The 72089-nt window shown below is 36.1% G+C and overlaps 1 protein-coding gene across 1 annotated transcript; it reads right to left on the bottom strand.

Annotated features, from left to right (window-relative positions):
• Positions 1-46815: 46815 nt before the first annotated feature.
• Positions 46816-71062, bottom strand: LOC311171725 (stathmin-like; the record flags this gene model as incomplete). Its single annotated transcript, XM_084234789.1, is given in 6 exon segments — positions 46816-47009; positions 47340-47424; positions 69278-69466; positions 69470-69492; positions 69495-69639; positions 71009-71062. Coding segments are annotated over 6 exon segments (690 nt in total).
• Positions 71063-72089: the final 1027 nt, after the last annotated feature.

Genomic DNA, 72089 nt, shown 5'->3' with positions numbered 1-72089 from the left:
TCCCAGTACTATGGGAAGCTGTATGGAGGTTTCTTAAAAGACTAAAAATGATCTGCCTTATAACCTAGCAATTCCACTACTAGCTATCTATTAAAAAATGCAAAAACACTAATTTAAAAGGAAACCTGCAGTCCTATGTTTAGAGCAACACTATTTACAGTAGCCAACATATGGAAACAATATAAATGCCCAAAAACAAATAAGTAGATCAAGAAGATTTGGTATATGTACACAGTGGAATACTACTCAGCAATCAAAAATGATAAACTCATGCCATTTGCAGCAACATGGATGGAGCTGGAGTGGATCATGCTATCTATTAAGCAAAATAATGTAGGAGAGGATAAATACTGGATGGTTTCATATACATGTGGAAAATAGAATAACCAAAGTGCCAGACAAAGATGAACTTTAAAATCAACCACTGAAAGCTGAACTTTGCTTTCACTGGGAAAAGGGAAGGTTGAGAACAGGGGAAGAAGAGGAAAGATAATGCAATTGACTATGGTGGAGGACTATGGATGTTTCAGTGGGGACAGTGCTACAGTGACTACACCTGATGGGGGAAATCCTATTTATTCCATCAAAATCTAGCAAGAATGTAAAATAATGGTACTCCAATAATGATAAATTAAAAAAAACAAAAAACAAAAAAAATACCCTCTGAACAGAAGAAAATTTTTTGCACATACATTGAGAAGGGGCTTATTATGACTAAGATCTACAAAGGACTCTACAAAAAGAAAACAAATAACCCAGTCAAAAAATGGGCTGAAAACAAAAAGACACTTAAGCAGAAAAGACATACAGATGACCAATAGGCACATGAAAACATGTTTAAGATCAATTATCATGAAGGAAATGCAAATTAAGACTGCAAGGAGATACAACTTCACTTCAATGAGAATGGCCTATACATATTTCATTTAAGAAAAAAAAAAAAAACACAGGTTGGTGAAGAGGTGAAGAAAAAGCAACCCTTGTACTCTAAGTGGGGATGTTGACTCATCTAGCCCCTATGGAAAACAGTATGGAATTTCCTCAAAATATTAAAAAATTATTTACCATATTATGATCCAGCAATTACACTCCTAGGACTCTCCCCAAAGAATGCAAAAACACTAGTTTGAAGGGATATATGCACTCATGTTCACTGCAGCATTGTTTACAACAGCAAAGTTATGGAAAGACCTTAAGCACCCTATAACTAAAGAATGAATTAAGAAAATATGGCATGTAGACATGATAGAATACTACTCAGCTCTATAACAAAAAGATCAAGATGAATTATTACATGGAGAAAGACAAATACTGGATGATTTCAGTCATATGTGGAATATAAAGAAAAAAAAGGAGCTGACAAAGCTAAACTAAAAAAAACCCATAGATATATGAATGCACAATTAAGGCTCCTAGAGGGGAAGAAAGGGTGAAGGATTGAAGAAAGGGGTCTAAATTTAAGGATTGTGGGTGTTTTCATGGTGGTAATGATGTAGTAACATACCTGAGGAGATGTGTACCTATTCTCCTACAGCACATAGAGTGCTTTAAACCAATGTTTCCTCAATAAAGAAAAAAAAATACAGCAAAAAACAAGTCCTTGCCTTAGTGAAAAACTTTACAGTTTACCAGGTGAAACAAAGGGGAGGGGAAAGTATGGATGGGAGAGGAAAGTAAGTAGGGCATTGGTGCCATGGCTTGGTGGAGGGTGAGTGAAAAATGTACATACGGAAAAGGAAAAGTGCAATCCCAAAAATACAAGAAGTTTTAAAAGGGTGAAAAAAATAAACTATAATATTTCATCAGGAAAGAAGCTCTTGTTTTGTTCTTTCATGAACCTTTGAAGTAGAAAGAGTGGTAGTAACCTTTGTAAAACATAAAGTTTCTGGGTTGATCACTGCATATTACAATGGGGTGGAGATGGGAGATCCTGCCTCATTGCTAGATATACAGATAGAAGTATAGTGTCCTGTGGGAAACCCAATGATCTTCACAACAATTTCAGAGATAGTTAATGCTAAATATACAATGGGAGACTATAATAAAATAATGAGGCATTTAGGCAAGAATTGCACATATAGTCAAAAAAGTCATTGAAGAATGAATGTCACCTGGAAAATACACTAATATTGTCAAAAGCATGAGATTACAATGAGTGCAGAGAGGAAAACTGGAAAAAAACAAGATAGGATTAGAATCTCTCAAAGGGTGTTACTTCAGAGAAAATGTTACAAACTAAATGTTTACACCTCCTCCCAAAAAACATTCATATGTCTAAATCTAGCTGTTAATGTGATGGTATTTGGAGGTGAGGCATTTGGGAGGTGGGGAATTGAGAAAGTGATCAGGTGATGAGGTTGGCACCCTCCTGAGAGGAATTAGTTTCCTTATAAGTATGGGCCAGACAACTAGTTGATTCTCTTTATGCCAGATAAGGGCACAAGGAGAAGGTGACAGTTGCAAACCAAAGGAGGGACCTACTTACAGCCTAAACATGCTGATGACATAACCTCAGAGCTTCTCTGAGAAATAAACATCTGTTTATAAGCCACCCAGATTGTGATATCCTTATATAGCAATTGGACATGATTCAGACAGAAGGACCCAAGTGTTAGAGAAATTTGGAATACTCATCAGGGAACTTGTAAGAATAGGAAATATAGGAAGATAAGTATCCTAGCCTATCAAGAACCCTAGCCTATCATGAAGGTAAAAGAAGCAAGGTGAGAGAGGGAGAGTAGTTGAAGTATTCACCTGGAAATATCAATTCCCTATAATTCTGGCTTCCTTATACATAAGTCAAGTATGTTCCCTTCACTGAAGGCTATTTCAGTCAAGAAACTTAGCTTTAGCTCTACTGAAACCATTATTATTTTCTCAACAAAGGTCTTTAACACTACATAGATTAAAGTAATAAGAACAAGAAGTTCAAATTTCCCCACAGGCAATTTGAGTGATGGAAAGAGGCCACTCCTACTTCTATTTCTTAGTTTTTGAATCAAGGTACTCTATCAGGCACATAATACACTATCATGGTTATTATTTCAAAGTATAGTTATGTCAGCTGAACAGAACCCAACACAATAAAGGATGACTCCTTAGTGTTACCATAAGGAAGCAATCCCAGTGCATATCAGGCCAACAGGTTCTGGGTAATGCAATAATTGGTATAACCAATGGATCCTGTAATCTCATGTTGTTAAATTAGAATTCCTATGATCCTTCAAATTATGTTAGCTGAGGCACTGTGGGAAGGGAAATAAACCCAAATTTAGTGTATATATATCAATCCCAGTATGGACAAATAACCAGTTTCTTCTAAACAAATTCAACTTGCAACCAAGTAGTTGACTGATCTCCTTGAAGGATGTTAGAATAGTAACATAATGAGGTTCCAACTTTTAATCTGTTACAAATGGCTCATAAATTCAGTGATGGCAATAGCTAGACTAACTGAGTAGAAAAGGTGCCCAGACTGTCACCATGCCTGCCCCAATGGCAGAGGTGCATGCATAACTGGTGTGCCAGCAGGAAGAGGTGAAATTACAAAGGCTAGCTCATCTTATGGACAAGTCACACATTTACTTGGTTATTAAGTATCCCCTCTGAGGTGGGTGCTATCTAGCAGGCATAGACACGAGATACAAATGTTTGTACTCTTTGTGCCCACTCCCATAGATTGTTTCATGTAACTTCCCCAGAATTTCTCATCTTTACCCTTCAAAATGTCCCTTCCTGCCCTCTGACCAAGTCTAGTCATTATTTACCAGAATTCCTTGAAAACTCTTACTTCAGGCCATATGTCTCTCCACAGTAAGTTAATGAGCAAGTTTAATGTTCTCAGTTCTGTCCATTGGAAGGATGAACCCTATCCTGAACTGCTTTAGTAGGGATATAACATAATCTATTTCCTGCTCACAGCAATACATCAAATTAATGTATTCATGAACTAAGCTTAAAATGTTTAATCCTCTATCAGTGGATTATAAGGGATCGTCTATCAGACTGCAGGTGTGAACTGAGGAAGAAGTGTTACTAGAAGAGATGCCATGACATGGAGGTCTGAGCTGCTATGGCATGACCTATTTGTGGAACTTACTGCTTAGACATGACCCATAATGTACTAGTTTTAATATATGATAAATTGCAGCTGTGCACCTAATGACCTGGTAGATAGCAATATGATGAACCTAGTCAATTAATATCTAATGTCAGACCCCTCATCAAGTTAAACCAGGGACTACTTTTCAAATAGTCTTGAGCAAACATGAGCATGGGACTAGAAGAGGCTGCTAAGGTGAATGATGTCAAGAATTATATGAGAGAGAGAATCCATAGACAACATTATGTATAGTAAAGACTTAAGCAATGGACTATGGGTGCCTTGGTGGTGGGTGTGGCATGGTAACATACATATGAAGAGATGGGATCCTATATTTCTGAATAATCTCCATGCTGTAAACCAGTGTTACCTTAAGAATTATTTTTAAAAGACTTAAATGATTATCATTTTAATTTCCACATAGGTGACCTTTCTTCCAGGTACTGGTCTCTATGTTCTCTCAGAGCATAAGCAGCTTCAAATGTGTAGTCATGTCTCTTAGTACTAATAGGAAATAAGCCAAAACCCCAGTCAAGAAATCAGAAAGACAGTAGGAAAAGAGCCATTGTTAGTCACCAAACTTGACATTTCTATGCATTTTACTGAACTGAAACAGTAATTAAAGTTTTCCAGATGCTGTCGTTTCAGGGGAGCATTAAAGTAGAAAACACAAAATTGCTTTAATTGCCTTGAGGTGATTAAATTTGGAAGTAATGGGCTCTCCATCAACCCAGTCTCCCTTTTTAGAAGAGAAAACACTAACCATGTTGTGTTTTCAAGAATATCGATCTATATGAGCTGCTTGTATATTTTTAAATAACTGTAGGCAGGTTATAAATCTAATCTACTTTCAGGTTCTTAGTAAAGTGCCCTAAGTTTTCCTATTCCACACTAAATATGTCTACTTTCCTACTTCTGCCTCACTAGTTTAGAAAGTTCTTCTCACCTGGGTGCACAAACAATAGCAAAACTATAAACTCTCTGGGGCAGAAATTCTTATGGTGTTCTGAAATAAAAACAGACTAGATGGATGGGATCAGTATTAAAGTGGCTACATCTAATGAGTTGAAGACACCCATCTGTGCTATATCGTAATTTGGAAGAAGCTAGGGAGAACAGAATCAATAAGATGTAATGACCTTTTCTTCAACATTAAAGTAACAGTAGGTTAAACAGAGGGTGGGCTAGAAGGAGGACCCTAAGATATTGAGGTTTAGCATACTAACTGAAGCAAAACAACAAAACTGAAGTGTTAACTCAAACATTGAGTGACAATTTAGCTGTAAGAAAAGAAACCTTTGCTTCTATAACAATACAAACTCTACCTCCCTAAAGGAAAATAAGGATCATTTGGCAAGTTAACGTTTCCTTGGAAAATAAGACACAACATATATACTTCCAAGTAAAAATGGCACAAGTGTTCAGTAATCCATCACAGTTCTCTGGATGAGGGAAGACTTGGCTTCTGATTCTGCAGTTTTCTAGTATGGTATAGGTGTGCTGTCTTTTCCTCAATGCAAAGTTGAGACTGATCCAAGCAGAATTGGACTGAGATTTAAAGTGCAATAGAAAATGAATGATCATAGTTAAATGTTTGTATTTTCAAGTACATTATATTTATGAAATCTATGCTGGAGCAATATTCATACACCTGTGGAATATTACCTGTAGAAGATTTTAGGTAAAATATACAGCTATACTTGCCAATGACCTTAATAATTTGAAGCAAGCATTTCCTTTGTGGCTAATATTCAGGATTTATTTGTTCATGTCCCAGTTTACAGAATTGAAAGAATGATTCTCAGAGCTGGAAGGAAATTGTATCCCTGAATTTTCTACATTCTCTCCTTTTGAAATCCAACTACAGCGATTGTTCTTTGGATCTAAATAAGCAATTGTTCTTTGGATCTAAATATTATTATAATTAATCATATACAAAGTGAACTTCTATAATTTAACTGAAACTACAATAAAGCTTATTCTAATAAGCAGGAAATCATAAAATAGTAAAATAATTTTGAGATGTCTATTTTCCAATCATATGGCATAGTGATTGCACTTTTTCTTTGAGAAAATAATTATTAAAAAGCTTTATCACATTCCAACTTGATAAACAAAAATATTTCCTTCTACTCAAGGTCATAAAAAGACAAATAAACCTGTGAAAAGCAGTAAATATGAAATTTTCCAAGTGCTAAAAAAACTGCTTATCGTTTTCTGGTTTAGTTCAATCAAGTAAAGCATTAAAGAAAAAGCACAGCAAATGCCAATAAACAAGGGGGAAAAGACTGAATTCAATATCAGTCAAGTAGCCCAGTCTCACTTATTGTCTTGCCTCCTAATAAAAATTTTTAAAAGCATCTATACTGATGGATTTAGCAAATACCTTCTTGAGGGAATAAATCTGATGACCTGAGACTGAAGAGATAATGACAGTCATTTTAAAAGAAAGAATTCCATAATACTAGTCTGGTCTTTTATTCATTTAACTCCATTATAACATTTAACAGATTGAAAGCAAATATTTATTGAATAATGCCCTTCTGTTTACACCCTATCTGCTCTGCAGAAAAGCAAAATTCATGATTATCATGTGTTCATGTATAAATAGGATCTCTAAATATTTTAATGTGATCTGTAGAGATCTGTTACAAACTAAAAAGGGAATTATGATTTTTTTAAGTCAGAATACTTGGAGTAAGACACACCTGCCTCTGAAATATGAACTCTTACAAGGTTATACTCAAGGGATCTTATCTAAAGATTTGACTAAGACAGCATCTGTTGCCAAGTCCATGTGATTGCAGACAGAATTCAGCTTTTCATCAGCCTTCATCCTTAAGTGTCTTTTGACCAGTGCCCACCCTCCATTCCTTGACACACAGCCTTCTTGAACATGGCAGTTTGTTTCATCAAAGCATGAAAGTCAAGAAGTCAGTAGTCAGGTAACAAAAGAGAAGTCACAGTCTTATGTAGATTAATCACAGAAGTGATATTCCACTACATTTGCCATATTATGTTGCTGAGAAGAAAGTCATTGGTCCCATTCAATTCAAGGGACAGGATTACACAAAGCTGGTAGGCTTTGGAGGAATCATTCTTAGAACTTCCCTGATGTACAAAACCTCCCTCTTGGTATTACTAGGAATATTATCACCTATTTCACAGAAAATACTTGATAAATATCTAATTTTTTATAAATATCAAAAAAAACAGGATACCTTCTATTCTTTAATTATCGTTGTATCCAATTACTTCCATTGTCTGCTTCTACATTGTCTCAAGCATATTGGTTCACAATCAAAAATTGTTGCAGTCAGTTGTTGAGATTCCTTTCATAAAAATGACATTTTTCTTGATGTTTTCCTAGTGAACCAACTGGAAACGAGCTTTTTAATGAAATTAATTGGAACTTGGAAAATACTCAATAAATTTATTATGTTCATTGCTACCATAATTATTTTTAAAAGGACTGGTTGAGATTATACTGTACGGAATTTGAAGTGGAGCAAGGGAAAATTTGTATTCTTATTCTAAAGATAACATGAAGCCACTATAGACTTTCCTGGGTGTCCATTGTCAGTATCTCTCAGTAATCACTTCTTGAAAGGAAGTGTAACAATATTTTTACACTTGATCTTAGCCAAAAGGCTGAGAAGCAATAACAATATTTTTAAATATAAATGGCAAAAACTCAATTCCAGGAAGAATTATTATTCATTAGTAGGCAGAGACTGGGGTGGTCATTTGAAGAAACCACTAAACAGTTAAAATATTTGAATTACTCAATAATTGCTCACTGAGATGCTTTATCTGTTTTTTATGTCTTGCTTATACATCTTTGAGGACATTATAGGAACACCTGTTAAATATCATGAAATGAATCCAATGATCAATCCAGTCAAGCAGAAGAAAAAATAAGCAGAGTCAAACTTACTTAAAGGAATGGTCATACTATTCTGTTGTTCAATGCTTTTGTGTGTGTGTGCTTGAACAAAAGCAAAAGCAAACAAAATACTGTACTGAAGTGTTTCCAGGTTTGTGAACAATAGTAGAGGTAGAGATGATGAAATGATGAAACCACAAGAATGACAAATCTGAGCAATTTTTGTCAGACAACTGCTCTATAAAATAATTATCATCTGGGAGTGGGGGTGGTCCAGAGACTTCTTAGCTTCTCTTTAATGATTTGTTATAGTTTATCTCTTGATATCTTATAGTATTTGCCAGAAAATACTAAGAAGATGATTATCTACTCATGTACAGAAATAAGGGGTAAGTCTAGTGCTTTTAGTTTTAGATCCACATGATCTAGACCAGGGAGAAACCAGGAGACTGCCTTTCCTCTACTATGAGAGGCAACAGAGCCAAGAAACACAGGAGTTGGGAATCTCTGGAGAAGTGACCTCAAAGTATGTAGGCGCTATGAAACCTTGGAAGAGATCCTGAAGATCCTGAAATGGAAGAGATACTACCATTTGCCTGAAATCCCTTGCAAAATCATAAATAACCACAAAGCTAATTTCTACTCAACTAATCTACAGGAAAGAAATCCATTTACTTCCCAGGCAGTCAACTCCATTTTCAGTCAGTTAGGCTGTTAAAAAACACTGTCTGGTACTGAACTGAAATGGGTACCACTTACAACTGGCACTTTACTGCCCCTACTAATGGCCTTCAGAACCAGATTCTGTGGCATTACTTGTCACAGCACAGCTAATGCATTCATTTTTCACTGCAATCTTTTCTAGTATATCATCTATATATCCTTTAATTATTCCTTACAAGCCATGCTTCCAAGACCACTTACCACTGAGAACAAGAAAGAAAATAAGAAACCTTCCCTGGGATCTAACAACTAGCAACTAGGCTACATCCTTCCATAATGAACAAAACTATGTCAACAATAAACAGATAAGGTCACTTTGTAATCACGATGAAACAAGACAAAAAACAAGACCACTCCATATTTTATCTGAACACAAAACAAAGAAAAGGGTGCCGTACTACTACAATGGTACCAAAGTTACTCCCTGAAAACATGAATAACAATTGCTTCTTTATTAATGACAATTCTAGTCCCACTTCATTAATCCTGGCTCCTAAATAAAAGTTAAGAGAGCATAAAATTTATAACAGCATTATACATATTGCCAAATACCTATTAAAGGAGAAATGGGTAAACAAAATGTGAGATATATATATATATATATATACATATATACATAATTTAACCATAAAAGGGATGACAAATGCATGCTACAACAAGGATGAAACTTAAAAACATTATTCTAAATAACTGATATGTTATAATAAAGTGTTACTTCAAATTAAAAATAAGATTATCCATGACATTTTTTGTTCAACTTATAAAATTTTGAACGAAAGAAAAAATGAAAAAATAACAAAAGAAGGAAAACTTTAAAGAATAATATGACAAACACTATATACGTTTAGATAGATTTGCCAATTGTTAGAGTTCTGATGTTTTATTTCCTTCTTTCTATATATAACAATGACATATATAAACTTTTTTCTGAACCATTTGATAATAAATAAATTGCAGAAATCATGAGAAATGAGACATTATTCTTAGTGAAAGAGGCCAGACACAAAAAGCCAATATTTTATGGTTCCATTCATATGAAAGTACAGGATAGGGAGATGTATAGATACTGAGAGTAGATAAGTGTCTGTTTACATTGTAGGGAGAGATCCAGCATGGGAGTAATAACTAGGGTAGAGGATTTCTTCAGGGATTAAGGAAAATGTTCTAAAATTAATTGTAGTGATGGAGACACATTTTTGTTGTAGAAGGAAATGAAGATCAACTGAATGAGAACAGACAAAGGCAATTTGGTCAAATTGATATAGCAAAGGAGTCAACTACCATCACTTATGTTTGGCTGTCTCAAAAATAGTCACGGGGTGGGAAAGCTTTATAGTTAAAAAAAAAAAAAAAAGGTGTACTTTGATTTGAGTGTGTTGGCATTGGAAAGCGGCAGGTGAGCTAGCTAGAAGCAGGGAATTCTATGTGATTGATTAGGGGAACATATTTGGCTTTCCCTGAGTGGTGTTAAATTGGAAGTAGGGACAAAAATTGGGGAAGTTGTCAAATTTTTTTGAAGATTGATTTATTTATACAAGAACTGGGGTATAGGCCAGATGCACAGGAGGGTGAGAGGATTCACCAGAGACAGAGTGGGGAACAGAACAGGCAGACTGATGAAATATACCGCTGAGGGGAGCAGTTTCGCCATGTGAGATTCTCGCTGGCCGGCCAGGATCGAACCGGCGCTGCAGAAGCTGTGGACAGCTTTACAGCGCAGCGCTCAACCAGGGAGGCCCGAATTGTCAATTATTAATCAAGTTCTAGGAATTTGGATTTTTATGGGGATTATCGTTTAATTTTCTTGACTGTTTGCTAAAGATGGGGATCTGATTTTCTCCAAGTCCGACCAAAACAGTAGGCTACCTTCCTGGGCTGGTTACTAGGTGCTGCATATAGCAGGTCAGAGCTCTATTTTATATTTGGTCTGACCATTGTCTATTGGTTTATACAGACTCTCACTGGGAACATACACTCTCACTACGAACACAGGCTACATGGTTGAACTGTATATTATGTGAATTATATTTCAGTAAAACTCTTAAATATTCAAGGCGGGGAGAGAGAAAAATTACCCTCATCACGAAATTGCTTCCTCCAGCAACCAAACCACCAAATCCTATCCCCGTGACATACCCCCTCTTTCTTTCTCTTTCTGAGAGGCACATAGTTTGTGTGTTTTCTTGCTGTAGCACATTAATAAAGTGAACTCTTCACTTCAGGTGTATCCCTGGTAGTCTTTGAGGGCCAGTCTTTAGCCGTACTTTAGTTTATCCCCTCTAACAATATCAAGTCTATCCCCAAACTTCTTGCACTGTGTTAGTAAGGAGACCAAGGAAATCTCCTGTTTAGCCACATCAGCATAGAAACAAGTTAATTTGTTCTCGTTTTGTCCATCCTTGTCACAGGGTGTTTATTGTAATAATGTAGGCTAATTATTTTTCTGACTTAAAAAATGCAGAAATTGGGCCTCCCCTGGTGGTGCAGTGGTTGAGCGCTGGGTTGCGAGGCTGCCTGCAGCCTCTGCAGCGCCAGTTCGATCCCCGGCCACTGGCGTGGGTCCCACAAAAAAAAAAAAAAAAAAAAAATGCAGAAATGCCTATTCTTATAGTTAACAAGCTTCTCAAATATGAAGAAGCAGATAATTGTTCTCCCATAATTCCTTTTTATAGGGAGTCATTAGAAGACTGAAAATATTATGTGTGTTAGTATGTATCATGTATGTGTGTTTATTATATTTATTATACCTAAATATACACATACATATATACATATGTGTGTGAAACTACATTCAAAATTGGCTGAGCCCATACTAATTCTTTTGAAAAAACATTTTATGGTAATGCTCAAACGTAAGGAAACTGAGAATCAATACTGAATAATTTAAGTCAGTTTTTAACTTTATTACATTAGCAATAGCACATTCATTTCAACTATTGATCTAGCCTACATAATTAGAGCAGGCAATGCTTCTTGTATTGGCAATAAGTCAAATAGGAAGCGGAAGAGGGAAAGAAAGGAAGATATTCATTACTTTAGCCTATCCCCCTTCAGGCTTTGAGCTGGAGCATTTCATTTCTTGCAATCTTCAGGGCTCCACCAGTTTTTTTGTTTTTTTTTTTTTTTTATTCAAGCTAACAGCAGCAATTTCCCCACAAATACAGTAACTCATCATCATTTTGCTTACTATATTTAGAGTGTTCGTAAGCAGAACATTATGGTATCTGAGCTATAAATGATGATACTGATTAAATATAGAGCATCTTAGAGGAAAACAGGAGGTAAGATACTGCCTCAAGTCACAGTTCCAACCCAGGCCCTGAACTTCAGCAGTCACTGAGCCAAAAGTCCAACTGAGTTCTAGAAATAGAAAAGAGACAACAGACTACAAGTGTGTGCACATTCAAACACATGCAAACACATACACATTAGCAATGATCCATGCTATATCCTTAGACAGGAACAGAATTAAGTTTTGTTTAGTACTTTAATCTTGGGTAAAAGTAGATTGAAAAATCAATCCAAAGATCTCCATGTCTTATATGGAGGAGAAAACAAATAACAAGTCAATCCTCCCTCAAATAATAACTATAAACTCTGCAAAGAATATATAAAACAACTAACTACCTGCGAGTTCTGAAGATTGAACAAAATCGGGGAGGTACTGTAACAGGGAGTCAAAATTTGCACTAAGCTACCAAATGGAGATTTCTTTGCTAGGCAAGATTGGTGCAGAGCAATTAAAACCCTGATAGAAATTTCACAATTTTTCACACCAGAAGGATTAGGACAAAAAATCATTACCAGGAACATTGGAGAGAAAGGGGGGAAAATGATGCAGTGCAGGAGAGCCCCAAATTCTGTATATAAACTCTGACTCTCTGGCTGCCCATGAGCCACAGATGTGTGAGGTAAACAGAAAGGAATTTACAGTTAAGACTTAGAGAAGTGGTCTAAGATATTAAATTCCCATGTCCTTACATTCCCTGTGGGCATTACAATATCATAGTCAGTTTAACCAAATTTATTGTCTGCTTAAAACAATGTCTTTTGGAAGAGTATAATAGAATTAGAATTATATGACACACATTCACAAAGTCAAGGAGTCAATCCAAAATTATATATAAATAATGATCCAAGGATATATAAACCATTTCAAAGAAAAAGAAAATAAAAGTAGCAACCCTAATATGACTCTGATTTTGGAATTAGCAGACAAGATTATAGCTGTTATTTATGCAAATGAGGTAAGAAAAATATACTCCAAATGAATTTAAAATAGAAAAGTCAGCAGAGGATTAGAACATATAAAAATATCAAGTGGATATTTTAGAATTTGATTTTTTCAAAAGTCCCAAGGTGTACTTTATTTTTTTTAAAAGCTTTTTTTTTTTAATTATTATTTATACAAGCACTGGGTACAGTCAGAGGCACGGGAGGGTGAGAGAATTCACCAGAGCCAGAGCGGGGAGCAGAGCAGGCAGAAGGACCGAAGTACACTGCTAAGGGGAGCAGCGGGCGGCAGGAGAGGTCTGCGTGCCATGTGGGACCCTCCTCCGGTGGCTGGGGAGCAACCGGGGATCAAACTGGCGCTGCAGAGGCTGCGGGCAGCTTCGAAACCCAGCGCTCAACCACTGTGCCACCGGGGAGGCCCCCAAGGTGTACTTTATAACAAAATGGATATGACTGAGAAGAGAGTCAGTGAAGTGGACAAAAGATGGATAGAAGCCATCCATACTTGAGACAGAGAGAGAGAGACAGAGAGAAAGAGACAAAGAATTTGTTTAATTAGTAAGGACTCAAGGATAAGTGAGACAATTTTAAAAGGTCTAATAAGGATTCAGTTGGAAGCTCAGAAGTGAGGAAAAGATTAATTAGACAGGGAGAGAAAACATAGTAAGAAGCAACGATGAAAAACTCATGGTAGGTGATCATAAATTTACAAGTGTAATAATCTTAACAAAACACAGTCAGGAAAATTTGAAGAAAACTGTGCTTACCCACATCATAATCAACTACTAATAAATAAAATAAAGAAAAATATTAGGGACCTCACTAGTGGCCTAGGCATTAATCTCAGTGCTATCACCACTACTGCCTCATTTCCATCCCTTGCAAGGGAGCTAATCCACATATGGCTCAGCAGACCTCTCCTGCCTCACCCGTTTCTCCCCTCAGCAGTGGATTTTAGTAGATCTGCCTGTTTTTCTCCCCACTCTGTCTCTGATGCATCCTTTCACCACCACCTCCCACACCTCTGGCCTACATCCCAGTTCTATGCCAAAAAAAAGCAAAGAAAATTACAAACAAAGGAAAAATAATTCAAAATAATTTAAATACAATGATTCAAAACTCCATTTTTTTGTTTATATGAAACTATGAAGACAAAAGCATAAATAATAAATATCTTTAAATTTCTAAGAGAAGACAACCCAGAAATCTATATACCACATGGCGCACAGACCTCTCCTGCCGTGCCTGCTATTCCCCTCAGCAGAGTACTTTGTCAGTCTGCCTGTTCTGCTCTCCGCTCTGGCTCTGGTGGATTCTCTCACCCTCCCGCACTTCTCACTGTACTCAGTGCTTGTATAAATAAATGAATAAATCTTTAAAAAAAAAAATCACAACACAAAATGTTTGAATAAATCAATAAATAACATTGTAGTATAACATTATGTAAGATATTGGTTTATATGATGTACATCTAAATTTATTATTATTGATTATAGTAGTTATTTTTACTTCTTTTTTCTTTATTTTAAACAGCTTATGCAGGAATTTATCGATTTTGTTGATGTTTACAACTAACCAGCTGTTGCATTGTAATTTTTGGTCTATGAATTCCCTATTTTAATTGCTTCAATTTCTGTTCAGATCTTCACAACCTTCTTTCTTCTTTCATTTTGGATTTACTTTACTCTATATTAAATGAATTTTTTTAAACCTCTTATGCCCCCTTCAATGTTTGTGAAGCTACTGGTTTTCCCAATCATTGCAAGTTCTCATAGTTGACAGGCTGCTGTTTCTAGTTCATTTTAGTTACACAATTGGCATGCAACAAATCTTAGCTCTTATCATTATTTATTATTTACATTGCTAAAATGGCCATCTGATACATAGCAACATACAGATTCAATGCAATTCCTATCAAAATATAAATGGAATTCTTTAAAGAAATAGAACAAACATTACTGAAATTTATATGGAACCACAAAAGACTTGGAATACTAACAAAAATGACAAACAATAGAAGTATTACATCCCAGACTTCAAACTATACTACAAGGTATAGTAGTCAAAAGAGTATGTTATTAGAATAGAAACAGACACACAGACCTGGAAGAGAATTGAGAACCCAGAAATAAACACCTAAGTATAAGGACAGTTAATCTAGGAGTCGAGAGTATACAGTGGAAAAAGGAAAGTCTCTCCAACATGATCTTGGAAAAAATGGATAGCCAAATAAAGAAAACTGAAACTAGACTACTCTATGACACCATAGATAAAAACTAACTCAAAATGGATTTAAAACTTGAATCTAAGACTGACAATCATAAAATACATAGAAGAAAACATGGGCAAAATACTCCATTACATTGGCTTCAAGGATATCTTTGGGTACTCAACTCCAGCTGAACAAAAAATAAAAGCAAAAATAAACATATGCTACTACAGCAAGCTAAAAATCTTTCATACAGCAGAAGAAACTATCAGTTACAAAAACTACATCCTATAGAATGGGAGAGAAATTTTGCATACCATACATCTGAGAAGGGGTAATAACAAAGTTACCAAAACTTCATAGAACTCAAAAGACTAAAAAGAACGCAATAAAAATTATGGGTAGATGAGCTAAATAGACAATTATCCAAAGAAGCTATACAGATGGACAGAGGTATATCAACCAAAAAAGATCATCACTCATTATCATGGAAATGCAAATCAAAAAAGGAATTAGATATCTCACACCTAGAGACAAGACCATAACAACAAAAATGAGAAATAAAAAATATTGGTGAGGGTATGGAGAAAATTAACTCTTGTAAACTGTTGGTGGGAATACAGACTTGCCCAACCCCTATGGAAAAGAGTATGATGGTTTCTCAAAATATTAAAAACAGATATTTCATATGATCCCCAATTACCTTCCTAGGTATCTACTCAAAAAATACAAAAACACCTTGGTTATAGTCCCCATACAAATGCATACATTGTGCAAAAATGAAAAATGATGTAAAAAATAAATAAAATTTAAAAAATAATAATAAATACAAAAACACTTATTCAAAGGGATACATGCATTCCTTTGTTGATTGTAGTGCTATTTTCAATAGCCATGTTATGGAAAGAACCTAAGTGCTCAATGACAGAGGAGTGAATTAAGAAGATGTGGTATATATATATATATATATATATATATATATGATGGGATATTACTCAGCTATTAAAAAAAAAAAGATGAACTCTTGCCATTGCAACAACATGGATGGAACTGGAAGATATTGTGGTAAGGAAATAAGTCAGAAGGAGAAAGACAAATGCCAGATGGTTTCTCTTATATGTGTAATACAGAGCAACAAAACAAATGGTCTGACAATACTATATCAATAAAAAAAAAAAACCCTAGAAACCTTACTGTATATTTGAGTCTGCCACAGGGGAAGTTGGAAAGCAGAGATCAAAGTGTGGAGGCTGCCCAATGAGTATGGTGGAAGACTATGTGTGCTTTGGTGGTGGGTGTGGTATGATAAAATGCATCTGAAGGAGTGTGATCTTATAGCTCTGAATCTATATAGTATTACAAACCAATATTACCTCAATTTTAAAATAAAAATAAAAATAAACAAAAATGATAAAAGACACACAAAATATAACCATTCTTAAACCATATTAGTACAAATTTAAAATACTGTTACATGAACAGTACATTTAAACAATGAACAAAATGTACATAAATAAAATATCACATATATTAAACAAATCCTTCTTTATACACAGCTTTCTCTGAAGACAGAGCTATATTTCCCTGTAGAGAGAGAGAGTACTCAGGCCCCATCTCTTTAGAGAGCATAAACCTTATGGATGTTGGCTTATAATAACTAATTTCACTTCCTAGGTATTTTCTACATGTGCTGCTGAAGTAATGTTATGAACTAAGGTATAATATAAAAATAAAATAAATGATATTGTTCTAATATAATAAATAATAACCGGGGAAAGAAGCAGGTATTTAGTCTTGCTCAGCCTTCATTAGAAAACTCTTTTGACCCTACTCAAGGAAACCGAAAAGGAACAAGCTGTGATGGATTGTTTCTTTTCAAACTAAGGAATGGAGTCATTGTGCAATGATAAATCAAGGGAAGAAATTTTCCAGTAATGTGATTACTAACTCCATGGTCAGAGGCAGAGTGCCAAAAAGCGAAACTGATGACGTAAACTTTTAACCTTCATGACCTAATCATGTCTGCTACTAAAGTAACTCAAATGGTATATATTTTTTTATACTAGCAACCAAACAGCTGAGTCAAAAGGAGGAAAAACAAACCTGGGTAATCATGTTCAGTCACAAAGTACCTTATGAGGTTTCATTGCAATTGAATAACATCTCTGGTGAGCTGTTAATGAAATCCTCTTCTCTTAACATCTAATCAAAATTCACAGCCAGAAGCAACATAGAATGAGTGTCCCAGCTAAAACATTAATTATTCTGGCGATAAAACTGCCTCAACAGTGGGTTTCAAGCAGACACATTCTTTATGACCAGAAATACTTAAAGCATCATGTTCACCCTTTGATGTTTGAGCATTTCAAAATAGATAGGAATGGGGGCAAATAAGCTCTTCATTTCCCAGGTCCTAGTAGACAACATAAGAGTCAGAGAAGAAAATATGTGAATATATGGTCCTTGTCCTTCAAATACTAAAAAAATTAGTTTCTATATTTCATAAAAAGAGGGGTGATTCCAAATTAAAAAGATTGATTGCTTCAGCCTCATTTTGTCAACAATATGAAGACTGTAGGTGTTCTATTGCTGAAGAATTTATCTGACAGACTACCAGTATTTGTTAAAATTAGACTAACCTTGAACCAACTCATCCATTGTAATGTTTTCTATAGAAGTGCTTTTGACAGGGCCTTGAACATAAAGCACTACAGGCACCATCATAAGAAAGAAAGAACACAATGCTACACACTTAGTACTTACAGATCACTAGACATAGTGATTGGGAGAAAAATTCAATAATTTACCAAATATTTGATCAATTTTTAGCTTATCACAACTGTGCATGGCCTTTAATTATCACTTTGTTAGCCACCATATTCAACCCATTCACTCATCAAACTTGCCTATTTGTGCTTCAGGATTAGTTTCAAGTTAGTTTGGGTCTATCTATAAAATTCAAATATCCCAAAGGAAAAAGAAAAACTTTCTCCCTCCCCCGTTGAAGGTGCCTTAATCTGTGTGGAAACAGGTCAGTGCTTGATAAATGTATGCTGGAATGAAAAGGCAGGGAGACAAAATTGACGTATTTTTTAAAGATTTATTTATTTATGCATAGGAGAACTGGGGCACAGGCCAGAGGTGTGGGAGGGGTGAGAGGAGTCACCAGAGACAGAGTGGGGAACAGAACAGGCAGATTGACTGAAATACACTGCTGAGGGGAGCAGTGGACAAGTCAGGAGAGGTCTGCTGCCCAATGTGGGTAGCTCCCTGGCTGGCTGGGGATTGAACTTGTGCTGCAGCGGCTGCAGATAGCTTCATAGGTTGCATCTTAACCCCCTGCACCACTAGGGAGGCCCAAATTTGACATATTTTAAACTGAGTAAATGTCATTCTTTACCAACACTGTGATTTTACACAGTGTTGCTGGGCCCTCCCTACCTTCTGCCTAGAGACAGAAACATTTGGTCCCATCTATGTTTCCCTCCTTCAGCCCTTGAACTACATCATTAAAACATTCCATACAAACAAACAGTTCCTATTTCATAATTGGCATCAGTTTCTTTACCCTCAGAGAACAACAGCTTCTATCAGAAGCAATATGTTAAAAAAAATTGATGAATTATTGCATAAATATTTGGGAAAATATTTGGTATGCAAACAAATATCTGTTACTACCAACTAAGTTTTTCTTTTCCCTACTTCAAAATCTTCTGGATTAAAGACATGTGCAGGAGAATAAATTCACAATTCCTTAAAACATGATTTATTTTATTGGTATTTTATGTCAATTTTGAAGTCACACTCTTTCCTTTGGGTTTAATCTTATAGCCATGCACATCTGAAAACCAACTGACAATTATTTTTGTGGAAGGTAAAGCAGTAATGCTTTAAATGGTTCTGAAAAGCATCTGTTACCAGTAGTTGAGGCAGCTACCAAATAATCACAAAGCCCTGCAGCAACAGGTGTGCAATCAAAGTTTGTTATTTTCTACTATGTGAAACCATGTTTTTTTTTCAAAGCTTCATAAGTTGCATCTTAACCCCTTGTGCCACCAGGGAGGTCTGTGAAATCATGTTTTGATTGAAATCTTTTGAGGTTTGGACTGTTACAATGGCTCCCAAAAAAAGAATATGCCCCACGAGACCTACAGCTAGAATGAGCTAGAATGATGCCTACAGTTATGCTATATTTTCCAGATATGTGGTATTGCTGAGCACATTCTAAATGGCCTTTGGCAGTCTAGTCTAGCTTTCAAATCTGGCTGACTTGATGTAGGGTAGAGGTCACAATGCCATGTGCTAACCCAGAATTAGAAACATAGATGATTCTGAAGAAAATCTTAACCAGCTAAGGGAAAAGAGGAGATAACATTGAGTTTCTTTAAATCATATCTGGGAGATCTGAATAGTGGTGACAAGAAGGTGGGAGGAAATTGGGGAAGTAGAAGAAAGAAAAGAAGGCAGTGAGAACAGAAAGAAAGGCATCTGTGACATGGTCTGCTGCTCTAGTTTTAGAACTGTGAGCTACTTACACATATCATTGTCAAGTGCCTGATTTGGGGCCAGGAATTAATTTTATCATTTATTCCATTCCAGTGTCTGCTCCCACTGCTTCAAGGTACTGCTAAGAGAAGGAAAGGGAGAAAGGGAGGAAACATGACAGAAGACTATGGATAAATATTATATATATTATATATATAAGCATATATATGTGAAAATATATCATTTCAGCAATAATGGATGGAAATTTTTGGCCTGTGGTCTGTTGTCCAGTATCTGTTAGAAAATTATTTATAAAACTGTCACCTATCAATTCCCTTAAAATTTTTTTTTTCCCCTTAAAATTCCAGGAAGTAGGGCCTCCCCTGGTGGCGCAGCAGTTGAGCGCTGGGCTGCGAGGCTGACCACAGCCTCTGCAGCACCGGTTCGTTCCCCAGTTGCTGGCGAGGGTCCCACGAAAAAAAAAAAAAAAGAAAAGAAAAAGAAAAAAGTAACCTAACCCTTACTACATTCAGTGGTCCTTATAATGGTCATATATTTAGGCAACACATCAAAAATGTGAGAAAGTTGAGTACTTTTTAATCACATGAATTTGATTAATCAACATTTTGAATGTAGTGTTATTTTTTCCATATAATTTAATTACCTCTGTAACCTAATTATTCATACAATTTACTTTATATAAAGAAAATGTGTATATAAGCTCCATACATACATACTCAATTTTCATAACTTCTAGAAGACTAATGGAACACTAGAAACTTTGCATGCTCTAGCTCACTGATTCTTAATCTTAACTTCATATTAACTGATCAAAAATAAAGATTATAGAATAGAAATCTTAACCAACCTGGCCAGAACTTGGAGACTGACTTCTAGGAACCACGTACAGTTTTAGAAGAGAAGTTTCTAAACATCACCACTTTACCAGGTTATATGTTAATAGTTTCTAGTTGATTTTTTTAATTCCAAACATAGTTATTGGTCACATATTGTTACTCATATTTTTAAATTAATTCACCATCAACAGCATTTAAGCAACATTTTTTTTTAAGATTTATTTTTATTTATTTATTTATACAAGCACTGGGTACAGTCAGAAGCGCGGGAGGGTGAGAGAATTCACCAGAGCCAGAGCGGGGAGCAGAGCAGGCAGAAGGACCGAAGTACACTGCTGAGGGGAGCAGCGGGCAGCAGGAGAGGTCTGCGTGCCATGTGGGACCCTCCTCCGGTGGCCGGGGATCGAACTGGCGCTGCAGAGGCTGCGGGCAGCTACGCAACCCAGCGCTCAACCGCTGAGCCACCGGGGAGGCCCACATTTAAGCAACATTTTAAGTAGTTTAATATTCGAGATCCAAGGTGAATTGCTGTCATTACAATTGTGAACCCAGATTCTTCTGTTTCCTACAAGGAAAACCTAATCCCATTTGATAACTTCATAAGCGCACAGTAAGGAAAAAAATTCTTGTGTTCAACCTGAAGATCAAACCTACAAAAAAAATGGCCATTATTATTCATAAATAGAACTGGCCAGAATAGAAGTATTCATCACATTTTCCAAATGTATTCAACTTACAGTCTTTATGCGGAATTGTTTTGTTTGTCTTCTGACATTGTGACTCTCCCTTCCATTTTATTTCCTCCAAATATTTTTTTGTTGGTCACTGAGGTAATTGCCCAAAATCTAATGGACAAGAGTTCATTGGTTTTGCATTTTAACTATGTTCTTATTTTCTGCATTGAGGGAGGAGTGTAAAACTTGCATAGTCAATTCTCAATAAATGACTACAGAATTATAAAATTTACAAGATCTACTAAAGCTCCTCATAAGAACTAAAACACACTATTAGGGTAGGTTGAGAAATCACGGATTATCACCATTTCCTAATGAAATCTGGAGATTTAATTCATTTTGTTTATCTTCACTCCTGTTTAAGGGTTTTATCAATTTACCTCATGATCTTTTTTACCAAAAGTAATCATCAACTATTCTGTTATATTGTTTCCTCTGAGAATAAGTTCAAAAGGAGTAATATAACATAAAACATCAGGATACATTGGAAACATTTTAAGTATTAATGCAATAACTTACATCTACACTAACTCTCCATTTGAAAGACTACCACTGTGATAGTCTAACTTTTATAAGGCCTTAGAACACTATCATGATACCTGTTAAGTTTTTATTTTCAGAATTACTAAAATCACCATAAAAATGTCTTACATAGATTAATAGACCAAGCCCTGACATTAAGAACACTGGAGTAGAACAACTGCATATCTATTCAAAGATTTCTATTTTTATATTATCTTTATTCTATGTATCCAGACTTAATTTACTTAGCATAACCATATTTCTTCATTAACTTCTTTATCCAAAGGTTTCCAAATTAAATGCAATTACTTAAAAGCAATCAATTACACAGCTATGATAGTTTGGACCACAGTTGGTCCCTAAAATAATTCTTGATCTTTTTTACCAGAACAATGTGCAGTCAAGTTTGAAGAATATTTTAAGAGGCTCTAAATCAGATTAAGTGCTGGCTTTCAGGTCTTGATATCTCGGAATGCTGCCAGATAGCAATCTCTGAGATTGAGTCATTTTGCATTAGGCGAGCTTGTTCCGATGATGGCCAAATGACTCATGGCTTCTAATTCTCTTAAAAAGAGCCATGAGACCTGCAATGTTAATTACATTATGGGACAGGGTAGAGGAATATTTAATGGACCCAAATTACGCCTCTCAGGCTCCTGTCTGCTGATTCATTTTAGAGAGCATGTTTGTCCTTACAGGGAAGGCATCTTGGTTTCACAGCACCAGGGTTTCTTACTTTGCAAACATATCTTTACCAAATGAAATAGAAGCTAACATGACTAAAGTAATTAGAACATACATAATTTGGCCTCATCTGGCCCAAACTGCAGTAGAAAACAATTGTGTTGGGCAGCAGCTGCTGGATGCTTAAATGGAATACTGAGTATAGATTTCATTCTGAAAGGAGCATATTATAGGCAATGGTCATGTCCCCTGTGTATGAATGATAAATCTCATGGAGAGCCTGCTCCAAACAATGTGTGTTTGATGGAAGGAGATTTTGTTATGACTTAACCAGACACAACCCACATTAATCAAAGACTGCCTGATTTCTGTGTTCTTAAGGGAATGAATCAAAGGAGTTTCATTTAGTGAACTTTGTCAGAAAATACTGAGCTTTATCCACAAGAAAATCTCTTTCACTTCTCATTTTATATATCAACTTTGGTGCAACATGTCTTTGCTGAAACAAAGGAATCCAATTATATCAACCCAAGACTCATATTTCTAGTCACTGTGTAGTTTGTACAGATCATTGGGTGGCCATGGGTAGCCAAAAGCTTTGAGAGGGTTTATGCTTTTTTCAGGCTTCACAGAATATAATCAGCATAGTAGTAATATTCAACTTAGTTTAAATTACAAGGAGAAACCTATCAGTCTCTCTAAATTCTAGGAGCATCTTAGAGACAGGAGACAAGATGAATCAGAACCAACTAATTAATATGCCATCTTGTAAATAAAAATGCTACCTTTCCTAGGTCCAAAATGTGAAACCAAAACTAGCACAGTGGAGTCTGCTAAGCTTACAGCCACAAGAAGTGGCCCCACCACCTCAGACCTTCTAAGTAAAAGTCAGCATAGGAAGAGTATGGTTTTCCCGAGGCCAGAAGACTGACTACAATAGGAGAGGGAAGCCCAGCATCTGAGAAAGCAGAAAAAAGAGAAAAGCAAAAAAGAGAATTACTGGTGGGATAGAAACAGTGATGATGGAAAAAAGAGTTTGGGAACTGTAAGCCCTTTAAGCCTATTCTGCCACAGATTCACATGGCCATTGGGAAAATTAAAATATTTTATTTCACTTCATCTAAACTACATAAATAGTTCATGCAAATATTCATATAATAGAGTTAAAACCAAAGTACTTAAGTGTCCTCCCTGAAATTCCAGGAAACTCCCCAGGAGTTGCCACTGTGATTAGGAATGCCTTTTCTGGCCTCTGAATATGTGTGGAAGGCAGGGTACATGGGGTCAAAATGTCAAATATGTGCCACACATGGGGATATGTGACTTGATACGAGACTGAAGCTGCCTAGTGGGGATTACCCCTTTCACAACTCATTGAAGACTAGATCAGTACTGGTCCAGAAACTTTGCTGAACTTGTATTACATATATTTAGATATATCTTTTAGCTTTTTTTGAAATAATGCATGCACCTTGGAAGCATGTTCAGATCAATAAAACATTCCTTTATCTGTATTTTTATATGGATCCTGACACCTACAAAAAATCTGTTCAAACTGTTTCCAATATTTTGCTACTGCAATTCAATTGAGATGGCAAATATTTTCCTCCATGAAACCATTTCCATGGTGTGTTGGGGGAATGCATAACTCTAGAGTAGGTTTGTTCTGCAGAACATCTCACTGACAACATTGGCAGCATCATAGAAGATAGGGCATCTGTCCAGACAAGAGAAATCCTGCCCAGGCCCCACACATGAAAGGTCCACCAATAAGACAAACCAACAAAAATAAACGGGTTAAAGAACCTCTGGACATATCAGCCACATGAAATCCAGTGCTCTGTCCTAGCTTGACTATTCACTATCTGACCAATCCACTGGTTAGGTCCCAAGGACATGTTACTCTACATTGCATGGCCCATGTTTCCAAAGCCTGCTGCACTTACACACTACGAGGCTTGTGGACATATCACTGCCACCATCAAAGACAAAGTGTTGCTTCTCTTACATTCCAAGAAATACTCACAAATTAACATGGTATTCACAAATGAACACGCATGGCAGCTTAAGAACACTTTACAATGTTAAACAAGCAATATAACCCTCAAAACTTATATTAAATATATCTGTAGCTCTAATAATATAGAAAGAATAATAGCAATAATAAAAAGAATAATAGCTATAAAAAGAATAATAGCAATTCTTTGAATTGGCAACTAGATAGACTTTGAACGTTAGTCTGTAGTTAGTTTACTTTTATGAATGTATATAGTCCCATAAAAAATCTTATGAACTCATAATATTTAAATAAAAATATCAACTATATGTTTTTAAACTATTTAGAATGTTAGACATTAATACAAAATATTTAATTTTATAATGTTTGTGTATATATTTGTATAATTTTAAAATAAAAATATTAATAATATTTAAAATTGTGGTATATATTAATTATAATTAATATTTTACCTTTCAATTTTAATAATTATTTTGTGTACTTGAAAACTCAAAATAACTTTGGATGCAGACAGAAAAATCTACAAAAGAAAACACAAAAATTCTTACTTTTACATTATTATAATGTTCATTTCTATGAAAATATATCCATTTTACACACTTTCAACCCAATTAATTTTATTTTTAATCTATCACTCTTAATAAACTAAGTGAAATATTCATTATAATAGTGATACCACTACAAAGATGCTACAAATATACTACAAAGTGATATTACTACAAAGATATTACTACAAAGACAAAAATAAATGATATTTTATAAATACAGAAATGTGTGAATTATGTATGTAAAATCTTTATTACTCATGGGAACATTGCTGACCCATAAAAGGAACACTCAATTTTCAATGAATAATAGTTAAATTCAGTTCTCTTTGATATTTTGCATGCTTTCAGTTATATGCCCATATTTGTTATGAAAAAATATATCAATATTTATAAAAGTAGATGATTATGCATGTAAATATATATGCATACATAATTTGTTAGCTTCATTTATAAGTTTTAAATGTTTAGATCTATGGTACATGGGTCTTAGCTTGCATTATTATCCTATGTCTTGAAAATGAACTGGGCCTGCTTGGCACTGCTCATTTTCTACATTAAACTTTGTTTTATTTTGTATCTCACCTATTTCCAAGGTCTCAGAGATTATTGGCAACAAAGGCGTATACGCACGCACACACACACACACACGCGTACACGCGCGCACACACGCGCGGAAATACACAAGGATGTATATATCTACAAAATAGTGAAAATTAAAGTTATTATAAACTATGTAGAGTATTTGCCAAAAAATTCCCACTGGGAAAAATGTTACATATAAAAATATATTAAAATATTGAAATTGCTAGAAAGTCAGACTCAAAGGAAAAAGAAGAAATGAGAAATTCAACAATTTTCATGTTGCTGCTATAATCCTATTAGTCTGAACCCCAATAGAAGTTATCAGATATGGATTTTTCCTTAATAGAGAAACACACAAATTTTTCTTAAGAAGAGCAAAATTCTAAAATAATTCTCACATGTAGAAGTTCACAGCTACAATTATAGTAAATGCTATAGTGAATCATAAATATCCTTTTTGTTTTGACTTACAATAAAAGTTGAAATAACTCAAAATGCAAGTTAATGAAAATGACTCTGTTATCTAAAAAGTGGTGTGATCAAATCTAAGAACATATTAAAAAACGATCCAATTTCTTTGTAGAGAAAACCAGGAGTTTGTAAGTACCCACAAATTTAATGGAGGTTTTCTAAAACTGTGATGCATAGGACAGGTTAAAATAGTGCAGCTTTTTTTTCAATGTTCTTGACTGTAAATGCAGGTAAAGAACTAGAACTTGCTGGGTGTATAATAGTAGTATAGTAGTATAGTAGTAGTATAGCAGTATAGTAGTGTATAGTAGTAAACATCTGCAGAACTGAATAAATAAGATTTATCCCTGTAGGACATGAATAGGCATGGGGAGGTGCAGGTACTGGAATATTCTTTAGTATATGCTAGAAAAGGTCATGGATGTCTCCTTACTAGAAAACTCTTTATCCCAACCTGGAATTCTGGGACTATTGCCGCCTGGTTTGGAAGATAGTGTCCCACCAATTTTTGTAGTCTTGCTTTCCTTCTTTAATTTCCCAAAGTACTGGGTCTGGATACTGGCACAGAATACTTCTGTGATAAATTGACCTTAATTAAGTTAGAGTATGTGCTAAGTTAAATTAAAAGAGCATTTAGTTGCCAGCAAATCCATTTAGAGATTTAAAAATATTCTTGCAATATATGGCAGGCTCAGCATATTTAGTCACAATGATAACGTTTTCTCAAAGAGTTGCAAGGAAGGTCAACAGGAGTAGGCTCCACAGTGAAATTTATTATTATAAATGAAAAAAAATTCTGATGCACTGATCATTTCATCCCTTGCACACTCCACATGGGGTGAAAAAAACACTACTTTTCAGACAGTGTCTCATCATACGGGTCTTAAGTTAATGCTTGCATAACCTTTCTGACAATCTATACCATCCTCTTTCAGCAGGGGCCAACTATGCTGCATGCTTTGGAAAGTTTGATTGAAGTATTGCCTTTTTATACATCTCATTTTTCATGGATAACAAATATTAAATTCATTTTGGGATCAAAATAGAACATTTCAATGCTAGGCTCGATGTTATCATTGTCTGTAACTGTCAAAACAAACAATGATGGGCTGGCAGACCATCTTGTTAAAAGAGCCTCATGTCAGCGTTGTGGAACTTATAAGCAATTTAGTCACACCAGCCACAGTTCCAGCTAATATCACAGCATCATTTGAAATAATACAATCACATTAAATGCATTTTTGATGTTTGATATAAAAATCCATGCACTCATTAACTGTGGACAAGTCTGGGGGTCTCACATAAGTAAGATCAGTCTTAATATTCAATTTATAGAGATATAAAATTATTAGGAAAAGAATTTACTCCATGATTTAAGTATTGTGTATAGGATATACTTTGTTTTACCAAAGAAATTAATATTTGAAGAATAAAGAGGACTTTTATTATTTTATTTGCAGTGACCTTAAAAATCTTTCACTTAAACTTTTATCTTATTTACAGTTGTTATAATAAAATCAAGTAAAAATTTTACAAGACACCATATTATAGGCCACATTTTTTCCCATTGAACAAGACAAGTAAAATGGGATTACCAGCTCCTCATAACTTAATAGTAGTGTAAGTATTTGTACTTCCGCTGAGCAGATCTGTAAGGCTGTTCATTCATTCATCCCACAAACATTCATTGCATGTCCATTTTCTTATAGAGATTGTATACAAAGTCCATGAGACTAGGCAGAGATAATATTATATATTAGGTAACACTTCATTTCAGAATCCCTCATCTTTCTTTTTCCTCTCCATCTGCCCTCCAATTCTCCTTCTCCCAGCACCAAAATTTCTTTTGCTATTTCAAGCAAGAAAACATTAATTGTGCTTAAGAAACTATGTGATAAAAAGTTTCAAATCTCTTCTCCTGATTCTGGGATCACAATGATATGGGATAAAAAGCCTGATTTTATGTTGGTTTTTCCCTTTTGTAAAATTAGAAAGTTAAGGTCTACCTCACTAGGCTGTTTGGAGTTACAAGAGTCGACATAGTGTCTCACACACTGAAACTATCCTTCCCTCTTCCTTCTATGAGTTCAACTCAGAAGACACAAATTACCATCAAAGGCCCACACCTCCTTGTTTGGAGCAAAGCACTGAATTCAAATAAACCCTTGCTACATCTCTTTCCAAAACATCTAAGAATTTCAACACCAATTTCAGGAAATAAAATTTAAATTGAAGGAAATGCAAAGCTCAACTTTAAGTCACTCTACCTATCACTTCATTCAAACAGTAACCCAATTAAGAAGGTGCTGTAATGATGTCCAGATGAGGAAACTGAGACATAGTGATTTGCCCTACTTCAAAGAGAAGGGAAATTCTGAAACTAGAGTGGGGAATACTGCATTCACTCTGAGTGGAAGAATATTAAAGATTTGTTAAAACAAAAAAGCAAGTCAACGTTTTAGCACATCTGACACTGATAACAGCTGAGATCATTAATTAAAGAACCACATCACCAAAAAATCTACTTTGAACCATATCTTTAACTGTTGAATCATTGGTATTCAAATCACATAGAGAGAAAATAATATTCATTAGGATCACAAAAAGGTAATATGTTGACTTTTATAATGCCCAATTTTACCAGATAGGTGCTGTTTTTATGTTTTTTATTCTCAGTTGTTCTCAAGCATCCAGCAGAGTTCTGGGTTGGTCTGACCATGAGTGGGTTAGAGCCTGGGTTACTTCTGATGGTTCAAGATGAAATATTTCTGACCAAGTCAGAAGCTACCATTTTTCCCAAATGGAAAAAAAAAAAAACCTTAAGCCTGCAGAAGGCTCAAGTCTTTTGGAGGGCACGTGAAATCATCAAGGTGATCAGGGGGGACAAGAGGAGAGTCAGGATAAGAGACTTTGCAGCCCGATTTGAAGGCAAAGTGAGATGAGAAAGGTATAGGAGTGAGGGATTGATGAAAGGAAGATAACATGAAGCTAACACCCAACTGGTGGAGGCTCTTCCTTTTCCAGGTATCAAATGCAGGGCAAAAATCAGCTTTAATATGTCTAATTTTCCAAATCCAAACATGTGAAATGCCTGTAAGTGTCACTCTCTCCAACCCTTCAAAAATTATTCTCTCATGCTCAACAGCCCCATTCTTCAGAGGAAAAAAAATGATTAAAAACACAAATTCATATATCATATGTATGTATATAAATGTAATTTTATATTAAGCTCTCAAGATCCCAATATTTCTTTTCCTCTCCCTTCCTGGTGGGTCAAAGAAAACAATGACTCAGATGATGACACTCCAGAAGCCAGAACCAAAGATTCATGTGACTCCGGGCTGACCAACAGCCCTCAAGGTGTCCTTTCCCAGGAGAATTTGACCTTGTTATGGACTGAATCATGTTCCCCCAAAAATTCATATGCTGAAGCTCTAAACCCAGTATGACTATAGTTTGACTACAGGAAGCTTTAGCAGTTAATTAAAGTTAAATGAGGCCACAAGGGTAAAGCTGTAATCTGATAGGACTGCCATCATGTAAGGACACAGAAAGAAGAGAGCCCTCATCAGGAGCCAAACCTTGCCAGAACCTTGATCTTGGACTTTGTAGCCTCCATAAGTAAATATGAGAAAATAAATTTCTATTACTTGAGCCAGCCAGACTGTTATATTTTGTAATAGAAGTCCTAGACAACATTCACCAATGATTTTGTCAGGGAGAAAAAGAGAAAAAAGGGAAGGAAGCACAGTGGACTATGGTGGGAGTCTATGGGTGATTTTGCTGGTGGGTACACCTGATGGTGGTGTTCTAATGTTATCTCAATTAAAAATAAATTAATTCATTAACACTTAAAAAAAGAAAGAAAGATGAGTCTATTATGAAACTGGAGCAGCCCCAGAAGAATCTGGAATATTTTAGAATGTGTCCTAATCTGAAAGATATTAGCTGTCATTTATTGAGTGACTAAAGTAAGGTTTTATGCTTCTCCCTCCTTCTCTCTCTCTCTCTCACAAATACACACACATTCTTGAAAGGCTCAACTTTCAGCAGACCATCATACTTGCCACACAACAAACACATCACAATTACCACTTTAACTGCCAGAAAGAAATACCCCCAAGCACAATATTCCATAAGTATTAAATGCAGCTCAACATGACTTGACATCACAGGATGTTCCTTGCTGACACTAAGTAAACCAACTCTTTCCTGGCACCACCCATTTTGTCCTGAAGCAACATCGCAGGGCTAAAAACTTAAAATAATCTAGTTAATGCAAAATATTTCCTCTGCCCCTAACTGAGCCTATTCTGAAATTGTGCCAAAATAGCTATTAGTGATGATTAAAAGTGTGAGCTCCCTGTGACATGATTCTCTCTGGAACAAAGAGAGAAGAACCTTTCCATCTTGAGCTCATCAATGCTAATGAAAGATCAGCAGAGTCCAGGAATGAGTGGACTAAAGAACCAGGAGAGGGACAACTCAAGATCATTTCTCCTGATTAATTCATCTTTGCATGTGGTATGGGAAAGTCAAGCAGAGTTGTTTTGTTTTTTTTTTCATGATGTTATCTTGATGAGGAGCTAGAAATAAAACAAAGCAAAATTCCAATGTTATTTCATTCTGAAGTAGTCAGTTCCAGTTCTTGTCACTTTAATGAGACGGCTCCTAAATTCACTCACATGTGAGTAAGAACCTATAGAACTCAAGTAAGAATTAATCCAAGATAATGCTGAGTTGGCTTTTCCTGAGAGAGCAAATTGGCAGTTTGACTTTCTGCCTGTTTAGGAAATTCAGGAAGCATGGTTCAGGTTTATAAAGAGTTTATATGTAAAAAAATGAAATATAGAAAGTTCAAGAGAATGGTTATATGGTAAAAGGCTCAGGGAATCAGCCTGGAGGAAATACTCGCAGTGCAAATTTGGTACCAGTGCGTAAATCATTATCAATCTAAATCAAGTCATAGCATACAGTTTAAAATTTCTTGAAGTTGTTTACACATGACCCAAAAAAAAGGATATAATGTATTCAGTGTCTACTCTGTGCCCAGCATTGTGCAATGGTTCAGAAACATGGTGGTGAATAGAGGCCCACGTGTTACCCTATTAATATTCCCTAGTGATGGTTACCCACTTCCGTGAGTACCTCAACAAAATTCTTATGTTTCACAATATTGGGGAGGGGCCTTAACTGACTAGAACCTATACAAAATACATACAAAGGTATTTTCTTCTCTTTTCTGAGCCTTATACTTGTTGATATACTTGCTGACGTTAAAAATTTTTAATGTTAAAAATTTTTAAAATCATTTTTGAAGAATAGTCAGTTCTTATTGGTCTTGTAGTCAGTTCTCATTGGTATAAATTCATTTGTGTATATGCCCGGCAGGCTTACACACACACACATAGCTTCCCTGATTCTGTAAGCTTTCTAGAATTAGAACTTTCCAGTGGCACAACCTCAATTAGAAAACAATCATAGACACTTTTGATTCTCTTATTATTTCAAAACTACATAGAAGCCACTTGAGTAGATGTTAAGAAAAGAAAGGAATTACTGGTTGCTCCTTTGAATCTATAAATTCAACAAAGGAAATCTTAATAATTTAAGTTGTTTACTTACAAAACTGTCAGGTTGAGCTACACCAAATTTAACAACTTTAATTTCCTTTCCAAAATAAAAGAAAAATATTTTTTCTGTGATCTACTATAGTAAAGAAAAAAATACTCCCAATTCCCCACCTCCATTACCCATCATCACTCAACTGTTGGAAAAGATGCAGCTGTTCAATTATTTCTGTCAGCCATTCCCACCTCTTGAGAGATTATGCACACAATTCCCTTAAAACAATTTCTTTTACATTAAAGAGAGTATACATCTTGGCACTGTAGAATTGCAATGGAAGTCTCCCAAGCAGCCTTCTCACTAATACTTTTGGTCATTGTAGGGTAAGGTAAAAAGTATCAGGCTTTTCTGCCCTCCCGCCATTAGGATAGATGATGGACCTCTGTGGTCCTGAATGCATGCCTGATCCGGGCACCTGGAATAGGGTGTGGGCATATGTAGATGGGATTCACCTGGGCTAAGACTGGGCTTTTAAAGGCAGCGTCACGGAGACGCCAGCAGGAGCAGAAAAGCCGAGAGATAAACAGAGCCATGAGAACACAGAGAGAACGTGAGAGAAGGCCAGAGAGCCCAGAGTGAAGACTTGCTGGGGGCTGGGAGGCCTGCCAGCCTCCCGGTCCCCCAGCACCCCTGCCTGCCGTGTACCTGGTAATCCCAATAAAAGCCTGCAAAAGCCACCGAGGGCTCTAGGACTCTCTCCTCCTTTACCCTGTCTGCATAGAGTCATAGAAAACCTGTCCTGTGTCCTTCCTGCCCTTGCAGTCATATTTATCATAATAAACTTATTAAAGCCAAGAGGTTAAAAAAACTCTATTAACATATGTGCATACTGGTTAACCATGTTGATGTATGGCCAAGTACTTATGCTTCAGACAAATTGTGCTGCAGTATCTTTCCATAATAAACATCTAGGAAAGCAGAGAGAATTTCATTTCAATCAATGTTGCCTTAAAAATCTCCAAAGTAGATTGATAACATGTAACTTCAGACTTTAAATTATTAATGGTTGTCATGAGTTAAAATAAAACATGAAATCAAGATGAAGCTCACAGTGAAGCTGAGTTTACAGGAAGTGTTACAAAATTAAGAAAAAAGAAATACAGCATCAATAATTCAACAAGTTGGTAGATTAAATGTGCAAACTTCAACAGCAAGAAAAATCACACTCAGTTTCTGGCTTTTAGTGTTTAAGGGAAATGTTTTCTTTTAATTGGAAAGGGCAGAGGGGATATGTCTCTCTTAATGTTTTTCCTTCTACTCAGCAATTAAAGAGAACAAGAAAAAAGAAACCATAAATTTAAGAAAAACCAAGAATGTCATTTTGTATCTTAAGGGGGCAGAGACTTTGTTAAAAGTCAGAAAGGTTTTAAAGATATAAAACATTGTGGCACATATCAAAAAAACAAGCAACAACAAATGTTGGCGAGGATGTGGTGAAAAAGGAACTCTCCTACATTGCTGGTGGGAGTGCATAGAGGTCCAACCACTATGGAAAGCTGTCTGGAGATTCCTCAGTCTACTAAAAATGGAGCTACCATATGATCCAGCAATTCCACTCCTAGGGATCTACCCAAAGGACACAAAACAATTGACTCAAAAGAACACCTGTACCCCTATGTTTACTGCACCACTATTTACAATAGGTAAAACCTGGAAACAACCCAAATGCCCAAAAATAGATGACTGGATCAAGAAGATGTGGTGTATATATACACAATGGAATATTATTCAGCAATCAAAAAAGATAAACTCATCATGCATCAACATGGATGGAGCTAGAAGGAATTATGCTCAGTGAAATAAGCCAGAAGGAAAAAGAAAAATATCAGATGGTTTCCCTTATAGCAGGGATATAAGGGAACCAAATAAGACATCAGTGTAAAAATATAGTAACCATACAAAACACAACAAAGCAAAAACAGACAATTATAAATCAGAGACATACTGCAGGGGAGGAGGAGGGAGAGGAACCAGAGGGAGGGAGGGAGGAGCACAGAAGACTGATGTGATGGTGTATGGGTGCATTAGTGAAGGAAACTCTATGGGGACTACAGCTGAGGGGATGGGGGGAAGAAAATATTGTTTAAAAGTGAACAATGATGTAAAAAATACAAAAATTAATATTAAAAATGGAACATTCTCACTTTCTACCCCCAATATAAAAAAATCCATTTTATTAGAAATACAATTATTTTTAGATCTTTAGAGTGTGTATGGAAGAAAAATGTACATAGGAAATGGTCAGCAAGTATAAACATTAAATATATTAAATACAAAAATAACACTACTGAAAGTTCTAGTTCAAGAAAATGGTATAGGAAAAACCTGAATTTATCTTCTCTCACAGGACACAAATCTACAACTATATATGAAATAAGTTACATGGAAGAAAACCTGAAAGTCAGATAACTATAGCTGGATGTCTAGAATTGAGGGACAGTGAGAAATACGACCAGAAGAATCAAAGAACTCTAGGGAACAGAGAACCTGTTCTTAGATGGCCTAAATAGAGGACTCATTTGCCCCAGGGACCCAGCATAATAACAAGTGCCCAAATCATAGGTGAAATCTCACTTGCCGTCTTTAGCACCTGGCTGAGAGACAGAAAACTTTAGAAATGATCTCTGAGTCAAAAACACTGTAGGCACCATCTTGGCAGCCTTCCATAACCTTGCTAATACCAGCACTGTTGGGCACCATTGTAGTACTTTCCCCCAATCTACTAGCGCCTGTGGGCAACCCCATTGTGAACTTTACCTATCCATGAGACATGCAGTGCCAGCTCTACACTTTAAAAGCCCATCAGACCTCCGTGCCTCAAAAGCACATTACAATTTCACACCAAGCTCCCAATGTCCATGGGTCAGGCTGCCAAAGCCCTCATGCCAGGCAGATTTGCAACAGGCTGCATGCCACACCAACAACCATATCACCAGGGTAGGCTGGTAGCCCCACCATCTGCTGAACAACAACAATGGACCCAGGTTGGGTAGTGTCAAGTTCAGCAAAGTAGAAGTTTACAAAACCAAACAGAAAAGTCAGTTGACTTCCTATATGCAAACAATGAGCTAGAAAAGGAAGAAACCAAGAAAACAATCCCTCTTATAATTGTATGCAAAAAACATGAAATACCTAGGAGAAAACTTAACAAAGGACGTGAAGAACCTATACAAAGAAAACTATAACTCATCGTTAAATAGAAAACACAAAGAAATTATATTGCCTGATCATGGATTGGTAAAATTAGCATTATCAGAATGGCCATATTACCCAAAGCAATACATAGATTCAGTGCAATCCCCACCAAATTTCCAATGTCATCATTCAAAGAAATAGACCAAACCCCACTGAAATTCATATGGATCCATGAAAGATCCATGACTGCCAAACAGTCATGACAAAAAAAGAGGAGGAATGGCAGTATCACAATTCCAGACTTCAAACTACACTACACAGCTGTAATAATCACAACAATATGGTGCTGGAACAAAGACAGACATATAAACCAATGAGATAGAATTGAGATCACAAATGAACTCACACATATATAGACAGTCAATCTATGACAAAAGAGCCAAAATGTACACTGGAATAAGGAAAGCCTCCTCAATAAAATGTCTTTGGAAAACTAGGGTGCCACAGGCAAAAGAATGAAACTAGACTGCTATCTCACACCATACACAAAAACTAATTAAAATAGATCAAAGACTTGAATGTACAAAGTATATAGAAGAAAACACAGGCAAAACACTCCATGACATAGGCTCCAGCAATCTTTGTGGATCATGTTCTCTTGGAATAAGGATTTCTGCTCCAGCTTTTATTTTCTTTAGTCTTTTCCTCACACATGTCCTATATAATCTCTGAGACTATAAACTTACATCAAAGTCATTGGGGTTATATTCCCACTAAAATTAGTGCTGAAGAAATGACTATATTCGACAGCCTTAGACCTGTATCTGGAATATTTACTTACCACATGAGAGAACAAAATCAGAGAGGTGATTAGTACCTGCTTACCTTCCTATACATCAGTTTCTTCATCTATAACATAAAGCAAATGGGCCAGTCACATGACTGATCTGAGTGTTGTGCATCTCCTGTCATTCTATACCCTTCCCTCAGTCCTTCCACCGGAAGTACTCAAATACTTATTGTTCCCAAACAACACTACACTCATGCCTCTGAACACATTCGTATGCTGGTCCCCTGCCTTGGGCAGCCTCACCCATGAACAAACTGTCTTCCACCTCTGTCAGCTCTACACATCCTTTTGCGATTCAGCTCAGACATCAAGATGGCTTCAAGGAGCTTCCCTCCACTACTCCTCCACGAGAAGCATCGCAAATACAAATTTAGGCCATTATCATTTACTCTCATGACACACAGAGCGTATTTTCATCATAACATCTATGCCATCCTATGTAATTCTCTCTTTACTTGTCCACTTCCCCTCCAAACTGTGATCTTCTAAGCAGCGATTCATTTGTACTGTCTCAGCACCTGTCAGACTTCCTGGAAGAAATGAGGAACTTGGTCAGTGTTTATCAGATGAACCAAAAAATTGCTATGGGTGGAAAAAAGGGCACGATACTGTGTCTATTCAAACATTTGACTTAATATTGGTCTTCTTTAGCAATTCAAGGATGGCTCTTATCTGCTAGTTCATAGCATGAATTCAGTAGATATTTATTTAGTGGATTTATTTAGTGGATGTCATTATAATTCTCTTGCAGAGGGAAAAATTATATTGGTATATCTAGGCATATAGATATCTTTCACATGGACAAAGAACACTCCTTTGACACAGATCACTACAATTTAGCCTTAAAAAAGTGAGCAAACATCATTTGAGGTCAATTTTTCCAGAAAATCACCCTTCTCTCTGGAAGAAAGAAGGGGAGGAATAACCATTAATAGGGCCTCTCTGATGGGTGGCCCAGGGCTTCAAAAGATGCAGTGCCGTCAAGCCACTGTCAGCCACTACAACATAAGTTTGATCCCAGCCAAGGATATAACCCACATGGTGCAGCAGACCTCTCCTGTCTCACCCACTGCTCCCCTCAGCAGTGTATTTCAGTAGATCCGCCTGTCCTGATCCCCACTCTGTCTCTGGTGAATCCCCTCACCACCCCCCACACCTCTGGCCTACACCCCAGTTCTTGTATACATAAATAAATAAATCTTTTTAAAAAGAACCATTAATACTAGCTATTAAAAAAATTGAAACATTGGGGCCTCACTGGTGGCGCAGGCAATTGAGCGCAGCAGCACTGTGAAGCTGTCCTCTGCAATGCCTGTTCGATCCCGCCAGCAGGGGAAATACCCACAAGGCGCAGCAGACCTCTCCTGTCTCTCGCCCGCTGCTCCCCTCAGCAGTGTATTTCAGTCAGTCTGCCTGTTGTGCTCCCTGCTCTGTCTCTGGTGAATACTCTCACCCTCCCGCACATCTGGCCTGTACCCCTGTTCTTGTATAAATAAGTAAATCTTTAAAAATAAAAAAATAAATAAAAACAAAAATAAAAAATTGAAACATTGCTCATTTAATGCAAAATAAATTCACTAATAACTTATACATTTATTACATGTTGTAATTTTAATATATTTGATGTATTCAATTAAATACAATATTTTATTAAAATTAATTTCACTAATTATTTTACTTTTTTCAATGTTGCTACTAGAAAGTTTAAAAGTACATATATGGCTCACATTATATTTCTAGAAAAACTTGTAAACATTCCTTGGCTACTATACTCTGTATCTTTGATAACAAAGCTTTGGGATTTATTACCAGGAAATCCTCTTTATTCAAAGAAGTCCTACTCTTTTTCATTTTTCCAAAACCAACTCAATCAAAACCTATTCTTTCAAAACAGTGCCATCTGCTGAGATAAAAGAGTAGCAGCTCTGGAATTTTGCTTCAAGTTCTGGCACCATGGTTATTTTCCCACTCATATTTACAAGTAAAAAAAAAAATTGTAGTGAACCCAAAGTAAAATTGTAGGCCTCCCTGATGGCTCAAGGGGTTAAGCACTGCACTATGAAGCAATCCGCAGCCTCTGCAGCACAAGTTCAATCCCCAGCCGGCCAGGGAGAAAACACTGGTGAGGCAGACCTCTCCTGTCTCGCCCACTGCTCCCCTCAGCTGTGTATTTCAGTCAGTCTGCCTGTTCTGCTGCCCACATCTCTGACCTGTGCCCCCGCTCTTGTATGCAAAAATAAATAAATCTTTAAAAAAAAAAAGTAATATTGTAACCACCACATTTTAATCTGTGATGGTTCCATGTGTACATCCTCTTTTTCTTTTGTCTTTCTATGGATAGCACAGGACAGCACAGAGAGCAGGGCCAAGCCTCCATCTCACTTAGCCTATCTAGCAGGCTCAGTGCCCTGTTGAGGAGGGCAGGAGATTGTGTTACCAGAGCTTTTTTATGTAAGAAGCACTGTTTATTAATGGAGTAGCCCCATCCTCACAGATTCTCCTTGGGGACATTTCAGTGCTATCTTTGTGTCTAAAGGCATTTTAAATTATCCAAATGAAGTCTGAATGAATTTTTACTCTTAAACACATATCCAAACACTTAAGTTTCTGGGATTCCCAGTGGACACTGGAGTTTTTTTCCACAGCCACACTAGCACTCCCTGCCCACTGTAGGGTAAGGGGAAGTGGACAGAGAAGTAAAGCGATCAAACAATCCTTTGTGAAAGAAGTTTTGAGAACCTACCCATATACCTCCTTAAAACTATTCTCAAAAATGGAAGAGAGGGCCTCCCTAGTGGCGCAGCGGTTGAGCGCTGGGCTGCAAAGCTGCCCGTAGCCTCTGCAGCGCCAGTTCGATCCCTGGCCACCGGTGAGGGTCGCACATGGCACACATACCTTTCCTGCTGTGCCTGCTGCACCCCTCAGCAGTGTATTTTGTCAGTCTGCCTGTTCTGATCCCCATTCTGGCTCTGGTGAATTCTCTCACACACACCCCCCGCCACACTTCTGACTGTACCCAGTGCTTGTATAAATAAATAAATCTTAAAAAAAAAAAAACTCATTTAAAAAAAAATGGAAGAGAGCCTGTCATTCTATGTTATTAATATATTTTCAGAAGCTGAATCAACCATAATTGGTACTAGCATTTTCCATTGACTATATCTTAAATTAGTTAAAAATAATCTAACCTGCTTAACTCTTCTCAAATCACCATAAGTTAGTGCTGGCCATTCTGGTGAATTATATATTACAAACAAATGTATGTGCTTTTGCATGAATGGCATGTGCATACACACATGCCCACATTTACTTTTACTCCAAACAGTAACTATTCTTTCTGTGAAATGGAATCATGGATGATTTTCACAATTTCCATCTTTATGGCTTTATATATATTCCAGACTTTCTATAAGAACAGAGAAAAGGAAGGAAAGGAAGAAGTGAGAAATGAAGAGAGAGGGGAAAACAGAGAGGGATAGGGAAAGTGAAGGGATGAGAAGAGAAGACAAGAGAGAAGAAAGAAACAGTTATCCAGAGGGGGAAGAGAAAGAGGGGGCAGGAGAGAGAGAGAGAGAGAGAGAGAGAGAGAGAGAGAGAGAGAGAGAGAGAGAGAGAGAGAGATACTCTATTCCAAAGCTACTCATTGTAGAAAAGGAAGTCAGTCATGATAAAAGCCCTTCTCTCAGAGAACTTGGAGGAAACATCTATAAAACTCAATAATGCACTTACATGATCATCTATCCCCCTTATACCCCTCACTAAAGACATTTTTTCCCAGAAGGAATGATAGTAGTGCATTCAGTGAAGGAATTTTTTTCCTTTTCAATGGTTCCAGACAAAAATTAAAGATTCTTCTAATACTGGCTAAACTAAGTTTGAGCTGAAGATTCTTTTTTGGCTACAATTTTAATGTTGATGCTCTAGATCTGTCTTCAGATGCTCAAAGACAACAATTTTAAAAGAATAACAACAAAATTAATTGTGGGACCTTCTTTCAATACTGTCAGCAGGAGTATACCAGCAGGCACACAGAAATTGTTCTATCCATTGAAAACCAATACTTTCAAGAATGATATTGACCTGCTAAGTAGTGAGTAACATGGCTAGGAGGAAAGTTCCAAAAATTCAATTTACATATATATGTTTCACGTTTTTTAAAATCACTGAAAGTCAGAACTCCCCAGAAGATTAACATTCCGAGATCTCACCAACCAGGGCCAGACCAGTGGGTGGACTGAGCACTGATTTGTGTTGATTGATGGCCTTTGTCACTCTGCCTTACAGCCTGTGAGCATTTGAAATTTCAAAATGGATGAAATCAAACATAACTGGCACTCCCGTTCAATGAAGCAGAGAAACTAGACTGAGAAGCCAAACCTTCTGTCAGAAAAAGAAAATGATCTGTCCAGACTAATCCGTCAGACTTTCAAACCTTCTGACACATTACATACCCTATGCATACAAAAGTATCTGTGATGAATGCATGCAGAGAAAAAACTGATGACGTTTCTTTTAAATCTAAAATAGATGTCTTTAAAAACTAATAATATACCTTTACTTTTAACTGAGAAATTATGCTTTAAAGTATTATAAACTCATTAAATTTCTTCTAATATCAAGGGGCTTATTACAATGTTTTTATTATTTTTTAAAATAGAGAACTGGTTAGTAAATTGTAACTAAAAAGCAATGGAACACAGAAATCATTAAAAATCACGTATTTTATCAGTTAAGATATAGATAACATGTGACAAGTTAAAAGATTTTCAAATTGATATCAATTTCATATCAAATTATTATCAGTATGGATAAGATATATAGTTATAACTATATAACTTATAACTATATAACATAGTTATAACTTATAACTATAAAACATAACTATATAACTTATAACTGTATTTATATAGTTATAAGTACATTGGGATAAAAAACACTGAAACTTCACACACAAAATAGTTAATAGTAGGTGTTCCATGGCAGAATTATGGGTTATTTTTTTAGGTCCCCTGTATGTCTCTATATTTTCCCCAAATTCTAAAGTAATATGCAATGTTTATATAAAAAGAAAAAATTATAATCCCAGCCTATATAAATTTCTCTCCCAATATATACCTCTATTTATTGAGTGTCCGCATCCTCTACTAAGGCTTAAGAAACACTAACTGCATCCATGATTACTTTTTCCTTCCCATACATTTTATCATTCCTAGAATTAATAATTGTCTCATATTTTATTTGTTTGATTTCTATGTATTTAGAAATGTTGAGGGTGATAGTTTCACCAAAAACTTCAACCTATTGCATTTTCTCTTTGTACAAAGACAAAATGTAGTCATTCAGCGTCATTTTCTTGAGGGTGTCTCCCTACAAGTCATCTGACCTTTTCTAATCTGCTCAGGTCATTTCCTCTTCTCTTGTGGCACAGATTTTATCCTAGGGCCTCCCTTACTTAGATTGGGAATCTCTCTACCTCTTTCTTGTATTGGCTTACCTTTTTCTTGTAAACCAGACTCCTGTATTTTGCTTTAACTTTCTTTTACTAAAGAATCCTGTTTTGCAACAGCTTCCTGAGAACATGTGCACACAAAGTAAAATATCTATCATGTTGAATATCTGAAATTTTTTTTCACACTACCATCTTGTATATTTCTTTGACCCTCTCTCCCTCACACTCCCTCTTAGCCTCACTTCATTGACTAGTGTCTGATAGTTTTTCTTTTTTGAATCATCTCCTGTGTGTCACTGGGGATCCCTTGCTGGTCTTCTTCCAATTGGTTTCAGCCAATAAATGACAAAGGTCAGAGGAAAGATAGAATCATAGTATTTATTCCTCAATATTTGTCTTTGTCATTTTGACCTACTTTACTACATATAATTCCCTTGAACTCCTATTTTTCTATACATGGCAACACTTCATCTTTCCTTATAAAAAAAAATGCCTCTCAATCAAAATTTGATTACAGAAGAAAACTAGACACTTCCAGGAATATGATTTCCAGTAGCATGAATTTAAGGAGGTAGAAAAAGAAATAATTAAAATGTAGAGATGATTAATTAAACTAAACAATTAAAATTCCCTTGAAACATCTATCTTTACCCCTCTATTCCAGGAAACTTATCAGAATGAAAATGGTTGAAAATGCCTACCCTAATATTTTTCAATATTTTCAGGGGTGGTGATTTGGTAAGTTTATAGCTATGAGAATAAGTTTTCCCAGTGTTAGTGATAGTCATGAAGCAATAAAGATTTTCCTTGGTCAAAGACTAACATTATATACCTTTGACAAATTGCAAAAATTTCATTTTCACTAATGAAAATTATCATTCAATGAAACTCTAAAATTTAAACTCAGAATGTATTATATTGATTTTCTTTTCCCCAATATATTGCTAGTTATTCTCCATTTACACATCTCCTTTCTAGAAAATTCTCCAATTTTTTCTGTCTTGTTCTATGCCCTAGAAGGCTACCCCATACAGAAGACATCACTGGCACTCCCTTACTGGAGTGTTTCCAGTTATTTCTGGACAATAAGTGGCAAAGGTCAGAAGACAGAAAAGAAAGATCAGAATATTTACTTCCTGCTCCCTCCTATACCCTGGAAGTAGACATATCCTTCCACAACTACAGCGGCCCCTAGGTGGCCCTTTCTCCACAGATGCTATAGAGAGAAGGAATTGATAGCTCTGTTATATGATTTAAACATGGCTTTGCCATGAAACATAAATTTCTTACCACCTTTGTATTAATTTCTAATGTTTGCTGTATTTTCAGAGAAAAGGAACAAAATAGACCAAATAATATTTCACACAAACACTAACACACAAGCGCACACAGATCTTCCCTGCCTCCCCTAGTATATTTAAGTAAATTCAAGGTTGGAAGATGTAACAATTCATTACAGCATTCAACCAATAATACTTAAACTGAGAATGTATTTGTATCTTTGTAATAAATCAAAAGAGGAGAGCAGTTGTTTAGTCATGTAACCTAAAGATAATAAAATAAGTACACATATATTCTTCTGAGAAAAATAAGTTGTCTTGGTAAGTATTAAAAGATTCCATTTGTCTCCTTCTTCTGTGTGTTTTAATGTATTCATGTTCTTCTTATATCCCTGCCTATTTTGCATAAATATAGGTGGTACTTTTGATGACTATGTGTGTGCATTCTTATTGGTTACAGTCCTAAGATTGGGATTGCTGAATATGGATTATGTGTATACAGTTCAGATATATCAAATTTTGCCAGTTTTCTAACAAGGAGTATATAAAAATTCCAATTGCTCCACGTCTTTACAAATGCTTTCTAATGTCTATCTTTTTAATTTTTGTAATACCATTGGATATTTAATAGCCTTCGTGAATTAAATTTACATTTCTTGCTGAAAATTGAAGCTGAGAATCATTTAAACTTGGTCAGATCTATTTCAATGTAAATTTTATAATGAACTCATCAGTGTACACACACACACACACACTCCTACCTGCTGGGATTTTGATTTAGGATTGCACCAAATCTATATAATCCATTTTGAAAAAATGATATCAATATTCCATCATCTGGTTTATAAATATATCCCTCCATTTGTTTAGGTCATTTTAACTTTCTCAATAATGTCTTTTAAAATTTCAAATCAACTTTATACAACTTTATTACATCATTCTTAGGTATCAATGCTATAAGTAATAGCATTCCTTCCTGCATCTATCAGGATCCCAAAAAGAATGAGAGAGCACTCTTAAATTAAATGGATTTGTTCACAAGATTCTTTTCAAGGGTGTGGGTTGGAATTAGGGAATGATAAGCTAAATTAAACTGGATCTTGGGCTGGCACCTCATTAGCTCCCAATCCACTAGCAGTATTTCTTGTGCCACAACAGTTCCAATAAGCTCCATCAACTCCCTAGCCACCTGCAGAAAACAGGATGTCACCAGCACCTGCTAACCCAGTGATTGTTAAGTGTACAAAAGAAACCACAGACAAAGGACACTAAAGCATTAAAGCCACATTCCCACTCCCGTCACTTTGTAGATAGTTGCCGACTTGCAGACAGCTACTGACTTCTGCCCATTTCTCCTTGGAAAGTACTCTCAATAAACTCTGCCTTATTTCTAGCCTCTTAGTCTCTGGATTCTTCCACAGCCCACGCCAAGCTAACCTAGATCCCTGTCCACCACATAAGGGATCCTCAAAAGATAACACAGTAAGAATCGTTACAGTTGCCAAAGATTCAACCAGGATTGATTCTAAGAATGTAAAAATGGAGATTCTCATGAGAAGCAGAGATTTTTTTTAAAAGAGATTTTTTTCTTCCAAGCATATCTCCAATACACCTCTAGCCAGATAAACTTGCTGATACATAATTTTTCTCATCTCATGTCTCTGATGTTACGTTTCAGTTTCAGACTGTCTTTTCTCCTTGTTTCAGCTCAGGAATTTTTCAAAACTTGCCCTTTGAATTCTAGCCTTACAATATGCAGTCTACTCCTCTTCTTCTAGGTTTTATTAATTTGAAGCAGTTCTGCTTAGAAAGCTCATCATTGCCCTCTTCTGGCTCCCGGTGGCTAACTACCTGTGGTTGTTGCACAGTGATGCTCATCAAAATCAACCCAATATAAAAAAAAAAAAAAAAATCAACCCAATATAACAGCACACACAATCCCCAAATGCAGGCACTGGTCATGCACTATTTCATTTCATCTTCACAACAACCCTGAGTTAGGGAGGAGTGGTCTCTTTCCAGAAGTTGAGTATGAGTTTGTTTTGTTAGCCACAGTGATAAGAAGGAATGCCAGATTTTGAAACCAATTAATCCTGACTTCAAAACCAAACTTTGTATGATTAAAATTGGACCTCATCAAAACTAAAAACTTTGTGCTTCAAAAGATACAACCAAAAGAGTGCAAAGACAACACACAGAATGGGGGGAAATATTGCAAATCACCTAATAAAGATTACTATCCAGAATATTTAAGGATCTCCTAAAACTCAACAACAAAAAGACTTAAAAAAACAGGCAATGACCTTAAACAGCTCTTCAAAGAAAATAAACAAATGGCCAATAAATACCTGAATAGATATTATATACATACGTCATTAGGGAAATACAAATCAAAACTTCATGAGATACCAATTACGATATGATAAGGATGACAAATCTCTCTCTCTCTCTCTCTCTCTCTCTCTCTCTCTCTCTCTCTCTCTCTCTCTCTCACACACACACACACACACACACACACCAGAAAATAGCAAATGCTACAGAGGATATGGGGAAATTGGAACTTTCATGTATTACTGGTGGCTGTAAAATGTTATACCTCTCATGGAGACCAGTTTGACAGTTCCTCAAAAATTTAATCATAAAATTACCATGCAATCCATCAATTCTACTCCTAGGTATTTAGTCAAAAGATTGAAAGCAGTGACTAAATAAGAGATTTGTCTACCAAATACCAAAAGGTGGGGGGGGGGGGAAGCCAACCATCTATGAACAAAGGAATGAATAAATGAAATGTGGTTTATATATACAATGGAATATTATCCAACCATTATAAGGAATGAGATTCTGATACACATTATACCATGGGTGAAAGCAGAAAACACTAAGCTAATTCATTGTCAGGCAAAAATGATCAAAGATTACAATTCCACTTATATGGGCTATCTAAAATAGTCAAATTCATAGAGATAGAAAATACAATAGAGGCTAATGGGAAGAAAGAGTAATAGAGAGTGATTTTTTAGGTTTTTTTTAATTTTTAATTTTTTACATCATTGTTCATTTTGAAACAATATTTGCTTTCCCCCACTGCCTCAGGTATAGTCCCCATGGAATTTCCTTCCCCATGCATCTGTGCACCATCGCCTCAGGCCCCTGTGCTCCACCCTCCCTCCCTCTGATCCCTCTCCCTCCTCCTCCCCTGCAGTATGTCTCTGATTTATAATTGTCTGTTTTTGCTTTGTTGTGTTTTGTAGTGTTGTTATTTTTTTACACTGATGTCTTATTTGGTTCCCTTATATTCCTGCTGTAAGTGAAACAATCTGATATTTTTCTTTTTCCTTCTGCTTATTTCACTGAGCATAATTCCTTCTAGCTCGATCCATGTTGATGTGAATGGCATGAGTTTATCTTTTTTGAATGCTGAATAATATTCCATTGTGTATATATACCACATCTTCTTGATCCAGTCATCTATTTTTGGGCATTTGGGTTGTCTCCAGGTTTTACATATTGTAAATAGTGCTGCAATAAACATAGGGATACAGGCGTAAAGAGGTTTTGTTTTTTTTTTTTAATGAGTAAATACTTTCTGTCTCAGATAATGAAAAAGTTCTGCAAATGAATAGTGGTAATGATTACACAACACTGCAAATGTACTTAATGTCATTTAATTGCATACTTAAAGTAGTTAAAATAGTAAAGTTAATGTAGTGTTTATTTCACACATTTTTAATTGCATATAATCTTTGTGGTCATTATACTACTAACACAGAATAGAGAAAATTAACACACTTCCAGAAAAAGCAATGTTTTGCTTTCCTAAATTTTGTTTGTGCAAATAAATTGGAGTCTAAGCAGTGTCAGGAAATTGCATGTTTGTTGAGTTGCTGACATATACAAACGTAAAGAAAACATTGGCTAGTCATTGAAATGCCGTTATTTGCCTAAATGTGTGCCATTTAAATTTGTTTCCTGTGCACTGTGAAAATATTATAAAAACTACTCTAACCTATAAATTTGTTCCACATTGTGCCAGTTATTGATTGCATTTCCGTTCCAAATTCACTCTTTCTTGCCAGCTGGGTGAAAGTGAACCTGGACTCTTTTTTTTTTTTTTTTTTGCATGATGTTAAGCATTGACAGTAGAGGGCGCCAGACACACACTGCACTTTGAAAATGTTTTGCTTCCAGCTTCAGTGTTCACGCACCAGCTTCAGCTGCAAGAGTGAAGGGAACATCAGGGGTTCTGATCTGAAGCTCCATGGGCCCAAGGCCCATGGCCCTGTCCCTCAAGGGGAGTCCTAGAGAGAAATCTTGACATGCCACCTGTAGCATCCGCTATCCAAACTGTATGGCAGCCCTGTGTAAATGCCAACTTGTAGGTCCCAAGAGCTTTTCCAGCTATCTCCTGCTTCAGCCTTCACTGTGGCCGTAATGTATTATAGTTTGCGCCAAACACAGGCTGCTTGACCTCACAGTCCTTCTTCTGATAAAACGGCATCGTGGAGGACTGCTCGGCGTCCTGCTCCTTGGACAGAAAGATGACCCAGTAAGGGGTAAGGTAGATGGTGCCTTTCTTTGTCCCTTTAAAGGCCTTGGCACATTCTTCATGTCCTTAGAAGTAAGTTCCACGCGGTCATTGGACCGTAGGAAGCTCTAAGTGTTGCTGAGGGTCACTCCACTACCGCTCGGAGGCATTCTTGTAGAGCGACATGGTCTCCCGGAAAAGCCCTCCACCCTCTATTCTTGGTGTTCGTTTGGCAGTGAGCATGGCAGCTGGGGCCTCATGGGATCTGGTATTACAGCACGGGTGCTGCCAGAAAGCTGCTCCCTCCAGGTGCCAGGAGGCTCACTCACCAGGGGCAGTGGGCAGGCAGGCAGGGCGGGGCAGGATCCCTGGGTCCACCTGTGAAGCTGCTCCCTACTCCTGGGTCACTCACTCACCTGTCTTTTCTTTGCGTCTTCTTTCATTCCCCTTCAGTGACTTACAGTTTTCAACGTATAGATCTTTAACTCCCAGGTATTTCACCTTTTGGGTGTGATTGTAAATGAGATTGTCTTTTTAATCGCCCTTTCTTCTAATTGTTTACATATAGAAATGCGACTGATTTTTGTGTATCCCACTTTGAAATGTTGGTGAGGATGTGGGAAAATAAGGAACATTCATCCACTGCTTGTGGGAATGTAATTTGCTGAAGCCTCTATGGAAATAGTATGGAAATTCTTTTTTAAAAATGGAAATACCAGGAACTCCCCTGGTGGCGCAGCGGTTGAGCGCTGGACTGCGAAGTTGCCCGCAGCCTCTGCAGCGCGGGCTCGATCTCCTGCCGCCGGCGAGGGTCCCACATGGCGCGCAGACCTCTCCTGCAGCCCGCTGCTCCCCTGAGCATTGTACTTCGTCACTCTGCCTACTCTGTTCCCCGCTCTGGCTCTGGTGAATTCTTTCACCCTCCCGTGCTTCTGACTGTACCGAGTGCTTGTATAAATGAATGAATGAATGAATGAATGAATGAATGAATGAATGAATGAATGAATGAATGAATGGACAAATAAATAGATAGATAGATAGATATTTTTAAAAATGGAAATATCATGTGACCCAGCTATACCACTTCTAAGTATCTACCCAAAGAATATGAAAACTTTAACACAAAAAGATTTACACACTCCTATTTCATAACAGCATTATTCACAATGGTCAAGTAGTGGAACCAACAACAGACAGGTGAATAAAGAAATTGCTGACTATAAACTCATTGGAATATATACAGCTATTTAAAAATATGAAATAGTACCTTTGGATAAAATGGATGGATCTTGAGGTGATAATGCTCAGTGAAATGAGTTAGAAATTGAAAGACAAATACTAGATGGTTTCATTTATTTGTAGAATAGAAAGAAAGAAGGAAAGGAGGGAGGGAGGAGGAAACTGGAAAACACAGCAAAAGTAATTCTTAGGCTCTGTGAAAATATACTGGTTATCAGATGGAATAATATGTGAGGGAGGAGAGAAGGAGCTAGAACATTGACATGTGAATTTTAGTGGAATATAAGTGAAGCATGTGCACATATGGAGATGTGAAAATGAAACCACAAAATTACATAGTTATGTAAATGACTGACAAGTTAATAAAATAAAATTTAATGGGAAAAGGAGAAGGATATTGCTTCACATAATAAGGAATTTGACAAGTTGGCACTGCATTGTGAGGAGGAAGTTTGGCTATTGTTTGACTTGTGAAACCAAACACTTTATCTCCCCCTACCCACGGTCAGGTAGACATTCTTCTGTTCAAGTCTGGTTAAAAGAATAGTCTGTTAAAAACCCCATAATCCATCAAGAAAATAGTTACAGCAGCTCAGTTCCCAATACCAGAGACTGAAATATTCCACCTTGCCTAAGGAAATAACTCCCTCCTTGAACTTTTATTGATTTTTTTATATACAGGTTGTTCTTTATACTAATGTATCAGATGGGTTAACAAAATAGCTAATTGGGTTAATTGGATTTATATTCTATTTTACACCTCTCTACCCATGTGTTTTCTCCTCAAAATCCATCCTTTTCAAAAAAAAAGGTTAAATAATAAATCTGTTGGAGAAGTGTGTGTTAAAAAATAAAAGTTACAGAACCCTCCACAGGTGAACTCCAATAATTTCTGTTGTCCAAAGATCTACAACCATGCTCTCTCCAAAAATCTCAGCCTTGGTACCTCTCAGAGCTCTTTCTTAACCTTAGGGTAATGGTTGTTCCTGATACTTGATTTTCCTATATCCTTTAGAGACTTCTTTAACTTCTCACTATCCAACTCCCTGTAGAGTTAACAACTCATTATATTAAACTTTCCTTGTTCAAATTACTATATGGTTTCTGTCTTCCAGTTTGGCCCAAACTAATTACACATGTAAAAATGTTCATCATCTTTATTGGGGAAATATAAGTCCAAAAACCAATGAAATGTCACCTCATACTTGTGAGTGGGTAATATCCAAAAGAGAAAAAGCAGCAAGTATTGGAGGACATGAATAAAAGGGAACCCTCAAAATCTGTTGTTAGGGATGTAAATTGGTGAGCCATTATGGAAAACAGCTTTGAGATTCCTCAAAAAATTAAAAAATAGAAATCCCATACACTCCAGTTACCCTATTTGAGTAGTCAGCCAAAGAATAAAAAAAAAAAAACCCACTAATTCAAAGAGATATATGCACTCCCCCCTCCACCATATTCATTGCAACATTACTCCTAATAGATAAGAGTTAGAAATAACCTAGGTGCCCATGAACAGTTGATATAGGCTCAAAGAAAATGTGGACTCAAAGAAAATATGGACTCAAAGAAAATGTGGTATATGCACACAATGGAATACTACTCAACTATTAAAAATAGATGAAATCCTGCCATTTGCAACAACATGCATGGAACTAGAGGGTATGGTGCTAAGAAAAATAAATCAGATGGCAAGAGACAAATACCATATGATTTTACTCATATGTGGAAGGATATTGAAACAAATGAACAAACAAAACACTTAAACTATAAGAACAAGCAAGGAGGAAGTTACCAGATAAAAGGGGAATCAGGTAAAAGGGGTCAATTGTATGTGAAAGATGAAAACTAGATTTTTGGTTCTGAACATAATGTATTATATGTAGGTGTTAATATATACCACAGGCATTTCTTGCCTGAACTGTTGCAATACCATTGTAGCTAATCTACCTCATTACAACTTGACCATTACCCCAGTTGTTTTTTTTTTTTTTTACATTTTTTTTCAGTGTTTTTTTTATTTTTTATTTTATTTTTTTTTTATAAATTTTATTGTTATATTCCCCATACAATTGCAGCCCCCCATTCTGACCCCAATCCCTCCCCTCCGGCCCCCGCCCCCCTAAAAGTGTCTCTGGTTCATAGTTTTTTGTTGATTTTGATTTTCACTTTCTTATAGTTATTCATTTTCCTGGTCCCTTATTTAAGTTTTCTAGATTCCTGCTATGAGTGAGACCATCCGGTATTTTTCTTTTTCTTTTTGGCTTATTTCGCTGAGCATGATCCCTTCCAGCGCCATCCATGTTGCAGCAAATTGCATGTGTTTATCTTTTTTGAATGCTGAGTAATATTCCATGGTATATATGTACCACATCTTCTTGATCCAGTCATCTATTTTTGGGCATTTGGGTTGTTACCCCAGTTGTTTTTAACCCTGCAGCCATTTAGGTTTTAATTTTAAATTGATCATATTAAAGCAGATCACACTGCTTTGCTGATTAAAACTTTGCAACAGCTCTCTCTCCCAGAGTGAAAGCTAAATTGTATGACAGTCACTATCTCTCCCCAGGTCTATTTCTGACATGTCTACCCCTCAGTTCATTTGCTCTGCTTCAGACCCAATAACCTCCACACCATCCCTTGAACTCACCTCGCACACTTCCACCTTCAGGAAGCCACCTGGATTTTTCCTTCTGCCTGGTTTTCTCTTTCCTCAGATAGCCACGTGACTTTCTTCTCATCTCACTAACTTTTACCCAGAAAACACCAATCATTTCAGTCCAGTCTTCCCTGACCATTCTATTTAAATTCAATCCCTTACCACAGAAATCCTGATTCTCTTTATTCTGCTATGATTTTTTCATCAAATATGTCCCTGTGTAACATACTTTATATAACTTACTCATTATGCCCCATTTGGAATGTAGACTCCAGGCAGACCATTTTTCTCTCTGCCCAATGCCCAACAATCACATGGCAGAGTGGGGATACTTAATAAATGCAAAATTCAAGTCTACCCACACATACCACAAAAATACTAGAATTCTGCTGTCACAGTTTTCTCATAAGGATGCCTAGATTATGGCTGTGTGGGTCTCACATGGAACTACCCTTCAGAAAGAATGTTCCTTAAAAAATGAAGGGTTGAAAGTCAAAAGTCCAAGATCTTGAATTCAACTGAATGTTCTCTTCCCAAGTAAGACTTTAAGGACAATTTGACTTTATATATGCTGGGCATAGGTACACAAATTTACTTTAGAGTCATACTTTATGGCATGATTTTTCAAACTATGAATTAAAAAATGTCACCACTAAGAAACTGGCTTGTTTTACCCTGAAAGTTTTTCATGGGTGACTGTAAGAACTATAAAACTTTAGCAGTTCAGAAACACAAACTGCAAATCATTTAAAATATACTTTTTAAAAGGAAGGGAATTCATTATAAGATCAATATTGCAGATCTACAACTAAAAGTATAGTTTGTTGGCACAGGTTTTTATCTTTTTCTAAACCATTGATGATATTGAAGAAATTGGGAATTTATATCTTCCGTGGTAGTTACTCAAAAAAAAATTGCTGAATTGAATGGAAAGTGAGGGCTATCTATCATTTATTGTGTAAGCATTTAAAACAATATAAAGTTTCTGTCCATATAAGTTATATTTTTAAATTTTACTATAACAAGTTGCATCACTTTGGTATATCTTCTTCTAGAACCCTTTCCTTGCACTTACATAAGTACCATAACAGGTTTAATATTTTAAATATTAAAAAAAAGCAGACTTTGTGTGAAGAAATTAGATCTTAACTGTGTTCCAATGTATAATTTCCAGATGGGAACATTTTCATTTGAGGGCCCTACTGAATGTTTAAGGAGCAATTTTAAATCTAAGAATCAAAACACTTTTTAAAATGCAAAACTCAAATCTGCCACAAAGAACTCACAAAATATAAATGTTAATTAAAGGAGAAATGTCAACACAAATGACATTTTAAAACCTTTAGATGTATAAAAAGTATAAGAAAAAGGGAAACTTGTAAAGGTAGATATGTCATTTTATTATTAGGAATTACTTTTACCACCCTCATTATTAACTTTATTCATAATCTAATTAGTCTGTCAAGCACACAGTGTCAACTGAACTTTTATTGTGCACAGCAAGCTATATCCAGGACTACCTTTTAGGCAAATTAATAATGCAATTTCCTAAAGTTATTCAGTCTCTGGGACCAATAGGGAAGAATAGGTTTTTGTGATGATTAATTTATGTGTCAACTAGACTGGGTCATGGTTCCCAGATATTTGGTCAGCAATACTGTGGATGTTTCTGTGAGCACACTGTTTAATAAGATTAAGATGTAAATTGATGGGCTTTGCGTAAAACAGTTCACCCTATATAATGTGGGTAGGTCTCATCCAATCTCTCTACAATCATGTGAGCCAATTCCTTATAACAAACTTGTTTAGATGATAGATAACAGATTAGATAAAGAGACAGATAGATCATCTGTATCTCCTATTGGAGAATGCACACACACATATATCTGTACTATCATATTTATCAACTGGTCATCCTTATTTTGTGTCTAAATATATGGCAACACATCTATCCTTCCATTAACTCCATGTTTTGCTTTTTTGAACAATGAGAGATGTTTATGTAAATTCTTGGGAAAATAGGGGTTGGGTAAGAAATATCAAAGTATCCACTAATATAACAAAACACTTCTTTATGACTCTAGTTACTCTATAAACAAAACTTTAATTTTAAGTGATATCTAAATGAAAATATAAAGTTACTTTTAAAAACTATTTTTACTTGATTAATCCAACATCACTTACATGGTAAAAAAAAAAAATTCAATAAACTAGGACTAGAAGAAAATTTCTCATCCTTAAAAAAGGTACCTACAAAAAACCCCACAGATGACATACTTAATGGTGAAAGACTAAAAACTTTACCTGAATTTTAGGGACAAGCAAGGATGTCTGCTCTTGCTACCTTTATTCGACATTGTGCTAGAGGCTCTAACCAGGATATCTAAGCAAGAAGTAAGCAGTAAGGGGCATCCATATGGGAAAGGAAGAAGTAAAACTATGGTTATATGAATACCTTATCCCTCTTATTACTGTCATTGGGTAGATTTTGATGTTAAGCATTTAGTGTCGGGATTCTAGAAGTTAGCAATGGCAAATATAGCTCAATGGAATCTCAATTTAGAATTTCACTGATTTCCAATTTCTGAAATTCTATGTGACTCTACATCTTGACAATCCTTATGCTCTATGGACAAATATAACTTATGTTAATGAATGAAGAGACAAAGGTCACCTATTTGCTTATAACATATAATAAATTATATTCTTGGATTAGTAAGAATTGCCATTTTATATAATTCCATAACAAGAAAAACCACCATTAAACACCACATTTATTTTCTTGCTTTCCTTATTTTAAGTATTTTAGTTTTTCCTGACAAGATTGAGTAAATTACAGCAATCCCCACTGTGTGCCATTTAGCAATAACTAGTTAATACTTCTCACTAACTCAATTATTTTCTTCCACAAAACAAAACAATATCAAAACTCTCTTTAATTAGAAATATATTCTTACTTACTAAAACTGGGCAGGTTTGCTTAAAGATGCCATCTACATGGCCATAATTTATTCTCTTTTTACATACTGTAACTTTTTGTCCAAACAAAGATTTTAAAATAAAATTTCACTATAACACCTAAAATGGCTATGTTAATAAATATATGTACATGGGCCTCCCCGGTGGCGCAGCGGTTGAGCGCTGGGTTGCGAAGCTGCCCGCGGCCTCTGCGGCGCCAGTTCGATCCCCGGCTGCTCCCCGGCCACAGGAGGAGGGTCCCACATGGCGCGCAGACCTCTCCTGCCGCCCACTGCTCCCCTCAGCAGTGTACTTCAGTCCTTCTGCCTGCTCTGCTCCCCGCTCTGGTGAATTCTCTCACCCTCCCGCGCTTCTGACTGTACCCAGTGCATGTATAAACAAAACAAACAAATAAATAAATAAAAACATGCAAAAAAAATTTAAAAAAAAATTTAAAAAATAAATAAATAAATATATGTACCTCTTTTTCCAACAGCCTGTATGAAATTATTTCTTGTACTAACCACAATAACATATTAGTTAAGCTACTTTGGGCACATGTAACAGAAACAAGTAGTGCTACCTTTAGCAGAAGTTTAAAAAAAAAAAGAGTATTTATCATAAATGACACAGGCATCTAATAGAATCCAACATCTGGAATTCAACCAGGTCCCAGAAAACAACTGGAAGTAAAAACCGAAGAACCACCAAACCCAGGCAGCTTTCTTCTTTGGACTGGGTTGTCACTCTCTTTCTACAGAAAAGCTCTCTCCTCTTGCACATAGGAAGAAAGCAGTGGTCATGTCCAAACTTCTGAGGTTGCTTACGTATCATAGCCAGACTGGCTCTATTCAAATCTCATAGCTCAACCTATATTAGGTACCTATCTGTGGCTAAAGGCAGGCATTCTGCTGTCTGCAACCCATCTCTGTGAGCAAGGTGTTCTTTATAAGCTAGGAAGACATACCAAAAAATGTCTACTATAAATAAATTTGGACTACACAAACACAGCACCCTCTCAAATTCAACAAACGGTAAGTCATCTTCTCCTGGAATGAATTGACTAAAGGAGCAGAGAAAAACTTACATGTTAAGAAATCAATGTTCCTTCATAGTGGTATTAGCCAACCCACTGACTTATGGCATGTTCAGCTGGATGACTTCTGTGCTAAAATACATTAAAAAATAAAACGGCACACTGAACAATGTATGTCCACTCACTCAATATTTTGCTCCAATCCTATGGGTTATACAAATAAAGATAAAAATATATCATATTAGGATAACTAAGGCACTTAGGCTAATAATAAAACAATTTGTGCTAACAGCCTCTATTTTAAAAAGACAAACAATTTAAATGTTAACCGTAAAGAGTGGCTGAACTGATAATTATCTGTTGTTTTGTTAAGTTTTACTTTCCTGAGGACTTTTGTTAGTCCACTGTATGGACATATCCATGAGTATAGAAGATGTTGCATAGGAAAAAATAAACCACTTTCAGATATAAATTCAAAGCTAAGATGTTTTCAAAAAGAATAAGGTAGTTATTTATCACAGGTTTTTTCCCTTAGTGATGAATAATTTGCTAGACTGAGCTCTAGGAATACCTGAAACCCAAATTTTTTTTAGCAGATAACAATTCATGTTAAGTAGACTCTCTCTCTAAATATATTCTCATAGTCTCATCTTTCAACATTATCTACTAAATTTAACCACAAATGCTTAAGTTACATTTTTCCCCATAAATGGTATTAAGCAAAGGTATTCTAAAGGGAAGTGCACGGTGTAAGGTAGAATTAAATCCTCACTTATTTCTGATTCACTGACAATGAAGTGTTTTGGTTTGGGGTTTTTTTCTTTTTTTGTCATTGTTCTTTAAATTCTATACAATGGTATTGCCTCATGGAGTTATTGTAAAGAAAAAAATGTGAAAATTCGGCAAATGTAAAAATTGCCATGATGGTTGGTATTACAGTTAGTGATGTTGCTATGCTTATGGGAACATAGGTTGCACTTGCCTGAGACATGACTTCCAAAAATCCAACCTTTAGGGCCTCATGTAAATTAACAATATTATCTTTATTTGTATGATGCTTTATAAATAATTTCTGCACATGCTGTTTGTTGGTTTAAACCTCACAAAAGTTATGTAACAGTATTACTATCTGAGGAGAAAGAGGTTTTGAAACATCAAGTGATATGCCCAAGTTCATACAAGTGGTAGAAAATCTGGGATTCAAATTCTATCTTGATTCCAAGTCTGTAGCAGTGCTTGTCTGTTGTTTAAAAACTTCTGATATTGGGCCTCCCCTGGTGGCGCAGTGGTTGAGCGCTGAGCTGCGAAGCTGCCTGCAGCCTTTGCAGTGCCTGTTTGATCCCTGGCCATCTGCGAGGGTCCCACATGGCGCAACAGACCTCTCCTGCCATGCCCACTGCTCCCCTCAGCAGTGTATTTCGTCACTCTGCCTATTTTGTTCCCTGCTCTGGCTCTGGTGAATTCTCTCACCCTCTGACGTTTCTGACTGTACCCAGCGCTTGCATAAATAAATAAATAAATCTTTAAAAAAATAAATAAAAACTTCTGATAATACTTCTCATTCTAACTTACAGGTGCAATACTCAGCTAGAAAAAAGATGAAATCCTGACATTTTCAACAACGTGGAGAGACTGAGAGGGCATTATGCTTAGAGAAATAAATCAGAAGGAGAAAAACAAATAACAAATGAACTAAGACAAAAATAAACTTTCAGACTGTAGGACAAAGAGAAGCGGGGGGTGGAGATGAGTCACTTGTTTGGTGAAGGACGGAACTGGATTTTTGGTAGTGAACTTAATATAGTATACATAGATGCTGACTTTTAATGATGCACCCTTGAAACATATAACGTTATAATGCAATGTTACTTTTTTCATTTTGCAATTTTAAAATTTTTAAAATAGAAGTTAATATAGGGGAATCCATCCAAGAGTGTTCAACCAACTTACCTGGATTGATCAGAGATCCTAATGTCTTATTTCACCACTTAAATTTTCAGTTCCTTTAACTAATTCTCACCCTACTTACTCATTAAATTGACTATACTTTTATCTTTATAAGAATGAAAAGCATGATCTCTTCAATTTCAAAACAATATACTACATTCTAGATTCATACCATTTGAGGGGACACACAACAATGGAGAGAAAAATAAGCAAGTTAGATGATTTTGAGGCACAATGGTTGGGTATGGGCATAGTAAGATGTATGTAGGACAAATTAGCATTTCTAATTGTGGACCTCAAATCCATTATGTGTCAAGAGAGTGTCAACAACACCCATTTCACATGGTTAGAGTGAGGATAAAATATATTGTGGTGTATATGAGTATGCAAATATGTACATATTATGGGTTGGCAAAGTAATACATACATATTTGGTACAAAATAAGTACACACTAAGTGGGAATTTTGACATTTTGGTCATGGAAAGTTATAAATAAGTCAAGTTTGAATGAGGTAGTAAACATGGTTTGATAAACCATGATTGAAGAGGTGGTGAACACCAGTAAACCATAAATATCAGTTTCACAATTGCCAGATATTAGGTCATGATGTAAATACTGATGATAGCACACAGGCAATTCACTCAACTAGGGTGTATAAACACAACCCAGAAGGACATTTAAATAATGTCCTTAAACAAAAAAACAAAATTTAGAGTTTTCTCATGAATGAAGATGCTGCATATCCTTTCCAGATACCCCTTTTTAAATGTTTTATTTACCAGTTATGTGTAAGAAGAAAAGCTCATGCACAACAGATGGCAGTCCAATTCTGACTTCTCTAAAATGGTTTTCCTCCTACTCATAAGAGCCCAAGGATGTGTTGATGTGAGTGTTGCAGATGAATCCTCAGCACTAAATACTACTTCACAGTGTGACTCAGAGACCAACTGTGTTTCTCCTCATGGGTGATAGCCAAGCATTGAAATACAATCTGAATTCAGAGTCTGGATCTAAAGACATGTTGTGTACAATTTGTCATAGAATTCAAACAAGCAATGCATGTATATAACACAGAGAAGGACGGAGAAATCATTTTGATTTGTCATTAAATTCTTGCTACCAATGAAAGTTTTAAATAAAGTTTTAAATGAAAGGATTCATGTAGTCAACATAGTTTCAGGAACCAGCAAACTGAAGACTAATTTGATGCCTCTCTTTCCTTAACTTCCCTACATCCAATCATAGCAAGTCCACTTGTTAAATAACCCTGACATCCATGTACTTCTCTCTGTCTCCACTGAAACTCCCCATCACCTAAGCCAATATCGCCTATTTGTTGGTCTTCCTACATTTAATCTAGACCCTGAGATATTTCTCTAAAATGCAAACTTGATCCTGTCACTGTCACCTTTCTATTCCTGCTGTTTAAAAACCTTAAATGGATTCTCTTTGTTCTTATGGTAAAGGTTGAACACTTAGAGTACTCATTGAGACACACTGTTTTTAGTTACCACAGAGAATTTAGTTATCAGAGTTCTTAGTCACCAAGAACAGAAACTGATTCTGACTGGTTAAAATAGCAAAGAAGTTTATTAAAAGTATAACTTCACTAGGGAAATTGACTCTGATGGATTAAAAGAGCAAAGAAGTTTATTAAAATTATGTTGTTACTAGGAAGAACATGACTCTGGCCCATTCAGATAAGAAAGAAATTAATAAAAGAATGTAAGCCACCCAGAAGCCTGGGGTCAAGCTGAGAAAATAGATGCCACAGCCTATACTGCCAACATCCTGGAAACCCTTGCTGGAGCTACTGCCACACCTGTCAAGACAAGAAAATTCTTCACTTCTCTGCTTCTGGTTCCAGAGCCAAATACAGGGTGGGCACACTTGATTCATTGGGGTTTGGTCATGTGACCACATCTAGCCACCTGGAGCTAGCCTTCGCTACTGGGATGTTGACCTGCAACCAAAACTCCTAAAGTGGGAAAATTCCCAAATACAAGTAGTTTCAAGTGCCAAGTAGTCAAAAATATTTAAAAGTCCCCTACATCCTATGACCTATGATTTGACCCTTAACTCCCCCTCCAGCATCACCTTACCTCTTCCCTCTCTGCTCCATTCAGTGTCCTTCCTTCATGCATTTCTATTACAGGACTCTTGCCTCTGCCTTAGCATGCTCCCTTCTCTACTAGCAACCTCATTGTCTGGTCCAGACTAAAGTATCACTGAAGATAGTCCTAGAGAAAGGATGGCACACTCACAGGAGAGGGAAAAATTTACAAAGATGCAGGCTTATTAAAGGAAGCAAGCTAGCTAAGGGGAAGCTCCCAGGACTAGCAATCACAGGAAGTCTTTATCAAGCCTCAACAAAAGAGGTTAAAGGTGGAGGCTTCTGGAACTCAAAATAATTGTGGCCTTCAGCAAAGAAGTCAATCTGTACTGACCAGGAGGGGGAGTAAATAGCCTGATTTCACTCTGTTCTCCCCTTCTAATCTCATGCTGAGAACTTATTGGCCCAGCCCAAACTGAGGCAAAAGGGTAGACCTACCTGTTGATAGAGGACACAGAAGCAACCTCCTAGAGTACAGAGCAGGATCAAGAAAAAGAAAGAGCTCATGAAAGAAATCCAGGAAAGTCAGTATTTTTTGTTTTAGGTTTATTTCCTTAACAGTGCTTATCTCTATAAGTAACTGTATTATAAGTGGTCTTTAAAATTAATTAATTGATAATTTTAAATTTCTTGAGGTCAAGAATTGTGTCTGTTTGTGCTCACCAATGTTTGTTCAGAATTAGCATAATGCCTGACATACAGAGGGCCTTAGTAAATATTTTCTGAATTAATGAATGTATCTTCAATATAAGATATCATGCTTTAAGTGGTCTCATTCTTCAATCTTTAATAAAGAGATTACCTAAATCATGCCTTCCTATTTCTTTGTTAACCAAGCTCTTTCTCAGTTTTTCCTTTTTCCATCTAGTAAAATAGTCTATAGTTACAAAATCTCTGAGGTCTTGCCTAGATTGAGCCTAAAATTCTAATAATTTTGCTTTTATTTTGCCTGAAGTTTCTCCTGCTCAGTTAACTTTTCTAGATAATTTCTAAGAGCACATTCTGTAGCATATATAGAGAAAGCTTACTCAAGCTTCATGATAACCAAAAAGTTTAAATCACAGTGTACAGCAAACATTTCATATTAAACCTTTTTGCTTTTTGCTATATTAACATATGACTTGAAACAGGCATAATGCCATATGGTGAATAACATATGGTACCCAACAATCCCTATTCATGTGGAAAAGATGTTAATGATATCCAGTACAGGAAGTAAAAATGGAAACAAATTATATATATATACTCAGATTTAGTATCTAAAAATACTGATTTCCAATGTCACAGAGGGAACTATATGGAGGTTGAACAGAGATGACTGGTATGCAACGTGGGCTATATAGTAATGCAAAGGAGAAAGATAGCTCAAAGTCAAAGTAATATGGAGCATTAACAAGAGGTATTTAGTGAAACCCCTGAGCCTCATCAATGGAGTCCTTCAGGCTTAATTCTCCCCCAGGTTCAAAAAGCTCATTCCTACCTGTGTGAAACAAAATCAGTATCCCCAAGGTGTTACTTCCACTAGTAGACTATTTTTTTAATAGCTTTTTTTTTAAAGATTTATTTATTTATTTATACAAGCACTGGGTACAGTCAGAAGTGTGGAGGGTTAGAGAATTCACCAGAGCCTGGAACAAAACAGGCTGGCTGACGAAGAAATACACTGCTGAGGGGAGCAACGGGCACCACAGGAGAGGTCTGTTGTGCCATGTGGAACCCTCAGCCGGGGATCGAACTGGCACTGCAGAGGCTGTCGGCAGCTCCGCAGCCCAGCGCTCAACCACTGAGCCACCAGGGAAGGCCCACTATTTGTTTTCACTGTACAGAACTCTGTCAGACCAAATGTCCCCTTTTAATAACAAACATTTTGTAATGTCTCTTCTGCTGTCTTCAAATGAAATTCATAGGTAATAGTTTATGCAAGACATTTTTTAAAACACATAATGATCTAATTATAAAATAAAGGCTAAATAAAATACACATATTAAATTAATGTACATCTCAGAATGTAAACTCTTAGGCATGCAGAGGCATATTGATTCCATTGGTAGGATCACTGTGAACGCAACAACCACAAATACATTATCATGTTGCAATAGAGACTCAAACTCCACAAACAGCACTGTTGTTGGAGACACAAGTTTTCAAAATAGGAAACATTTTGGTGAAGTACAAGGTACAATCTTCTCATGGCTTATGTGGTAGTTGCATTCCTAACAAGTTTAGTGATCTTAAAAATATTTAAAAGCTACTTAAAATTTTATATAAAAAGGAGTTGGGTTCTAGCACACATGATTTAAATAAATTTTACCTACATGAACACTCTATGGGGCTCTCAAAAATTCTCACTCAATTCATGGGGGGAAAAGCTGATTACAGTTTTGTCTTGTACATTACATAATATGTAATATGTCTGACCCCAGCTCTTTAAATGCCAGTAAACCCTCCAATAATTTTAACAAGCCAAAACAGGTTCCCAAAATATTCCCAAGGGTGTACAGTATCTCTTCTGTCAAAAACTGCTAGGCTAGAGGATTCAGTAATCAATTTTCTGACAGGATAGTATCACTATGAAGCTATCAGTATGTGACATCCTAAACCTTCCCTTGGCTGTTACAATTATTTCCAGCAGATCCAGAAATAAGATCCTTCTAACTCAGGAAATAAAGTTTCTGAGAAGGTTACTGGAGTAGCAAACTCAATCACAGGAAAAGCTGAACAAGAAAACCGCAATATATCACTTAGGATTATGTTTCACTAAAGAGGATGGAATATATGTGGCTTAAATAAGACAGAAGTAAGGTTTTTCTTCTTTCCCTCCATCCATTGGCCCCCAAACCTAACTCAGGCTAGTTGCCCAGACCCAGTATCTATTTTTCCATGGCCCTCAGTGATGTTAACCTGCAAAAGTAAATTAAGCATATGATGGCTTTTATTTAACATGTAGCCAATGAGAAAGCAGAAGAAATGGGTGAGAAGGTAGAATTCAAGTTTAACATTGAGAAAGGTCACCTGGTGCAAATCTAAATACTGAAGATTATGGAATACAGTAAAAGAAAAGCAACAAGAGAAGATTCAAATATTCAATTTGATGAATCGAATGAGGCTCAAAGTTCTCAGAATTAGAGATGATCTTATCACAGACCTACTAATTGAAGCAAAATAGAGACTTTGCAAAAAGACAAAAGATTCAACCAGACACCAAGTGCTGCTGGAGGAACTGGTCCTCCAGAGTTTGTAACTATTATTTTTTCTTTCTTTTTTTTTTTTTGTAACAATTATTGTAATGCTGAATAATTGTTTATTGCAGGAAATAGGATTTCCCTTTGGTAAAAGCTTCAGTGCAAAAAGCAATTCCTATGTACAAAACTATCACCAGAAATGATGTTGATGTCCAAATTGATCAGGAGGCCTACCTGCCTAAGAACATAGCTGGCAGAATTGATATATATACATATATACACACACACACACACATGCACACACACACACATATACTAGGGATTGTAAGATAAAAGTTTTCATTGCCCTAGAAAGCCAGCTGGATCTCCCAGCCCTGTAGATTATGACAGAAGCATAGGGAGAATTGTTTGGTGCAGATACCAACAGGAAGTCTCTGGACTAAGCTTTTGTGAGATGAGGTTCATCCACTGTTCTACTGATATGATATGAAGTTACTGATATTTGAAGAAACAAGATTATCTGAGTAGCTTCCTGTTTGCTGTTCTAATATTCTGTATTTATCAGTGGATACCCTTCCATAGCTAATGCCCTTGGCCTAATTTTTAACAATGGGAGAAAGTTTCACTTATGATTAGGAAATCTACCTCTAGTTTCTCTAAAAGTAACAAATTTGCACTTGGTTCTGCAGCATGAAGGTGATGGTTGCATGAACCTCCCTAAGTCTTCTCTTTCTCTGGTTCCAGTTGTCCTGACTACAGGGCGATGTATATGGTATTATTAAGCCTCTGCTCTTTAGATTTAAAATGCAGGTGGGGCATACATCCTTCTATCAGAAATAGCTTCACTGTTGCCTATTTGGGCCTACAAATTTTCCTCATATTATGTGATTTAAAATATAAGCCATGAATATGCTTCATGTACTACAACAAAAGGCTTATGTATATGTGGGGGGTGGGGAGGGGTGGGCATACTTTTAATTCACTCTCACATAAACTAAGCCTGGAGACAAAATGTCTAGAGTTGGCATGGCAGTGCTGCTGTGCAAAGTTTCCTGGACTAGGCTATTCTGCTCACTGCACAATTGTCCTTAGGGTATGGCTATGGTCCTCATAGTCCAAGATGGCAGAAGAATGCAAGAAAGGATGAAGAACCAGGAAAATCCCAACTATCTGCAAAGGAAGATTCTCAAAAGTTGCCATAATATAAATTTCATTATCTAAAACTTAGTCATATGGACATGCTTAGCTGTGGGAAGGCCAGAAAGGTATTTCATCAGAGTGGTCATGTGATCAGCTGAAAATTCTATTACTAAGGAAGAGATGAGAATGGATATTGAATGACAAACTAATAACTTGCCTCATTTGGGAAGAGGGGAAATCAGGACAGCTCTGGGGTCTCAGCTGACAGCATATTTTGTGCCTCTTCAATATTGGTGGCATGGGGATTCATGATAATGCTTTGCTGTAATCCAGCTGTTTTTGACTGTTTAACCTTCCCTTATGTAGGGGGCTGAATAATGGCTCCCCAAAGATTCTAAAGGTTCATAAATCTCATAAACTCCCCATAAATATGCTCCTTTTCCTGCAGAAGCTAATCAGAGTTGGCTTCTATTAGATCAACAACAGACATTGGCTGGTACAACATAGATCATTCCCCTAGTGGTCACCCAACAAGAACACACAGCACCATCAGCACCCTTTGTCTCCATTTGCCTCTGCTCCAGGGGCAACTGCAGGTAGAATTACATCAGAACAAAACCAATTTTCTGGATAAAATCACATGTTACACTTGTGGTCAGAGGCTGAGATCTTATGATTGGCTGCCCCACCAGAATCATGAAGATTAGAGAAAAGTCAGTTCACTCAAAGTAATAAGGAAAATTCCCTTACCAGAGCAGAGGTAGGAGGAAAATAATATTGGCCAATCAAAACCAACTTATTTTTATTAATTTAATATTTCAGAGAAAAAATACATCTTCACATTCATGGCCTAGGTTGCCAAAATGAAAATCAATAAGATGTGTTTGTCTCTTCTTTTCTCCTGAAATTTACCCAAAACATGATATAATTCTTAAGGGCAAATAAGAAATTAATATTGGCAGCACAATTTTTTGAAAGTTAGGATATAGATGGAATAGTAGTAATAGACATAACTATGTTCATAACTATGTGCATCATTATTAAATATTGGCAGACAAAGAATGATAATATTCTATCTCATAAAATATATTTGTACAAATAAATTAGTATACCCTACATATATGGATAATTAAAATTATTATATTATTTAAAATATAAGTAAATAACAAATGACTATAAGATATTTGAGGAAAAGCTTAGCCATCAAAAACATAGATCGAAGGAAACAAAGATAACAGAAGGAACAGAATAAAATCTTATTTAAAAATATAGTCAATATATCAGAGAAATATTTACCCATGAAAAAAAGAATAGGATAATTATCTTTTGAAAAAGGAATAATCTGAACAAGAAAATTTATGAAAATTAAAAATATAGTCTTGAAACAAACAAAAAACATTTAATCAAAGGGTTAGAAGATAACAGCAAGGAAGTCTGTTACTAAGTAAAATTAAAGATAAAAAAGATGGACTGCAAGAAGGGAAAAATAAGATGCTTAAAGAGTCATTCCAAAATGTACAACATCTGACAATAAGATTTCCAGAAAGAGAAAATGATGGGGGTGAGGGAAAGGGAGCAAGAACTAATGTGAAGAAATCAAGCAAGAAAATATCCCAGAGCTAAATAAACATGCAATTTAGACAAGAAATTTTAGAACAAAAACAATCACTTAATGTTCAATCCATCAAATTTTTAAAAATTACACCATGTCACAGAATGAAATTTCAGGATGCTAAGAATAAATTTAAAAATTCTAAAGGATTGAGAGAGAAGGTGATCATATAAAAAGGATCAGTAATCTGGATAGGTATCAAACTTTTTTTAAAAAAGATTTATTTATTTATTTATACAAGCACTTGGTACAGTCAGAAGTGCGGGAGGGTGAGAGGATTCACCAGAGACAGAGCGGGGAACAGAACAGGCAGACTTGACAAAGTACACTGCTGAGGGGAGCAGCAGGCGGCAGGAGAGGTCTGTTGCGCCATGCGGGACCCTCACCAGCAGCCAGGGATCGAACTGGTGCTGCAGAGGCTGCGGGCAGCTTCACAATCCAGCGCTCAACCGCTATACCACCGGGGAGGCCCCGCATCAAACTTTTTAATAGCAAAGGAGTTCCGAAAATAACAAATCAATTCCTTTCCAGTTCTCAGGGAAAGTTATTTTTATTCTGGAATTCTATTCTTACACTTAAGTAACAATCAAATAGGAAAGTGTTCTCAGAAAGCTACTGAAGGATGGGTCCCAGCAAAACAAGGAACGTAACCAAAAAGAAGAAAACATAGACGCTGGGAAGCAGGAAATGTCACACATAAAACTAGTAAAGGAATGTCAGTCCTGGGTGACAATCTATCCTGACAGAAGCAAAAGGACAGAGATCATCAACAGATCATCTGAAATATTAAATGGAGTATTGATAATCAGCTGAAAATCAAATGAAGCATTTGATTGACAGAAAAATGATGAAGTAAAAAAACCACACAATTGTTAACACCAAAGAAAACAAAAGGCTGGAAAATGAAGAAATATAATTACAGTACACTACTTGGCTTACCACTTACATAGATACTAAATATTGAATTAATTAGAAATGAAGTTTTTAAATTATATTAAGAGGATGGGGAAGGAAGTATATGTTTATGAGTAATTAATAAAGTCTAAAATTTAAGAAAAACCAGTATAGTTACTAGGCATATTAGATCAGTACCAAAGATATACTTGCTTTGTGTATATGTCTGCATATGAGAATATATATGTAAACTTGATGGTATTTTAAGTGTTTGATTAAAAAAAATTATGCCATCCTCGAAGAAGAGAACAAAAGTGAATAAATTCAGACATTATTCACATTTTAGCTTGTCATCACTAATGCCAATGTCCCATTTAGTGCAAATTCTCTTTAGAGATCCAAGAAGATTGTTCAATCTAAGGGGAAAAAAATCATTGATCCATATACCTCTTATTCTTCAGAAATTAATTTTTGAATCTTCAAAGAATTAATTGCAATGGGAAAAATATTCTGTCCTATTTCCTGTGTATGAATAATGAAGTATGAAATATGATTTTAAAATATTTTCTTTCTGAATGTCCTTCATATTTACTATCCCACTTATGTTTGACATTTGATAACCAAATGAAAAGTCTTCCTTGCTCTGCATTGCCTTCATCTGGTTCTTCCTCAGTCCTCTCTGAGGTCATGACTTCATTACATCATTCAGGATGTTCTCTGCACTAACGATTTGTGAGAGTAAGTCCTACGTTTCTCCTTACAAACTGTCAAATACTGTTGACCCTTGAACAACACAGAAGATAGGGGTGCTGATACACCCTTCACCATAAAGTCTACTGCACCTAACTTTTGTTTTCCCCCAAAACTTGAGTACTAGTAGCCTGCTATTGAATAAAAGCCTTACAGATAACATAAACAGTAAATTAACACGTTTTATGTGTTAAATGTATTCTGTACTTTATTATTTCAATAAAGTAAGCTAGAGAAAAGAAAATGTTATTATGAAAATCATAAGGAAAATATATTTACAGTACCTTGCTATAATTATTAATACCCTAAGTTTATACCATCTGTTTAATTTTGTATGTATATTTGTTAATACTATCATCAAAGACATTTATAAATTCAGAAACTGTTAACAACCTAGAGTAAATGCAGTTAGCATAATAAAATGGAGATTTCTGGTGGGTCTCATTGGTGGTGCAGGGGTTAAAGTCTCAGCACTACCAAGCTATCGCTAGCCACTGCAACATGAGTTCCATCCCCAGCCAGTGACCTAACCCACATGGCAGAGCAGACCTCTCCATCTGGCCCACTGCTCCCCTCAGCAGTGTATTCAGTAGATCTGCCTGTTCTGCTTCCCACTCTGTCTCTGGTGATCATCTCACTCCCCACACCTGTGGCCTAAACCCCAGTTCTTGTTTGCATAAATAATTAAAAATAAATCTTTTTTTTTAAAAAAAGGGACATTTCTGGCAGGCAAAACAAAATCTGTCCCTAACAACTTGATAGTAAACAACTGGAACTGAAACAATCAAACTCAATATTCATTTATTTTTTAATCAAATTTTATAGACTTACCATTTGTTTACGAAACCATGTAATATTGGCAGTACAACTTCATACCTCCATGTATGCACATGATTCACTGTCCATCCATCAAAGCTCCAGTGACAATACATTATCACATTACCCCACTAGTCCCTCTTTCCTTTCCCCTGCCTCTAGTAACCACCATAATTTTTTTAAAGTCCATTGTTTTTGTTACATTTTTCCAGTTTGTTTTCTTAGATTATTTACATTGCTTGAGTGAAATCATTCAGTAATTGTCCTTTACTTTTTAACTCATTTCATTGAGCATAATTACCTCAAGATTTATCCAGATTGTCCTAGGCGGCATTATTTCATTTTCTTTTCATTTTTTTAGTAGTATTAAATACCTAGAAGTGGTATTGCTGGCTCACATGGCATTCCACTTTTAGTTTTTTAAAGAATATCCATACCATTTTCCATTGAGGCTGCACGAATTTACATTCCCACCATCAGTGGATAAGGGTTCCTTTGTCTCTGTACCCTCACCAATATTTGTTGTTTCCGGCCTTTTAGATACAAGCCGTTCTCAGGGTGATAACCTGATATCTCATTCTGGTACGGGTTTGCATTTCTCTCATAAGTAGAGCATGTTTTTCATGTGCCTGTAGGCCATTTGCATACCTTCTTTTGAGAAAAGTCTCTTTAGGTTATTTTGTCCATTTTTTATTAGGTTTTCTGGGTTATTGTTGCTGAAGTATGTGAATTCTTTGTATATTTTTGGAAATTAACTCCTTATCAGAAATATCTTCTCCCAGTCTGTATGGTGACTTTTTATTTTTGTGTTAGTTACAACTCATTTCTTTACATGGACATTTTCTCCTCAAAATGTTTCTAAATGATAAATTCTGCCATATCGAGGATAATTTTATATATAAAATCCTTTTGAGAAACTGTAAAGGAAACATGTTAATTAAAATTCAGTATTTATTTTTAAGACTCACTTTAGCAAATTGCTGACTCTAATGAAACAGCAGAGAATAAAATGTGCTGCTGTGGCGAGAGAATAAAATGCAGTCCATACATATTTCTCCACTCTAAATTATAATTTGATTAAAAACAAACTCAGGCATTTGCATGGATTTACAGCTGGAAACAAAATATGAGACGTATAGGTAGAAAAGGAAATGTGAAACTGTAAGAAAAATTTCATTGCCAGGAAACTCCCAGGGACAGGTTTCATACTTATCTCATTGAATCAATTAATCAGTGTTATGTTTTAAGTCAAATTTATTTTTCTTCCCTGCCAATCCATATGACTGGGGGTAGAAGGAGTGGGAAACACACTAGAAAGCTATTTTACCGGAATTATTTCAATTACAGGTATAATTCCCACTTAATTAGGTATATGTAATTAATTTTTTAATACAAGGAAGGTTTTGGTAAATTACTTGTCATATATTACTTCCTTGCATTATTAATGTAAGGAAAAAAACAAGAAATATGGTAGAAAGCTATTGAAATAAATATGACAGATGGCAACTAAAATACTTTTAGCACACATGCAATATACTTAATTTGTTGGGTTTTTTTTTAATAGTATTGTGCAGCTATATCAACCACTGAAGTACAGTAGCTTTTGGTAAGAGTGGTACAGAATTGGGATTAGAAGTGAACAGATACTCATCATCTAAGAGTTTGACAGAAGTCACTACGCATTCTTTTCACAAACACATTTTCACAGTGTCTGGTAACAGCCATTAACCCAGTACAGCAAGAATACTAAAGTAGAAAAGACACAAGAAAAATAGCTACATTAGAAAGATTTCAACACTTTAGGAAAAAAGGGTAAAACACTTTTAGTTTCTCATAAAATAACATAATATAGTCTGGATCAACCTCTACTATCCTACATCAGCTTCTAGAATATTTGTCAGGAGGGCAAAAATAAAATGACACTGGCCCATACAGGCTTTGACTATTTAGGAAAGGGAGGAAGAAAGTTAGTTCCTAGAACAATTATTGAGTTTCAGTCTCATTACTAGAATTTTGGGTTCTTTATTTTTCTGCACTTCTTCAATATGCTTTTCCCACAAACACTCTAGTTTGGTAGCCATTTCTGCCTTTAGTTTTTTATTGGCTTCCATGTTGTGGGTCAGTTTCTCCTCTGCCACTTTACTAAAGTTGTTGTTCTCTTCTATTGCTTTCTGAAGTCCTTCTATCTTGTGCTCTCATTTCTCAGTAAACTGCCTCAAACCTGAGCTTCATAGGACTTGTGTCTTTCTTCTGCAGCTTCTAATTTCTTCTGAATTTCTCCCAGGGAAAGATCCGTCTTCTTTGGAGGAGACAGGGGAAATTCTGGACCAGACTCTTTTGACTGGGAGCTGAGAATCAGCTCAAAAGCCTTGGTCGACAATGGAATCGAATAGAAAATCCAGAAATAAACCCACAGATTTATGGTCAACTAATCTTTGACAAAGGAGCAAAGACTATGCATTGGAGCAAAGAAAGTTTGTTCAATAAATGGTGCTGGGAAAACTGGGTTGCTACATGCAAAAGAATGAAGCTTGACCACTACCTCACACCATACACAAAAATCAACTCAAAATGTATTAAAGAACTAGACATAAGACCTGAAACCATAAAATACATAGAAGGAAATATAGGTGAAACACTACGTGATTTGCATATCAAAGACATCTTTACAGACACATCACCCAAAGCAGTGATAGTGAAGGCAAAGATAAACAGCTGGGACTACATCAAATTAAAGAGCTTCTGCACAGCAAAAGAGACAATAACAAAAACAAAGAGAAACCCCACCAACTGGGAGAACATTTTTGCACCCAATACTAATGATAAAGGACTGATCACAAAAATCTGCAAAGAGCTGATGAGACTCAACAACAACAAAGAAAATAACCCAGTCAAAAAATGGGCAGAAGAGCTAAAAAGAAACTTCTCTGAAGAGGAAATGCAAATGGCCAACAGACATATGAAAAAATGTTCAACATCACTTGTCATCAGGGAAATGCAAATCAAAACTACCATGAGATACCATCTTACACCAGCGAGAATGGCACATATTAAAAAAACTAGCAACAACAAATGTTGGTGAGGATGTGGAGAAAAAGGAACTCTCCTGCACTGTTGGTGGGCATGCAAACTGGTCCAACCACTATGGAGAGCTGTGTGGAGATTTCTGGACCTACTAAACATAGAGCTTCCATATGATCCAGCAATTCCACTCCTAGGTATTTACCCAAAGGACACAGAAACATCAATTCCAAAGAACACCTGCACCCCTATGTTTATAGCAGCACTATTTACAATAGCTAAGCTTTGGAAACAGCCCAAATGCCCAAAAATAGATGACTGGATCAAGAAGATGTGGTACATATACACCATGGAATATTACTCAGCATTCAAAAAAGATAAACACATGCAATTTGCAGCAACATGGATGGCGCTGGAAGGGATCATGCTCAGCGAAATAAGCCAGAAAGAAAAAGAAAAATACCGGATGGTCTCACTCATAGCAGGAATCTAGAAAACTTAAATAAGGGATCAGGAAAATGAATAACTATAAGAAAATGAAAATCAAAATCAACAAAAAACTATGAACCAGAGACACTTTTTGGGGGGTGGGGGCCGGGAGGGGAGGAATTGGGGTCAGAATGGGGCATGTGCAGTTGTATGGGGGAATATAAAAATAAAATTTATTATTTAAAAAAAAAATCTTGAATTTAAAACAAAAAAAAAAAAAAAAAAGCCTTGGTTGAGGCATGCTTCTTCATTTCTTTCACCTGGGTATCAGAAGAAGCCATGATGAACTTACAAGACTAGCAGTGTGTTCTACACAATCCACTGGCAAGGAAAGCCCTGGTCAGTCCCAGCCGCCTGGCCACACTCTATACTTATTATTTTCTGCATAAAATATCTGGGCCTAGTGGAAGAGACATTGAATGTCATGCAGTGCTGGCCTAGGGGTTCTTTGAGCATGGGTTTCCATGTCAACTGGCCACCCTCCCTGATGGAATAGCAAAAAAAGACATGCTCGAGTCCTACAGGTACTGAATGGCAGAGCCAAGCAAGGCACATTTGTGAGAACAGATAAACTGACAGTAAATTGTGAAGAAACATGATGAGCTCATCATCCAAAGCCACACAAATATCGTCAGTGAACTCGCCAACAGGCCACATTCTACCTACGGCTTCAGGTTGACTGATTTTTTACTTGAATCAGAACATTTTTAACAGTCTCTAATCCCTGGCATTGCCTATCCCATAGTAACCATTTTCCATGAGGCCTAAGTGACCTTCTCCATTTTGAAAGAAGGTTAAGGTCAAGTCTTAACACATCTCAGTCTAGTCAGCTTTCCAGTACAAATGAAGTGATAGGTAAAAGCAGTACTATAAACTCCAATATAAAAACAACTATAAAATAAAAATTTTCATGACCACATTATTACAAGACTGGTGAAGACAATAAAATAAAAAAACTCATCAAAAACACTCTAAAATTCTGACTTCATAGGAAAATATTTAGTTTCATTTTTTTCCAGACCACCTAAATCTTAAGTTTGTGGCATTCTGTTACTTACTTGTATAATAATCTTTCCCAAACTTCCAATGTTTAGCATTACTACAAAAATATTTCCATTTATTGTTTCAAATTATAAGAAAGTAAATTTAATTTCATTTATTTAAACCAATTTTATTTTGAATGTCTTTAGTTATGTCAAAAATAACTTTAATCTATAAGACGCTCTACTAGCGCAGTGATAAATTAAGTACTAATGTACTTATGTAGCAGAAGATGAAATTTATTTAAAGAAATGAAAATTCCTCCTC

This window comes from Talpa europaea, assembly GCF_964194135.1.
Source record: "Talpa europaea genome assembly, chromosome: 6".
Classification (NCBI taxonomy): Eukaryota; Metazoa; Chordata; class Mammalia; order Eulipotyphla; family Talpidae; genus Talpa; species Talpa europaea.
Note: the sequence above shows the minus strand (reverse complement) of the source record. Positions and strands in the feature narration are given on the sequence as shown.